Source organism: Ziziphus jujuba, chromosome 3 (genome assembly GCF_031755915.1).
Source record: "Ziziphus jujuba cultivar Dongzao chromosome 3, ASM3175591v1".
Lineage (NCBI taxonomy): Eukaryota > Viridiplantae > Streptophyta > Magnoliopsida > Rosales > Rhamnaceae > Ziziphus > Ziziphus jujuba.
In genome coordinates, this window is record NC_083381.1 from 13,784,276 (window position 1) to 13,856,364 (window position 72,089).

The 72,089-nt window shown below is 30.4% G+C and overlaps 6 protein-coding genes across 13 annotated transcripts; 5 read left to right on the forward strand and 1 right to left on the reverse strand.

The window, feature by feature from the left end:
• The first annotated feature begins 3,530 nt into the window (after positions 1-3,530).
• On the forward strand, positions 3,531-4,757 carry LOC107410049 (3'-5' exonuclease). Its single transcript, XM_016017461.4, has one exon. The coding sequence runs from the start codon at positions 3,649-3,651 to the stop codon at positions 4,327-4,329; it is 681 nt and encodes a 226-aa protein (XP_015872947.3). The 5' UTR covers positions 3,531-3,648; the 3' UTR covers positions 4,330-4,757.
• On the reverse strand, positions 4,622-12,615 carry LOC107407676 (uncharacterized). Of its 7 annotated transcripts, none has more exons than XM_025069848.3 (12): positions 12,513-12,615; positions 12,060-12,100; positions 11,810-11,889; positions 10,310-11,460; positions 9,093-9,192; positions 8,879-8,964; positions 8,256-8,338; positions 7,826-7,953; positions 7,623-7,724; positions 6,163-6,456; positions 5,931-6,053; positions 4,622-5,222 (listed from the first exon to the last, which is right to left on the reverse strand). In XM_025069848.3, the coding sequence occupies exons 2-12, from the start codon at positions 12,061-12,063 to the stop codon at positions 4,839-4,841; spliced, it is 2,535 nt and encodes an 844-aa protein (XP_024925616.1). In that variant the 5' UTR covers positions 12,064-12,100; positions 12,513-12,615; the 3' UTR covers positions 4,622-4,838. The 7 variants fall into 7 exon arrangements, with proteins under 7 accessions (XP_024925616.1, XP_015870472.1, XP_048333341.1 ...); XM_016014986.4 differs by having other exon boundaries at positions 10,310-11,463; XM_048477384.2 differs by having other exon boundaries at positions 12,474-12,584.
• A 6,002-nt stretch (positions 12,616-18,617) lies between these two features.
• Positions 18,618-22,630, forward strand: LOC107406464 (receptor-like kinase TMK4). Its single transcript, XM_016013587.4, has 2 exons — positions 18,618-21,108; positions 21,750-22,630. The coding sequence occupies exons 1-2, from the start codon at positions 18,840-18,842 to the stop codon at positions 22,265-22,267; spliced, it is 2,787 nt and encodes a 928-aa protein (XP_015869073.1). The 5' UTR covers positions 18,618-18,839; the 3' UTR covers positions 22,268-22,630.
• A 6,031-nt stretch (positions 22,631-28,661) lies between these two features.
• On the forward strand, positions 28,662-31,664 carry LOC107406463 (probable glucan endo-1,3-beta-glucosidase A6). The gene is made up of 3 exons (XM_048477928.2): positions 28,662-28,863; positions 28,981-30,285; positions 31,465-31,664. Exons 1-3 carry the CDS (start codon positions 28,740-28,742, stop codon positions 31,500-31,502), a joined length of 1,467 nt encoding a protein of 488 aa, XP_048333885.2. The 5' UTR covers positions 28,662-28,739; the 3' UTR covers positions 31,503-31,664.
• Positions 31,665-33,410: 1,746 nt separating this feature from the next.
• Positions 33,411-45,587, forward strand: LOC107406410 (long-chain-fatty-acid--[acyl-carrier-protein] ligase AEE15, chloroplastic). Of its 2 annotated transcripts, XM_048477911.2 has the most exons (18): positions 33,411-34,022; positions 35,382-35,573; positions 35,858-35,972; positions 36,351-36,438; positions 37,051-37,262; positions 38,800-38,918; positions 40,397-40,546; positions 40,980-41,047; positions 41,503-41,608; positions 42,434-42,592; positions 42,841-42,894; positions 42,976-43,056; positions 43,452-43,589; positions 43,896-44,055; positions 44,524-44,603; positions 44,734-44,879; positions 45,069-45,126; positions 45,213-45,587. In XM_048477911.2, exons 1-18 carry the CDS (start codon positions 33,840-33,842, stop codon positions 45,303-45,305), a joined length of 2,202 nt encoding a protein of 733 aa, XP_048333868.1. In that variant the 5' UTR covers positions 33,411-33,839; the 3' UTR covers positions 45,306-45,587. The 2 variants fall into 2 exon arrangements, with proteins under 2 accessions (XP_048333868.1, XP_060671940.1); XM_060815957.1 differs by lacking the exon at positions 33,411-34,022 and having other exon boundaries at positions 35,406-35,556.
• Positions 45,588-47,850: 2,263 nt separating this feature from the next.
• On the forward strand, positions 47,851-48,941 carry LOC132803106 (uncharacterized). Its single transcript, XM_060815344.1, has 3 exons — positions 47,851-48,259; positions 48,350-48,519; positions 48,750-48,941. Exons 1-3 carry the CDS (start codon positions 47,851-47,853, stop codon positions 48,939-48,941), a joined length of 771 nt encoding a protein of 256 aa, XP_060671327.1.
• The last annotated feature ends 23,148 nt before the right edge of the window (positions 48,942-72,089 follow it).

Here is a 72,089-nt window from a genome sequence, read left to right on the forward strand (position 1 = left end):
AACCTATTCAAGACACAAATAATATAATCCATAACTTATAAACCGTGCTTGCATTTTTCTTACACATATCATCAAGTCTCACATATTTCTTCTCTAATTTTCTACTATTCCTAATCCATTTTTGTAGATCTTCCAAATGACTTGCTTCTATTCTCTTTTGTTCTTCAATCACATTTTCTAAATTCCTAACTTCATCGTCCAATTTTTTTACTTTACCTCTTAATTTGTTAACAACATCTTTGCCATAATCATCGATACTTGTATATGCCCATTTGAAAAAGTTGCAACCTCCTAAATTCTGCAGAATACATGAAAACAAGACATAAACCACATGAACAACCATCCATTTTATTAATACACGATTCACATATTTTTCATTTTTTTTTTAACTATCCATATTAATTATGTATATCAAATTCAGGTTCTAAACTAAAGAATGAAACCATTCTTCCAGCAGTAAAGAGAAAAAAAAAAAAAAAAAAAAAAAAAAAAAAAAAAAGGAATAACTTGAATTTTTACTTTGTTGTCCATTTTCATGTAAAACGATTTTTACAGGTATTTCGATGAAACCAAAAAAAGAAAAAAGAAAAACAAATCTGCCATAGTAAAACAAATCTTAACATGCCTTGTGACTGCTACAATAGTAAAATTTCCCTCCAGGATTTGAACTTATCTAAGAGGTTCTCAATACAGCTTCTTTTTCACCAGGGCATCGGCACCGTACACAACTTTCACCGCAGGTGAATTTGGTTGACATAGCTTCTCCTCCTCGTTGCCTTTGCTCGTTCATCTCATCACCTCCTTACCTCTGCTCCTTCATTGGCACTGCTCTTTCATCTGTTCTTTACCTATTTCTTCCACTTCATTCTCCCCTCATTTCAAAACTTTAATTGCAAAACCTAATATCTTTGAATTACATTGTCATCTGACAATGGTGAGGCCAAACAGTGGCATGTGAGTGTCACATGCCAACTAAATACCAACTAAGTTTTTGTTTACTCACCTTCTATTACACGATTTATTTGCTTAATTGCACCTTCAAGGTCACGCAATGAGCATGTGCAAATTTTTTTAACAGACCCGTTAGCAATTTGACAGAATTGACCAATTTCTTTAGATTTTACAACATTAGGGTTTATTTTATACAATTCTAAAGTTCAAGGTTCAATTTGCACATTAGACATATTTCAGGTACCATTAGGCAATTAACCCCTTTTTTTTTATGAATACAACCATTCCCGTAAATGTTTTTATTTTTTTTTTTTTAATGAATATAACCATTCCCATATACTTTCTATATTGAAATGTCTTTAATTTCATTCAAAAAAGAAGTTAGGATGCTTAGATTTGTTGAATCTCTCCCCCTATGATTCTAGAGTACTATGCAAAAATGGGTAAATCTATCTACTTGTTTGGCAAAAGAAAATGACTAAATAAATTTACGATAACCAAATTTTTTTATCAAAATTTTGGTATTCATAATTTGGTATTCATCAATTTAACATCATTCAGAAACTACCATACAATCGGTTACCAAAATTTTAATTAAAAAATTTGGTATCTGTAGTATTGCTCTATCCAAGTTAAGATTGATATACCATTTGGTTAGCTCTTTGTACATAATTCATAAAGAAACTTTGATATTCTTCAATATCCTCAAGTTTGGATTCAATTTTTCTAATTTAATTATTATACTAGTGTTGGGTTTTTTTAATGGTTTTAAATTGATATTGTTCTATTCTCATGGGAAGTTAAATCACTTAAAAAATATCAAATTATGGATACCAAAATTCTGACAAAAAAAAATTTAATCACTCTAGCTTTTGATGCAAACCACTCAATGAAAAACACAGTTGCAAAAGAAGGGCATGTCTGGTAACAATTAACAAGTTCAGAAAAATATATTAATTGAGTTTTTAAAAATTATAAATTATTAATTGAAATGAGCAATTTTCAGGAAAAAAAAAATACCCCAAAAAAAAAAAAGGATCATTTTTTTTCCTTTCACATGTGAATCTTGACTTACTTCTTCTTCTTTTTTTTTTTTTTTTTTTATTGGGGTGATTGAGAAGAGTTAACAGAGTCAGTCCACCATGACCATTATAGTAATCATAATATCGTATTGTATATATATACATATTATATAGATATAATCTCGTTTTAATTTTTGGTCCTTTTATTTTTGTGCCATTGTGTGGCCCCGCTGCATATGCTTTTAAAAGGTATACAAAAATAATAAATAAAATAAAATAATTATTTATAATTTAGTTTGAAAGTAATTAAGGTATATATATGATATATTTTTTCGTTATTAAAAAAAATTGCACTTCTTTATGGTGGCCCAAAAAAAAAAAAGAAAAAGAAAAACAATGGATTATAATGGTGCTGTTTCCTTTAATTGATTACCATATATAAACTTTCTTTTTTTTTTTTTTTTTTACTTCCTAAAAAATAGAATGTAAACTTGGGAAAAATTATTTGGAAATTTTGGGATTCTACCAAATAGTTGATGAATTTTTTACACTTACTTTTTCTGCCTTTTTATATGTATATAACAAAGCTATATGAAATAAAAATAGTACTACAATAGCAAATTGTCTACCAAAACATTTATTAAATCATATATATTAATATGTTATTGATCAAATATTAGTAATGCTACATATATCAAAATATTTTACCAAATTATATTCATATAATTTAAATATGGATAAATAAATCAATTAAATATTTCCACATCATAATTTTCATTATTTGATCAATAAATTTAGTAAATATTTTGATGATTATAGCAACATTGGTGGATATTAATATAACTGCATAAAAAATTAATTAAATATTATTCTATTATTGGATAAATAAATCTGATAAGTATTTTGATAATTTTAATATTTATTAAATAAAATTTTATAATTTTTTGTTTTGTTTTATTTTTTAAATATTGTTGCACTGCTATAAAGAAATGAGCAAGCCAAGTTATTATAATTAGAAAATTAAATTAGGTTTAGTTCCCGATCTAAAAAGTAATTTTAATTAGTTTTCACGCGAGATTGCCCATTCCAATCCGTCCCCAAAACAAAAAAAACAAAAAAAAAAAAAAAAAAAATTTGCATGTCCAATGTAGAGAGACATCACCAATCACTTTCCTTCGTTCTCTCAACAATGTCCGAGTTAGACCAAAATTTATGTTGAGAGGCAGAAGAAAACACAAATTAAAAGAAAGTAGGACAACAAGAATATCAATATTCTAATGCCCAATAATCCAAAAAAGAAAAATAATAATAACAATAATAAATATTAAATAAATTTATCATATAGAATTTTAATTTTCTTTTAGAAATCTCTCATTAATATTCTGTTTATAGAAAGTTAGCATTTGAAAGAAAATAAATAATTGTATATTTGGAAATATAATTTTTGCACCGCCATAGGCATTGCGTGGGCCTTAAGCTAAAGCTAAATTATTTAAATTCTATCAAATTTTAAGTTTCCTATTTTCCTAGTGAAAGTCTACTATCCGATATTATATATATATGACTTCGAAACACAAGGCAAACCCCTTAAGAAGGATCAATTTCATTGTCGGTGCATTCTCTACTTGTGTACGTTGTCGCTGTTTCATGCTGTTTTCAGAAGCCAACAAAATCAATGGAATTCCATACCATAGATTTCTGCGGTACTAAAATCATGACCACCGTGACATCTTCAGCAAAAGTTGTTGATCAATGGATTTCAAGAATCCACCAAATTCATCACCGAAGGATGTCAAAACTCATACTTGGTCTGGATATCGAATGGCTTCCATATTTCCCACCAGAGGAGCCAAACCCAGTTGCCATTTTGCAAATATGTGTGGGACATAGGTGTTTGATATTCCAGCTACTCTACAACGATACCATTCCTCGCTCTCTGCGCGAGTTTCTTGCCAATCCAGATTTTACTTTTGTTGGTGTGGGAGTGAAAGAAGATGCGGTTAAACTGTTGGAAGATTGGAATTTGATAGTTGGAGGTACTATGGATTTGGCCGAAGAAGCTGCTAAGAAGTATGGAGTTGATTATTATAAAAGAATAGGGTTGAAGAGGTTGGCCATGGCGTTGATTGGCAAGTCTATGAAAAAGCCTAAACATGTTACTTTGAGTCAATGGGATTCCAGGAAGCTGTCTGATGAACAGGTCGAGTATGCGGCCATTGATGCTTATGTTTCTTTCAAGCTAGGTATGTTGTTGATGAAGAATGATCATGGCAGAAAATATCACAGCACTGGCCACTCCCATTGTTGTCATGATCATATGCCACTCAGGCTTTCTGAAACTAATTGTGTTGTATAGAATTTCTTTTTTTTCTTTTTTATTTCTTTATTGGATTAGGAATGTTAAAAACTTAATATCAATGCGTACACGATAAAAAACATTGAGTTGTTAAATTTGTGGATCATTCATCGTCTACTAAACAAAAAGACACCAAAGTTAACATAGTTCTTAGATTTCAAAGTTTTAATAAAGGCTAGTCTAGCAAAGAAAATATTTTGATTCTATTCTACTTTCCAATTTTAAAAGTGTGATATAATACAATCTTAACTATTAAATTAAACTGAGATCCTAATAAAATAAAATAAAAATATAGACCAAAATCCTTCGACCAAAGGGAATTTACAAGTGACCAAAATCCCTTTTGCCCATTCTATACACTTGAATAACTCAGTATACCAAATTACATTTTGAATAGCTATTTTGATAACAAACCTAAGAAAAGAAATTACAAAATCTGGCCAATTTTGGAAGTGACTCCAACAAAATACACTACCAAATATGGCTTTTCCTCGATGCAGTTTATAACCTCACATAAGAACTCCTTCTGTATTGTTAAGGGCTTTCTTTACAACCTTAAATTTTTCTTTTACTGCATTATTTGTTTTGACAACATACCCCTTGATAAAGAATTCAATCCCATGTCGAAGACTTTCTAGCTCAGGAGCTACAGCTACACGAGTAAATATGTTCCATATGAGACTTTCGCGATGCTCAAAGATAGCCTCAAATAACATTCGGAAATGCATTATCCTTTTCGGAGTTAGCTGTCTGATGTCATTCAAATCTACGGCCTTCAAAACTGCAAGGGAGAGGGTGAAAGACGATACCATCTCTGCTACAAATTTTGCAAGGTGCATGGACCTTATAAGCTCCATTGACTCTAGCTCTTTAAAATGGTCCCAAAGGCAAAACTGCAAAAGCATGGTAGATTTAGGAGGAAAAAAGAATTCGAAAAATAAAATATAGAATAAAAATATATACATAGACATATGCCTCGAATTCAGCAGATTAGAATAAAACAAGTTCAGGCAATGAGATCAGCAATTTTGAAAACACAACCAGCAAGGAGAAAACTATATAAATTACAACGTACATTATTTTTTCTTGCATAACACTTATTCATATTCATGGTTAAAGCTTTTAGTCGCCGCCTCAATTCCAGTTTCCAACACATCATTTAGGTGTTATATACAAGAGCAATATAAAGTGCATATACTATTTCTAAAAACTTGAGGTGGGGAATTATCCCCCTTGTTCTATCATTGCTCCATCACTTATAAGAATGAATGAATAAAAAAAAGATAAAAATAAAAAAAATAAAACCACACACACACACCAAAAAAAATTATATTTAAAAAAAATAAATAAATAAATAAATAACCAAACTAGAAACACTGTCTGCAAATGAGTAACTTAAATTGAGCAAGAAATGCAACGGAATAGTAATAATCAGTAACCAAGTGTACTTCACAAGCCAATAAAACTTGGACATGCTTAGTAAAGCGTTAGTAAGAAAGGAATACTTTCACAAGTTAATAATCCATGCAAAATTCCTTTTTAGTTGCACAGCCAGCTCTAACCACATGCCATCTTAATTACAAAATGGAAGAAGAGACTACCTGTAAAGTGAACTTATGATTTTTTTCATGCTCGCACAATTTTGAAGCCAGAACAGTGTAGTACTTGTTAAAAACTTTCTCTTGTAAGCAGCACTCCACAAGAACCCGCATGATCTCTCTGTCCTGCAGGCACATTGAAAGATGTACATATATATATATATGTGTGTGCGCATCAGAAAAAGATAGAAAATAATAGCAAAAAGAAATAAAGGATGTAATCCACAGAAGTTACCTGCTTTCCTGGTAAATCCAACCTCAGAAGCTTCTCAAATGCATCAATGTAGTCCTCTCCACTCATAATTATACAAAAGATTGCCCTCCTTGCATCTGTGTTCATCCTTTGCTTGGCAGCAAGTTGCAGCATTGTCTGAGTTTCAAGAACCTCTTTGTCTATCATGCCAGCGACCTCTTCAACATTTTCTTTTGTCGAATCCAATTCCACAGACAACCACCATTGTCCCTTCTTATCAGGATCAAGCAGCTTGCTCCACTTGAGACCTCTCAGTAGTATATTTTCTGCCCCTAACTGAAAATGATTATCAAACATGACAACAATAAATAATAAAACAAACGATACAGTAATTTCAAACAAATAACACAAAATTATACGTTCAGTGTTCAAAAGTACCATCCTGACACAATTTTGGCAATTGTTATTTGGGAAATAAATAAATAAACATCCAGACTTATTAGTCTCCATTTCTTGGTTAATCAACATTACAGAGAAAAATTCTTTAAAGTAACAATCTATAAAATGTAAAAAATTACAAATTATATAGTTATAAATGTAATTTTTTGTCAAGATAAATAAGGAATTCGTTCTCATCCATTTGTATTTCTCAAGTGGAATACAGAGCAATTTTTATACTATATCTTAGCAATTTTTAAAACAGCACCTATTCTCAGTATTAACAAGTTATCATATGTTTTATACTTCAATTTTCAATTTATGTGACCCAGCCAGTCATTCATGCAAATGCACAACATGCCAACCAGTGGACTTACATAAGAGTGATGGCAAAATGTGCTCTAGTCAAAAAGAAAACTTGTCCCCATTCTCAGTATTAACAAGGAAAGGGTTATCATATGTTTTATACTTCAATTTTCAATTTATGTGACCCAGCCAGTCATTCATGCAAATGCACAACATGCCAACCAGTGGACTTAAATAAGAGTGATGGCAAAATGTGCTCTAGTCAAAAAGAAAACTTGTCCCTTGCATTGAACCAACAAAAGTCGTGCCAACCTAAATTTGATAACTGAAAGGGACCTCAACTTCTTTAATTGAAAAGCTACCATAATACCATCAATATTTTATTATTTAACAAAATTCAAATCAACAAATGGAAAGTACTAGTGTCAAATTACTCAAAAATTGGAATTCATCAACATAAATAGAGTATAAGAAGCGATCTGATTTCAATTTGGGCAAATTTTTACAACTATCAATCAATCTGGCTTATTTTCAAGTCACAGGTAATATGCTAATGAAATTCCCTCACCTGCCTCCCAAAATGTGAAATGTACTAATACATTACACACAACATATACATGTACATATATATGTAAAGAAGAAGAAATAATAATAAAATTAACACCCACAAGAAAAAAATAATAAGAAAATTAACTGCCATGACAACAAAAATAATAATAAAATTAAATGGAAAGCTAAACAGTATTAGGTAGCAAGACCTTCTGTAGCCATTTTTTAAACCGTTTAAGCTGTGAAGGATCCTCTTTAGGCTTTTTCTTGTTGTTCTTGATGTCATATATAATTTCAAGCATGTATTCCATCTGCAAGTATCACTTGGTAAATATTTCTAGAATTTATAGACAAATAAATAAATAACGGTCTCCAAAAACTTTTCATGACAAAAACTGCATATCAAGCTTACTCTTTTGTTGTTTAGAAATGCCTGGCCCACTCCAGATGAGGCCTTTAACTCATTCACTCTATTCTGGACACTCTGAATAAAATTTTTCATGGCAAGAGGATCATCGGCCCTTATTTTCATCCCACAGCCTATTCATTGAACAAAGATTATGTTAAAAATGGGCAGTCAGTCCCAATGAATTTCCATTTCAATATCCAATACAGGCAACCCTTGCTTTCAAAGGAATGATGTGAAAATTAGCACATACAGATACAAAAGGGAAAACACGACAAGAAATGATATCATACAGATGCAGTACTAGGAAATACAGTGTGCAACTTGCAACAATTTGTCCGAAAGGTGACTACAAAGTTATGATAATAGTTTAAGAAGCCAAAATCACAATGGAATATGACACAACAAAGAGAACAAAACTCCAAAAGGAACTTACATTCTAAAACTGTATAGATTGTAGAGACATCTATCTCCGTAAGACGCTTGCTCAACATCATCATGAAGTCATATATCAAATCACTAAAGAGCATGACAAGAAGTACTGCAATTAGAGAAGATTTAATACCTGGTATATATACTAGTCATAACATACATCAGTCAAAATCATGTGCCAACACTAAGAAACAACCAAAACAACACCCAATAATCAAGAAGTGAATATTTAGTATAGTGAAAGCTCAAGTTAGAATTTGGGCACACACTGTCTGCAAAACACGTTATTAAGTCACACAACATCATCATAAAGTAAATTGCAGCTATTTCCATTGAAGATTCACCCCTTAAGTTCTGAGTAAGATGACGCAATTATCAGTTGTTGTTCGTTCTATGGTGGAATGCACAGTCATCTAGTATATATTATTCCTCCATTTGAGTAATTATGTATCTTCATATTAATTATAACTATTTGCCAAAGCCAAAATATAGGCCTCATCACCAAATTTAACCTGGATTTTAAGGGCATATAAAATTGAAATGATGTTGCTAGCATTTTCACAATTCTTCCCAGGTTTCTCTAAAAGTATTGCTAAGTCAACTTTCCAGGAAGCTTACATCACCTACCTTGAGCATATTCCAATTATATATAAATATGATAACAGCAGAGTAATGTTCCGCAAGGCGAGATCGTCTTTTTTGAGGTACTTGTCCTGAAAATAGAAAAGAAGATTCTCTAATAATTTCAAAATTTCCAGCAAAGGCTTATGTTTCTAATCTTCATTCAATTACCCTTGAGATTTATTTAGTTATCTGAAGAATTTTCATTTGTAAGGCTTACCTCAAAAGTTTTAGCTAAGGACACCATAACATTTGCACTGAAGTCAACTCCAACCGAGCAGGCCATGCCAGCAACGAAAGCAGAAAACATGGCAGCATATCTTCACATTCACAAAGAACATTTACAAATAATCAGTTAGTAAGATTATCAAAAACAGAAAAGGTTCTAGCAAAAGTAAATTTGGCCCAGGTTCTAAATCCAAATATGAGCCAAGTTGACCATCTCTTGAAGAATGAAACATAAAAAAGGCATGACATATTCGAATGTTTCGAAGATATGATCTCCAACTATAACAGTAGGCTGATTAACTGCATCATTTGCTCAAGTACAAGTTTAAGTACTCAACACATATAAATTAGCTATATGGTGATATTGCAAAGAAGACTGTTATGCCTATGCTACTTGTCTGTAGTCAACAAGGCTGACAATAAAGGTTTTAAAAGTATCTCAAACACAAAAATGAAGTAGCTCAATAGGCATAACACGAAAGATTTTATTATGTCATAGAAATTCTTAAGTCCTAATATACAGCAACATACCTTTAAGAATATCTAAAAGATCAAAAATATATATTTCGCATTATCCATCTCAATTTGAAATTCCAGGATTTCAGCACATCCTTTTAGTGCGTCCTCCAAAATTGTGTTGAATTATCTAACACATTTTGTTGCATTGTAATTTCTTATTCACCATATCTATCAATCTCTAGTAAGCATCCTTCATAATCTATCAACTTAAAAATGTAAATAAATATGCTTGTATACTAGAAAATTCATTCAGAAGTGTAGCATGAAATCCAATAAATTTTACAAACAAATGCACAATAAGAAAAACATAAATTCTACAAACAAATACACAATAAGAAAAAATAAAATTTAATATTAAGTCCTCCAAGCAAGCACTTTAAGCCAAAAAATCATTCCTTTGTTTTCCTTAGATTGTCTGATTAGTAACGTTTGAGCAGGGAGCCAACTACCCATGTCAAGATAGTTAGTCAATGGCAGTAATTTTCAATTAAGGCCTCCTAGCGACAGACCAATTAAGGAAAAACATTCAGAAAGGAGCAGAGTTATTCTGACACAGTGCTGGCCAAAAAGGGAGAGATAATATCAAGCAGCAAATAATACTGAAAGTCACTCTGCCACCTTTCTATTAATTCAACATGAACTTGACGGAGAAAAAATGAAATGATATATATCAACAGAAGAGCACTTAACTGTTCATTGCCACGAGGACCACCAGAACAAGAGGCCAAAACCTCCTCACTGATTATTTGAGAAGCTATACTTCGAGCAATGGAACGAAATGTAATGGAAATTTCTCCAGTAGTTGATCCGATATTGGATTCAGTCATCTTATTCAAAAGTCGACGTACCTGTCTACGAATTTGAGTATATTCACTTGACTCATTCCCAGCAAGAGATCTCAAGTGAGGAGCTATATATTTACCAGGTGCATTGCCAAGTACTGCTTTTGATGCCACCTCTGCGCCATATGACACCACTGGCTCAGATACGTCCATGGTTGAGTCATCAGATTTATTGCCTTCTTCTCCTCTGTCCAACAACTTTCTTTTCTTACTTTTGTTCCTTGAAGACACCTTACCAGATACTTCGTCTGATTTTGCCTCAGAACATGGTTCTAATGGTTCCTGTACTTCAACCGTTGAGTCACCAGGTATCTCACCTTCGAGCCCTTGCTGTGATGGTTTTTCCTTGTTACGTTTTTTATTTTTATTCCTCGAGGACAGCTTAGCAGATATTTCTTCTGACTTTACCACAGAAAGTGTCCCTAATGGTTCACATGCTTCAACCATTGAGTCTTCAGGCATTTCATCTTTTAGCCCTTGCTCCGACAGTTTTTGCCTTTTAAGTTTCTTACCTGAAAATCTCTTCTCATAGTTCACAACGGCCACTTCCTCAGTATCTGTAAGTTTTTCTTCCTCTACTGAATCAAGAAGAGAAGGAATTCCTTCAAACAACATGTTCATGCCATGATCCTCTCCCCTTAATTTACCCTTTTTCACCTTGAGTTTCTTTGCTAATTTCCTTTCCAATTCCAAATCCTCCTCAGCAGATATTACAGCACTCCGCATATCCATTTCAAGAAACTTCTCAAAACCCGTTTTAACATTTCTTATCTTACTTCTTTTCTTCTCCACCTTTTCTGATGAAACAGAATCGTGACGTCCTGGAGACTCCAATTCAGCCTCAGCTTCCTTAATATCAGATTGCTTCGGGCTCTGTTTGTCAATGCTAGTATCTGATTGCAAAAGATGTCTCTTGTTTACCTTCTGATCAAATGAGTTTTTCACTTTGTTCACAGCTTTTGACTTTGATTTCTCAACATTCTTCGTAAGCCTTTGATCCTTCTTTAACATCAAATTTACAGTATTCAGAAAATAGAAACAACAAGCCACATAAGATACACGGATAAAAGCACAAAAAATAAATAATTAATTAATTAATCAATTTATTTATTTAAAAAAAAAAATATATATATATATATATATATTAGAAAAAGAGTGGAAAAAGGAGTTGCTACAATAAAATAGCAGGAAACTGATTTTAAAAAATTGAAAACCCACAAAAAAATTTTAGCTCAAAAACTACATAGAACCAAACTCTTACTAGAAAGATTTTTTTTTTTTTTCAAAGAGGGGGGAAAAAAAAAATTGCAGAAAAAGTAATGAAAATAGGAGCAATATCCTTCTGTACCTGATGTTGGAGCCAGAGTTGATGCTTTCTTGTATTCTTCTCCAACCGAGCTTCTTTTCGCCTTTCTCTTCGTGACTTGTCTGCAAAATTCAGAACAAAAAACGTTTTAGACTGCTCTTTATAAATACAATTATATATATATATATATATATAAAGCTCCTCTTCCATCTTTCTCATAACTAAAACAGCATCAAACATAATACAACCGTGAAAAGCAAAACCGAAACAAGCGAGTAAGAGAAACGCTTACCCATGCCTGGTAATTCAAGCTCCTCAATTATTTAAAATTTCCTAAGAAAAACGTGAAAAAAAAAATTAATAAACATGGAGAAGTTAAATTCAAAATAAGAACCTCACATTACATTTACACTTGATTGAAGAGCCCGAGAGACCAATATAAACACTTATATTAAGGCACATCAAAGTAATGAAATCAGTATCAAAATCAACAATATATTTTACAGATTATAATTGAAGAAAAATAAATAAGGTCATAATGAAGCAATATTCAAACCCCCCCCCCCCCAAAAAAAAAAAAAAAAAAAAAAAAACTCATATATCTAAAACAGAGAAAACTGAGCTGAATAAAAAAAAAAGAAAAAAAAAATACATGTTGGAGGTTGCAATGTGATGGACAAAATTTGAAAGACAGTCCCACACTTAGATTCAAAATTACTAAAAACTGAGTGATATTCAAAATTACCAAAAACTGAGTGATCTTCTTCTTGTGTTAATGACTGCTCTGTGTTTTCGGAAAATAAAAGCCCTAGAAGACGAAGAAGAAGAAAAAAAATTAAGGGGTTTTTAGTAAATTTATCTAAGAAGTATATGCAGCTAGCAATTTCGGTGTTGGGGAAGCAAATGGGCTAGAAGATGGGCTTGAGCTGGCCTGATTTTGCCACATAAAATTGTGTTTGCAATCAAAGAAACTGTATACACCCACTCTCACAAATATTTATCAAAGGTGTATATTTTTTAAAATTTTAAATATGTCTAGAAGGGAAAAAATAATAAAGAAAAATGTCTTAATCGTTTAATTAAATTTGAACAATAATTAAAGATATAACATTTTTTTTTGTTCTTATATCACACTTTCATTATTCACGTGGGGAACCATTTAAATATTTACACTTTTTACCCCTTTGGAGTTGTGATGTGGCCTATACATTTTAGCATTTCATACAAAATTTGTAATGCATTAGTTCTTTTGACACTTTTATGTGATTCCAAAAATGTGAATTTAATAAGAATAAAGATGTGTTTGGTGCTATATATATATATATATATATGTATAAATTTTATATTGATTTGCTACTTCAAAAGAATTTTATATGGTGAATATTTGCATTATGTACCATAATTCATTCTAATTAGAAATCTATAATATGTTACAACTACTTGGTTGAAATTCTACGTCCACCTTCTTAATTTCAATTTTTTTTTTTTTTTGGGGATAATTTGATAATATGAAATATATGTACTATTTTCATCCATTATAATTAGAAGTTTGATATAAACAACATATATTGATAGTGGCTCAACAAAAAGCGAAAATGATTATTGTTCGAGTGTTTATATCTCAATTTTTAAGTTTAAATTCAAAAAACATATTATCAACAAGATTCTACAGTATCATATTGTTAACAATATTAATAATTTTTCACCTAAAAATAATAATAATAATAATTTATACAACATTCTTTCACCTATAATAACCTTTCAAATTAAACCCATCCATTAAGGTTCACATCCAACAATGGTTGTAATCTTGTACATTGAACAACTATACAGCTGATAAGTTGACATAAATGAGCCGAAAGTCTAAAGTGCGGTCCACATATACACCAACAAAAACACATTTCTAAAATAAACTAAAATGTCGTCCATGCATGCATTAACTTGTGAAATTGGTTTCTAAATGTTTGAATAGTTTTAAGTATTCTACGAATGACGTTTGGATTTTAGTGAAAAAGAGAAACATAATTGGAAGAAATTATAATCTATATTTTATTATTTTAAAAAAAAATTAAACATATTTTTCATGAAAAGTCATATGAGATGTTAATTTGAGCATTGTTATTCATTTCATACCATTGATGATAATCATGGTGATACTGATTGGTTTTTGCGGTTAGATCTGTCTTGAATTTTACACTTATTATCACATAAAACTATCACATCAATATTAAACTTGGTTATGACTAATATACTTTTGCATGAACTTAGTAATAAATTAACTATTTTCTAAACTTAGTGGTTGTGGTTGCGTGTTGATAGTATGTATATGAATTTATTTGACCAAATTTATTGAAATTGTATAATTGAACTGACGCCGCGATTGGGACGCCAGATAAAGAGAGATTAAAAAGGAGGATTAGGCTGTGTTGCCCTTATTATGTGATTGGTATTGTATATGTTATATAAATATATATATATATATATATATATATATATATTATGTTTAATTAGTTTTAAAACATATATTATGTTTTTAATTATATAATATTTTAAAATTTATATAAATTAAATAGAGTCCAATCCAATAACTTACTAAACACACGATATTATGTCCTGTCATTTGATTCGAAACTACGTCAAAACTACATAAAACACATGACAATATTAAATATAACCAACCCTGCTCACTTTAATACAATTCTATTCTATTTTTCACATGTAATCCAATTCAATCTTCATAGGAAACAAGGCCTAAAATGATGATGAGGTTGATAATAATAAGAATAATAATAATAATAATAGTAAAACAACATAATTGTGAAGTAAAGTTCGTAAACTGATGCTAACTAAGTAACTCTTCTAACCCACTTTCAGAGAGAGAGAGAGAGATAAAATCTCTTTAATCCCATACAAATAAATAATTTTTTTAAAAAAATGGAGGTTTTCTCTCCCACCATTTTATTTATTAATTTATTTGGTAATGCCATCCCACAGTTTTATTGGCAAGTTTCCTTCCCTTGTGCATTAGCGACTTTACACTAAGGCGCACCTTAACGCTTGGCCCATACTTGTACCTTCCTTCTTTTTTCTTTTTTCTTGTTTTCACATGTACCTCCCTTTTCGTTTTATCTTAAAATTCCAAGTAGTATTGTACTAATATTTATAGCCACTTTCTCCACAAACATATATATATATATATATATATATAGAGAGAGAGAGAAAGTAAAATTTAAAATAAAACATATCCTATCCTATATATATTTTTTTTCTATTTTTATGGCTCTGTAATATAAAAATTATAAAAGTTCGTTTGGAAAAAAAAAATAGTTGTTATAAACCTGAATCTCGGCCATCAAATTAAATAATAATAATAAAAAATGTGTTCAACTGAGGTATGAGTTCAATTATCAATGGAACAATTTAATGGTAAATTCAGTAACTTGGAACAAAAAATCAACGATTCAATTGTTAAAAATAAAAAGAAGAAATAATCAAATAAAAAAAATTGCGGAAGCACAATATGAGGAAGCAAAAGTGGCCGTGGTTTTTTTTATTTTTCTTTTTCTTTTTGGTGAATGTGGTTTTTTGTCACTTCAATTATTATTATTATTTGGTGAAAATCACTTCAATTAATTTTTGTCTTTATCATAAGGACAAAACGAAATCTTGATAAGTTAATATTATTTTAATGTATGATAAATAAATGCCAAAATAGTGAAAAATACATATTGATTCCCTCTTTTATGGTCCAAAATCTAGGTGAATGAATGAAGCACAAAAATATTTCAAAATATAAAAAAAGAAAGAAAAAAATGAAGCACAAAAATATAAAAATAAATAAATATAGCTAAACAATGGGCCAAACCGAATAACGCGTTTTGCCCAAAGTGTGAAAGGTGAAAATTCTAAGACCCAACGGAAAACGGAAACTCGGCAGCAAAAACAAAAGGAATAAGCGGTGTAATCGCATTGAGACAAATCAGAAACGCGTCCACGCTGTAATCTGCTAAGATCCAGCTGTCACTTTGTGGGTCCCATAAACTTCTATTCAAATTCAAATTCAAATCCACACCATCATTTTCATGTGGGCCTCTTCTAAATCCCCACACGAGGCTTGTCTTTTCTACTTTCGCGTATCCTCTTCCCCCTTTTTGTTTTTTTTTGACGAATAATATTATATTTCTTACTTGATTATTCTTTACCACCTCTTTTTTTTTTCACTTTATTTTTTTGGAATAAAAAATAAATCAATAAGTTACAATTGGGGATTTTAATTTATATTTTCAGTAATACAATGTGCATTAATTTTTGTTTACTAAACTAAACGTGTATAAGCTTTTTTTTTTTGGAAAAATGTATATAAGTTTATTTTTTTCAAAAAAAAGACAAGCTAACTTTTAACATGTAATAAGTGAAATTCAATACAAAATCAACAAAATGTTTTCACATTGTTGGTAAAATTATTTCTCTAACATCATAGATATATTTTATATTGTATAGAAGTTAAATTAGCATAAATTGATTTATCAATGAAACCAAACGCGGTTGACTATCTATTCATATGATGAAGTATCCAAAACTTATAAGCAACTTTCTAGCCAATAGAACATGTAGTATAGCTCACGTATATCTATATCTATATATATATATATATATTTACCTATGTATACTTCAGTAATATATATACACACACACACATAGATTAATGCCAACTTCACAAAATTATGCATAAAAAACTTTAAAAATATTGAATTTATTATGCATGATAGGTCCTTGAAGATTTATATTCTCATTTTTATATATAATTCATCATCTTCAATTACAATAATTTTATTTCCTTGTTCCTCTATTTGCTTTTTAATGATAATTAAGGAACTTTTTCATATGATAATAGTCTTATGTATGTACAAATTAGCAATTGCTTGAAAATTCAATTAAAAACAAAAAAACATTGCTTGCAAATTATATAAAGTTCATGTTTTCCCTCTATCCTTTTTCAAAATAAATGCATAATTTTATAAATTTTACTTTGCTTTAATTCATGTCGATTTCATTGGTTGTTTATTGACATCATAAAGATGTGTTGTTTGTCTAAATAAACGTTATAAAAAATGTGTAATACACCAAATGTGCAAAAATTAAGAAAAGCCAATAAAAAAAATAAAACTAGCGCTCAAAATTTATATCTTCATCATGGTTCTTACATGAATGATTTATGTCCAAGCTACAGCATCAAAATAGTTCGTATCTTTGAAAACTTTGGTCAAGGTGGGCTTCAATTAATATACATTTGTTTTTGCTTTGTCTGCTTCAATGATATAATAATAATAATAATAAAATGAAAGTACAAGACATATAGATCAATAAATTTAGTGTCACATTTTCGGGCCCTACGAAACCTTGTTTTTTGTTTTGTTTTTGTATTTTTTTTTTTAATTTTTTTTTGGGTGAATCCATATGAAACTTTAACATTTTTATCTATTATCATATATTATAAGTTCAAACTTTACCACTTCCACATATAAGAAAAAATTATAACGAGGTTGCATATTCATGTATAGTTGCTTTGACCAGCATAGGAATCATTAACTTATATTTTTAATCTTTCAGGATATATATAGTTTACCTTGAATTTTTCAATAATATCTTTTAATGTTTCCTTAATTAGGAACAAATGAAAAATCAAAAAAAACATACTAATAAGGGTGCCAACTTCTTAATTTTTCTTCCCAAAAAAAAAAACTTGAAATAAAAATAAAATGATCCTGTGTTGCTACGAAAGTACTATAATATATGACTTTAAAGTAAAGAAACGTTGTTCAGAAGTAGATAAAAAGATTTTGTAACACAAGTTAAGCATTGTATTTTTACCTTGTGTTGTACATTTTTGTACAAGTTTTATATTTTCATGCATGGCATTTGAATAGTTTTCATTTATCTTGTAAATTCTACTATTTTAATCCTCCAATTTAATTTATAATCATTCTCTAATTTTTTTCCCCCAACTCATTTAAAAATATTAAGCAAAAAATAAAAAAAATACTAATAATAAAATAAAATTATACAAGCCATATTCATTCAAATCTGGACTCATGAACCAACAAAAAAAAAAAAATTGCAAATCTGGACACAGGAGTAAAAAAGGGACAAAAGTAAAAATAAGGTGACATTTGACAGGGTAAGCAAGAAAGATGATTATATAAAATGTTAAATAACCAAATGGAAAGTCTATTACGATGTAATTTGTTAAAAAAAATTACATCTACATTGTAAACTTATTATTTTGCATTTTTTTTCGTACATAAATAAATACTTACATATGTAATTAAATTTGAAACATTTATCCTCAATCAAACAATACTTTTCACTGTTTTTTTATTTTTTGTCCAAAAAATTAAAACTTAAAAATTGTTATTAGAGAGGGGAAAAAAAAAAGAAAACTAAAAGTTGTGAGACTGTAGTCAGAAACAGAAATGATTATCGAGTACCTTTAATGATATAATAGACTATAATAATGATTAGGCCTCTTAATTAATTCATTATATATATATTTTTTAACAATAATCTCAAATTCAAATCTAAAGAAACGAAAGAGAAAAAAACTTAAGCAGCTATTCCTATTTATACCAATGATAACAAACACAGAGTAATATTTATGAGGCCAACATAAGATTAACAGTAAAAGTCCAAACTGACCAAAACCCAATTTTTTTTTTTTTTTTTCCATGTAACTAAAGGTTTTAAGAAACCAAAACAAAAAAAATAACAAAAACGAAACAAAATAACTAAAATAAATAAATAAAATAAAATAAAATAATCCAATGTATATCTTAAGGTTGAGAGAGCGGTGAGGTTCGATTTGTGCAATTGGCATGTGAGATTAGACGAACCCTGTGCAGAATCACAACCTCCCCAGTTTCTTCCCATTTAGGTTGTCTGTCCAAAACCCACCATAATAACTAACCCACAAAACCGGCCATAAGACCAGAACCACCCATCTCTCTCTCTCTCTCTCTCTCTCTCTCTCCCCTCTTTCTCTTTCTCTCTCTACCCCCCGCAAAACAAAACAACAATGGTGCATCTGAAAACCCTAGCATCTCTCTCCAGAATCGCTCTCTGTTTCCTCCTCCTCACCACCGCCACCGCCGACGATGCCTCCGTCATGTCGAAGCTCCTCGCCGCCATATCTCCGGCACCGTCCGGCTGGTCGTCGTCCACAGACTACTGCAAATGGAAAAACGTCAACTGCGATTCGTCCAAGCGAGTCACGTCCATCAACTTGAATTCCCAATCGCTCACCGGAACTCTCCCTTCAAATCTTGGAACCCTCACACAACTCACGTCGCTTTCCCTCCAGAAGAACTCTTTCTTTGGGCCCATACCTTCATTAGCTAACCTCACGTTTCTTCAAGATCTTTACCTCGACAAGAACAAGTTCACCTCCATTCCTTCTGGGTTTTTTGTCGGGCTTACCAGCTTGCGGACATTGAGTTTGGCCGATAACTCCGATCTTCAGCCATGGAGTATTCCGTCGGATCTTACTCAGTCTTCTAGCTTGGTTACTCTCGATGCTGGGAATGCCAGTGTCGTCGGGTCTTTGCCTAATATATTTGTTTCTTTGTTGAATTTGCAGAATGTGAGGCTTTCTTACAATAATCTTACTGGGTCTTTGCCTTCTAGTTTCAACGGATCTGTGATTCAGAATCTGTGGCTTAACAATCAGTTAATGGGTTTGTCTGGAACCATTGATGTGTTGTCCACGATGACCCAGTTGTCCCAGGTTTGGCTCCATAAGAATCAATTCACGGGTCCGATCCCTGACCTTTCGAAATGTAAGACCTTGTTTGATCTTCAGCTCAGAGATAATCAATTCACTGGGATTGTGCCAAATTCTTTGATGTCCATTTCTAGCTTGAGGAATGTTAGTTTGGCCAACAATTTGTTTCAGGGTCCATTTCCAGCGTTTCCTTCGAATGTTAATGCCACCATTTCGGGTACCAATAGTTTCTGTTTGAGCACTCCGGGTCCTTGTGATCCGCAGGTCACAACGTTGCTGGAGGTTGCTGGAGCTTTGGGGTATCCATCGTTGTTGGCTAATAACTGGCAAGGAAATGATGCTTGCAAAAGTTGGAGTTTCATTGTCTGTGATTCGGATGGAAACGTTGTCACGGTGACTCTATCCAGACAGCACTTCACTGGGACGATCTCGCCCGCTTTTGCCAATCTCACATCGTTGAAGACCTTGCTTTTGAATAATAATAGCTTAACTGGGCCTATACCTAAGAGCTTGGCATCGTTGCCTCAGCTTCAAGTTCTTGATGTTTCTAATAACAATCTTGATGGGGAAATTCCGACTTTTCCAACAAAGGTGAAGTTTACTTCTAGTGGTAATCCCTTACTTGGGACAACTCCGAGTACCGGAGGTGGAGGAAGTGGAGGGACTCCTTCCACACCCGGTTCGAGTGGCACCACACCTAGTGGAAGTCCGGCGGCAGCGAAAGGTTCTTCGGTCTCGGCGGGTATGATTGCCGGTATTGTTATTGCTGTTATTGTTTTTGTTCTGGTTGTGATGTTTGTTTCCTTCAAATGCTATGTTAAAAATAGACATAGGAAATTTGGAAAGGTGGATTATCCTGAAAATAGGAGGGAAGATGTTAAGAGTGATGTAATGGTTGGTTCAAACGGATATAATGGAGTTGCAAGTGAATTACGAAGCGAGAGCAGTGGTGACCGCAGTGATTTTCATGTGTTTGACGGCGGAAATGTTACAATATCGATACAAGTTCTCAGACAAGTCACTAACAATTTCAGTGAAGATAATATTTTGGGAAGAGGAGGATTTGGAGTTGTTTACAAAGGAGAATTGCATGATGGGACTAAAATTGCTGTTAAAAGAATGGAGGCCGGAGTAATGGGTACCAAAGGAATGAATGAGTTTCAGGCAGAGATTGCAGTGCTTACAAAGGTTAGGCATAGACATTTAGTTGCTCTGTTAGGATACTGCATCAATGGCAATGAAAGGCTTTTGGTCTATGAGTATATGCCACAAGGGAATTTAACACAGCATTTGTTTGATTGGCGCGAGATGGGGCTCTCTCCTCTGACTTGGAAGCAGAGAGTGACAATTGCGTTGGATGTGGCACGAGGAGTGGAATATCTGCACAGCTTAGCTCAACAGAGTTTCATTCATAGAGATTTAAAACCCTCAAACATACTTCTTGGGGATGACATGAGGGCCAAGGTTGCTGATTTTGGTTTGGTTAAAAATGCGCCTGATGGAAAGTATTCTGTGGAGACCAGGTTGGCCGGGACATTTGGTTACCTAGCACCTGAGTATGCAGGTAAGCAATGCCTTATATTTATCTTCTCATGCCAAATGAATTATGAAATTGTCATATAGCATAAACTTTGACAATAATTTCATATGAAAGACAATGGAAATCATTGTGTTTTGAGAGACGAACTCACAAACCTTTACATGGTAAGATATTACATAGATTATAAATGTTCGATCACATGCAAGTATTTTCTCCAGTGTCTAATTTCAAACATCGTTAAACATACTCAAAATTGTTATTTCATTTCTACTTTTATATTCCTGAGGGAGTCAAAACAGGGGTAGATTTCTATGTGTGTCAGCCGGGCTAATTTCAAACATCGTTAAACATGCTCAAAATAGTTATTTCATTTCTACTTTTATATTCCTGAGGCAGTCAAAGCAAGGGTAGATTTCTATGCATGTCATCTGGGCTAGATTGTTGATTTGCTTTTGTTTTTGTTATATCTCTTGTTGTTACATAATTGATGTTGTTAACCGTTCCACTGATTCTCATATGTTTAATCATTGTCAATTTTCCTTTCCCTGGTTTCACTCTTGGGTTGCTTTGAATTTAGTTTTGGATTGAATTTATCTCAACTTTATAACCAGATTTGATGTGTTTGGGATATTAAAATGGTTCTCTGATGTGTCATTTCCCAACAGCTACCGGCAGAGTGACAACAAAAGTGGATGTGTATGCATTTGGAGTGGTCTTGATGGAAATAATAACTGGTAGAAAAGCTCTCGATGATACTATGCCAGATGAGAGGTCTCATTTGGTCACATGGTTCCGCAGGGTCCTTGTCAGCAAGGAGAACATCCCAAAAGCTATTGACCAAACTCTTGACCCTGATGAGGAGACAATGGAGAGCATATACAAAGTTGCTGAGCTGGCAGGACACTGCACTGCTCGTGAGCCATACCAGAGGCCAGAGATGGGCCACGCCGTAAACATATTGGGTCCCCTTGTAGAACAATGGAAACCTGCCTGCCACGATGAAGAAGATAACTGTGGCATTGACCTTCACATGAGCCTTCCTCAAGCTTTGCAAAGATGGCAAGCGAATGAAGGAACTTCCACAATGTTTAATGACACCATGTCCTTCTCTCAAACTCAATCTAGCATCCCATCAAAACCTTCAGGAATGGCGGACTCATTCGGTTCAATGGATTGCCGATGATTAAAGAAAGGAAATCAACACACACTCAAAACCGGGACAAGATGCAAGAATTGGGTAAGAGAAGAGTACGAGAAAAGAAAAACACAGATTGCCCAGTTAATCACACCAATGAGTACTATCACAGCATTTTTTGTATTTATTGCTATTGTTTGTGCTTCCATGATTTTTAGAGGCTTTCTTCATCTTCATCTTCTTCTGCTGCTGCTTTTGTTGTTCATTCTTTTAAATGCTAACAGATTGATTTTGTCATCAGCAAGGGGGGTAAACTGGTAAACTGGAAAGAAAAACAGAGAAAGAGGGTACTTGGAAAAAGTTGTATAATATTCATTTAATGTATTTTACAAATATAATTATTCCTATATATATATAGATCTCCTTTTCCCTGTTCTTTTTATTTCCTTTACTTCTATGCTTGTGTTAAATCAATAGGAAACTACCATGAGCCGGAAAAAAAAAAAAAATTTATTGAGCTGAGGAAAGTTTTTGATGACCATTTAATATTGGCTGGAAAAGAAAAAGAGAGAGAGAGAACGTTGATCTTTGTATATGGTATTTTTGGGTGCTTTATTGTAAATGATGAGTTGGATGGGTTGGCAGATGCAAGTAATTGCACATGGGGAAGGTGTAAGCATCCACCAGATAGCATGTTAGAGGAAAGGTCGGTGTTTGGAACAGGGGACCTTGTAATGTTTCAATATGACTTTTGTGAGTCCAGCACATGTTTGAGGGGACAAATTTTTTTGTTTTTTTGTTTTGTATAAATTTTTTAGATTTTTAATATTTTATTCTTGGAAGTGATGGTTTAGATACGTAACCAAGCGCCGAAAGATCATTCTATATTAGATATAATTACATTGATAATGACAGGGATTTTCATGGTTGATACTTGACAGCATGTTGCTGGCAGATAGTTGCGTACGTAATTGACATACTATTTATTGTTTCGTGAGCAGTTTAAGAAATATTTAATTGGGATGGTCAACTTGGGTTTAGAGTGACTAATCATTAAAATTGATACATATTAGTTTATTGGTTGAAATGTCATAAAATGTAGTATTAGAGTTAGTAAAATATTTTTATCAAAATTTAGATATAAATGATGTGATAAACTATAAAATCATATAAAAATATTGACATGTGAATTAACGTCTAAAACGTAATAAAACAATTTGGGTTTTGCAATATTACCATATTAACTTTGATCAACATTAGCGCAAATATTTATATAACTTTAGCAATGACATTGTTGTATCAGAAAGCTTTTTTCTGTAATACTGTTTTTCTGGTGTAATTATTTTGAATTTCTAATAATGATTTTTGCTTTTAGTACTAACCAAATCATGTGTTATAATTACAACAATTACAAATAATATTTTTTTTAATTATTATTGTTATTTTGATGATTTTAGAAGATGTTTAGGATAGGACTAAAGAGAGTTGACGAGGGGTTAGTTATAATGATAAAGATGGGAGCAGGTAGGAGAAGCAATAAGTGTGAGAAAGGCTGCATATGTGATCAAATTATATAAGATTTCATTGTCAATGTATATGGATATGGCCCTTGTGTCCTTTTATCAAAAGAAACGAAAAAAGGATATGGCCCTTGTGGTTGATCTGTTTGCTTGCAGCTCAACAAACATTTTGGCACTTCTTATAAATGACTTGCAAATTACTTTAAATTTTTCATGACATGTCCCTTATGGAGTTAGGTGCTATAAAATATATAAACCAAATAAATTCATATAAAAAAAAAGGAAAAAAAAAAGAAAAAAAGAAAAAGAAACGTGAATCCAAATCTTGCACATGTATAAGAATAAATTTTTATTCCAATTTGCAAATAGATGGCATTGATTTTTAATTTTTAATTTTATGTTTATCGAATTATGAGTTGTTAGGAGAAATACATTATGCCTAACTTGAATTTCGAGAAATTTGTAGCTATCGTAAAAGTTTCACCATATTTACAAGAGGATATACTTCAACAACAACAGCAACCAAAAAAATAAAAAATAAAAAATAAAAAAAAATGTAGGAGAAGAAGAAGAAAGGTTTCCATGGGATATTTTGGTAATTTATTATTTTTCTGGCACGCTTCCATACTGACTTTTGAGTCATGATTTTGACAAGTCAGAAAAAGAATTCAATCCCACTTTTCAAATAGCTTATTATAATGTTATTGCCAAAAAAAAGCTTATAATGTTACATCTGGTTCATTTGCTTGGAAATTTTCTTTCTTACTTACAAATCAATTCAATGATTAAATTCTTTGTGTATGGAAAATAGTGAGTCATTACCAAATAATAATAATATGGCAAAGTGTGAGAATGACTACAATATTTTGGTTGAAAATTTTATTTATAATTAAAAAAAATTAGTAAATCGTATATTTTCTCCCAATGAAAATTTCCATTATACATTATTATTTGTGGTGGTGTAACTTTGAGCTCCATGTGATCAGTTAGATATTTAGATTTATTAACTTAAATTTATTAAACCTTCGGACATAGAAGCTTAATTAAAACAAATTTAAAGATTAATCATTAGAAGTTATAATTTGAGGATAAATTTACATTACATATGATATGGTCAACTGTATTTTCGCATATATGCATTATTGAGATGCTGCGGTTCATTAAATTGAACTTTTTAAAACCACAATTTTATATATCTCAAAAATAACTCATTAAATTAACCCTCTTGGTTACATCTAAATTTCATCAGCAAGAAGAAGAAAGAAATAAAAAAGTATTAAAGACCATATAATATCTTAATGTAAATGATTTGAGTAGAGGATTTAAACTTGTAATTATTATTATTATTAGAGAAAATAATGATTTTGGTCAACATTAGAGGGAGGTTAAGTCTTAACCCTAATGGCTTGTTTGGTAAAAGAGAAAATATTGAAGGAAACTGATTCCTATGAATTAGTTTTCTGGTATTCAGTTTTCTGAGAATAAATTTTTTTGGAATTCTTTTTATACTGTTCAGTTGATTATAGAAGAAAATAAAATTTACAAGTAATTAAATAAGTTTATGCATTAAAACTAAAGAGTAAAATTATATTTAAAAAAATACGTAAAACTAATTTTTCAGAAAATTTTAAAATGACACATTATTAGGAAGATTCATTTTCCATGTAGTTTTCTACATTGTGAGATTTAATTTCTATTAAGGTCCACAAATTTTTTTTTAAAAAAATTATCTAAACAAGATAAAATTTTACTTTTCTTAAAAATTTTAAAATTCTATTAATTTTATCATTATCCAAATACCCCATAAATGAATGTATTTTCATGGAGCTTATAAGTGAGGTTAAGTTTTAACCTAAAGAATGTATTTTCATGAGATCTTTTATCATGGGGATAAACTACAAATACGCTAATAAATAATTTTATTTGAAGTGACAATTTTATTTTAAGTCTAATTATCTGTAACATGGCATGCTTTAACCCAAAAAAAATGGGATACGTGCATGCACATTTACTCAACGACTCTTCGCCAAGAAATGGGATTTGTGAAATTTCAACCCCATAAAATTAATAATTCATGTCCCTCTCGAATGGTGGGAGCACATCTTTTGTCTTTTTAAAGTACTTTTTAGACTTTTTCTTACATAAAACTGCAAAACAAGTGCCACCAATTGAGGGCACCTAACCAAATATACTCAAAAAAAAATAAATAAATAAATAAATTGTACTTTTAATTTTTTATTTTTAATTTTTTTATATAAATCACAATGAGTTTTCTTATTCCAATTTTCCCCATCAAAAAAGTAAGATATAAATTTTGTTTATGGATTAAACAAGTTGTACTTTTCTAAGATTAACCAAGACTGTTCTAAATTATAATTATAAATTTTTAAAAAATATCTCTTCAATTATTAAATCAAACGGAATAGTGAATACATTATACATGCATAAATAAAAGACAGGTGTAAAAAATTGTAAATTTTAAAAAATATCTCTTCGATTATTAAATTAAACTGAATAGTGAATACATTATATATGCATAAATAAAAGAAAGGTGTAAAAAATAAAAGATTATTAACAAAATTAATATGATTTGCCATAATAGCACTAGTTAATGTATTGATGTTTTATTTGATCGGAACACAAACTAAATAAATAAATACACAGATGGACTTAATCATAAAATGAATAGTTATTATGCTGCTTAGCCATTGATTGAGGAAACAAAAAGGCCTTTGCTCAACCGCTCCCATCTACCGCCTTCTTTTCTCCTCTTTTTTTCTTCCCCGTCAATCACATCCCAGCCTTTATCTCTATGTATCCTTATCCTGTATATTCCTCTATCTATATATATATATATATATATATATATATTTGTTGAATTAACATAACTTTTATTTTGTGTCTAACATATAAATCATTTCAAGACCACCGAGGATGGTAACCTAGCGTAAGGAAGTCTTTAAGCTTTTATATCTGGGAGTCCAGAAGTTGAGATTTGAATCTTGATAAGTTTCGTTATTGTCTTGGATGGTCTCATGTTGTGTATCTGCATGGAGGACTCCGGTCTGATGCCCATGATACTATCAGGAAGCATTTTTTTTTTTTAGCCAAAAAAAAAAATCATTTAAAGTTTATTTATTTATATTATTAATTCTAAAACAGGGAAATTCAAATTCATGATTATTGCTTGAAAAGCAATAATTTTTTTTTTTTGGGAATAATGGAAAAAATAATATGTTTGCACTAGGTTGTTCCAATATCATAATTTGTTGTCACTCGATGGAGTACTGCTTTTGCATATCTTTCGGATGCAAAGCTTACATAATAATTAATGCATATTATATTATAGGTTGTGTTTATGAAGAGAGTTTGGAGGCTTTGGATTGGATCCAAAGCATGGTGATGATTAACTAGCAATTTACTAATATCCAAATAACTTTAAATTTTTATACTGCTGATGATTAGGTGGTCCAGAGGAGTGGTGGCAACGTGAAATACCAAATGCCAATGTGGTAGGTGTGTATGTATGTTCTTCAATTATGGAAGAACAAAAAGTCATCAAAATCGTATGGAAATCAAAAATCAAAATCATATAATTAGAATGAGTTGTGTTATTGATGTGATATTGGAAATTGAACAACTTAATTACTTACATAGATTTCGTTTAATACAATATGCTCCAAATGAAATTTGGGTTGAACAAATATGGTAAGAAGGGAAGAATACTTTAATCATCAATTTAAAATACCAACTGATATAACACAACTTTAGCCATTGCAAAAATTAATTAATGAGATTGTACATAAAGATAAGGTTTTAAGTTAAAAATAAAATTTTGAAGTATAATAGAAGAACCAAAAAAAGAATGCTCACTTAAAGGGGTGTATATAGGAATTAAAAAGAGAGTATACAGAACCGTTCGTAGAAGATTTTTAACAAAACGCTCACTTCTTGATGGGCGTCAGGCAGTTTTGGGTCCAGTAGCAATGCCAATTCCACGCTAAGCCTTCTTCGAATCCTTGAGTTGCAAAGCTCATTTATGAGCGTTTTCCATGGGCTTTTATGCTCTTTTGGACTTCTCAAAATCTTGTACGGTCAGAAAATCTATATGCACAACCATATGTACTTCATACATTCCTATAGGGAAAATTTCTATAAGGCCCAGAAAACATCTTCGGCGTGAGGAAATGTGAATGCTTAAAATTTCCATGCATTCATAAGTACCTCTATTATATTATATTATTTAATTATTTATTTATTTTGTTGTGCCGTGAAGCCTAAAAATTGCTTCCTTCACGAAGTAGTGTCTTCTTATCACAAGTCATAAACATTGATAATCAATATATAAATTCATATTGGCAATACAAAATGACATAATTCACCAAAAAACCACAAGAGAGGACATAAAAAAAAAAAAAAAAAAGGAAAAAAAGAAAAGGCGTCCACATGCAGGTGAAAACATATCAATGCACTCCCTTTTGTAGGTGAAAAAGAAATTTACTGTAATAAATTTTAGATAATTATAGTATTTTTTTATTTATTCTGATGTTTGAAGTTATAAACAGATTCAAAGTAGCTGGCTTTAAATGTGTTTTAATTTCCAACGTCTCCAAGTTGCACACCCTTTTGGCTTTTTGGGCGTTGGATATGTTCCAACGTCCCTAAACTCGTACTCTTTTGCTGCTTATATTTAAAACGGGCAAATAAAAGAAAGAAAAAGAAAATCAAATCCAAATCTCAAGAGAAGCAAGAAAAGGCACACTCTCTATGCTTTTATTTCATAACCTTTGCCTTTTGCTTTATCCTTGATCGTTTATAATTACTTATTCATTTTGTTTTCTTTTTATGCTCCTTCTTTTTGTTGCTTATTACTATAAATAAATATAATCTCTCTTTCTTTCTTATTAGCACCATCACAAAAATCACTCATCAGCAATATATATAACACCAAAACATCTTGCATTGACACAATACACGTTATCGTTCTTTACTCTTCTTTCATGCATCCCAAAAAATTCCCATTCAAAACCATCCCAATTCCTACATCTACAAACAAAATAGCACCAAAACCATTTATGGGTCATTTTGCTTTCTTTCTAATGATGTCACTTCTTGGTCATTCATGTACATTTCTCTTGAGCTTAAACCAAATTACTTTTCTTTTGTTTTTTTTTTTTATTCTCTATATGCATTTTGTATGTTAAATTTTTACTAACGCCCATTTTGTTTTTACTTCCACAGGCGCTGAAATTTCAAGTAAAATTGGCTTAAATTATGGACAACTAGGTAACAATTTGCCTTCAATATCCCATTCCATCGAGCTTATCAAATCCATGAACGCTGGCCGTGTCAAGCTCTATGATGCAAACCCTGAAGTATTAAGACTCTTATCCGGAACGAAAATCCAGGTCTCCATCATGGTTCCGAACCATGAAATATCAGGCATAGCTTCAAGCCAAACCATAGCTGATGAATGGGTGATAAAAAACGTTGTTCCCTATTATCCACAAACTATGATAAGGTTCTTGCTAGTCGGAAATGAAGTTCTCAGCTATTTTTCCGACGAAGATCGCCGGGTTTGGTATGATCTGGTTCCGGCAATGAGAAGAATAAGAATCTCTCTAAGAACCCAGAATATGAGAGACATCAAAGTTGGTACCCCTTTAGCCATGGACGTTCTTGAATCTACTTTTCCTCCGTCCTCCGGAACATTCAGGTCGGAAATTTCTCACTCTGTGATGGTCCCGATGCTTCAGTTCTTGAACAGTACGAGATCCTCCTTCTTCATTGATGCTTATACTTACTTTCCATGGTCCGCAAATCCCATGAATGTCAGTCTTGACTTCGCATTGCTTAAAGAGAATCTCCATGAAACTGATCCTGAAACAGGCTTGATATACACAAACCTGCTAGACGAAATGCTTGACTCGCTGATTTTCGCAATGACGAAGCTCGGTTTCCCAAACATCCGTATCCTGGTGTCGGAAACCGGATGGCCGAACTCCGGCGACGTGGAAGAGCCCGGAGCTAACATCTTCAATGCCGCGACGTACAACAGGAATCTGATAAAAAAGATGACGGCGAACCCGCCGGTGGGAACACCGTTCCGGCCGGGGGTGGTGATTCCGGCTTTCATATTTGCTCTATTCGACGAGAACCAGAAGACCGGTAAGGGAACTGAGCGGCATTGGGGTCTTTTGCATGCGAACGGAACACCCATTTACGAGATCGACCTGACGGGGAAGACGCCGGCATCGGAGTTCAAGCCGTTGCCAGAGGGAAAGAATAATGCGCCGTACAGAGGGAGGGTTTGGTGCGTGGCGGTGAATGGGTCGGGTTTGTCGGAGCTCCGGTCGGCGATGGAGTATGCATGTGGTGCCGGGAATGGGATTTGTGATGAGATTGAACCGGGGAGGGAGTGTTCCGAACCGGGTTCGGTGACGTGGCATGCGAGCTACGCGTTTAGTTCTTATTGGGCTAAGTTTCGGAGTCAAGGTGCGACTTGTTACTTCAATGGGCTTGCTCAGCAGTCCACTAAAGATCCTAGTAAGTGGTTTCATTTATTTATTTATTAATTTTGGTTTTTTAAAAAGAAAAAAAGAAAAAAGAGGCTCCAATTTAAAATGGGCAAATTGTAATATACCCAGATGAAAATTTTTATTTTTATTTATTTATTTTTTACTTTTTCGGGAAAACTTGGAAATTTTTTTTGGTTAAAATATTTTGAAAAATTATTTTTTCAATAATCTACCTAATGTTCTATTACAGTCTAATGGTTACTTTGTTGATTTTCGGAAAGAAAAATAATATAGAAAAAGGTTTTGGTATGATATGTTGGTTTTTGTTTTCTATATAATTGTATGTAATTTACTTATTTTAAATATTTTTTAATAGTAGTTAGAGTGTTATAAAACAAAATTAAAAAGTCATTTGAATTTTTCTTCATTTTTAATAATTAAGAAATGGCTTATAAAATATTTATTACAAAGATTTTATGAACGGATTTCAGGGTGTGTTTGGACCACTTTTCTATCTACTTGAATGAAAGAAAAATGTTAATATATATATATATATATATATATATATTTATTTATTTATATATTCTTGGTTTTATGGTAATTTTATATTTTCATTCTTTTATCAAAAAGATAGATATATTCATTTTAGATTAAATGCTGAACTATGACATTTATAAGTCAAAATTTTACGCTTTACAAACTTTAACCACCGATTTAAGGTAGAAAAGCATGTTCAAAACAATGATTTCTTTGTTTGAAATCTGGTCTACATATTAATTATCAATGATTTCTTTGTTTGAAATCTGGTCTACATATTAATTATCAATCACTATAGTGATTTGTGCTAACAACTTCATTAAATGCATGCTGATAATTCGTTTGGTACTCTTCTAAAAAGTTTTAATTCCTGAAAAATACTAATATTACAAATATAAAAATATTTATCAAATAATATATTAAATATATTATTAGTTGACATAATCATATAATTAAATATGATAATTGATAAGTGAATCCCGGTATAAAAATAAATCAATTAAATATTATTATATTATCTATTATGTTATTTGATCAGTATTTTAATAAGTCTAACATTTTTTATAAACAAATAGCTAATTCTATATCTTAATATCAATGATATCATTATCATCCTGATTAACAATGTTTTTTGCATTTATATTTTTATTCTGGATGATCAATTAACCAGGCCATGGCTCTTGCAAGTTTCTAAGTGTGACCCTTTGAGATAGAAAAGAAATTTCTCCCGCAGTGGATAGCAGCTCGGACTGCCATCAAATTTTACATGAAACAAAACAGATGTTGGGAGATACTTTATTTTTTTCGAAGAGGAGAAAACATATATATATATATATATATATATATATATATATTTGGCCCCTAAAGAAGAATGTTTTTAGTTTTTTTTTTTTTTTCAATTAAATTTCTTGTGGATAAATTGGGCCTGCTGGGTTTTTTATTTTTATATATTTTATTATTATTATTATTATTATTGCATGTAGCTTGTTTGGTCCTCTTCTGAGCATTACATTTTATTGTTGATATAAGAATAATATACAATTTTTTGTATGGGAAAGGGGTACTATACGATAATTACTTGATTTTGTAATAAATTACTTGTGTATTTTTATATTTTTTTATCATTTACTATATTTCTTTGTTCACATACTTTGGTATTTCAAAGTATTTCGAATTCATGATCTCTAATTATAAATATAAATGATTTTCTAAATCAATATCACTTTGACCATTGCATGTGTATTAATTATCTTTAAACCGTCATTTAATATAATACGTACCATTGAAATATATACATATAGGTACATAATGCCATTTATATATAAATAGATAAAATACCAAATTATTAAAAGTAGGATTGATATATAGAAATTCTAACATCATGATATTATGATGGTAGGTGAACCACATTTAATATATTGATATTAGGGATGTGAAAATTCGAATGTAGATGAAAAGCTATACCATCTTATCAGTTACTAATATAATTGAAAGATCAGTTTTATCCCAAAAAAGAAAAAAAAAAAGACTAAATGATAGCTTAATGGTAAATTAAGAGTTGTCAATCGTTTTCCAACATTTATGTTTCCTTAATATGGATAAAACAAAAGAAAAAAGAAACACTAATGCTACCATTACAAACACCAAAATAAAAAAAAAAAAGAAAAAGAAAGAAAAAGCTGGTTTTTAATAAATAATCCAAATACTATAATCGGTAGTATTGACCCAACATATGAATTGTCACCATTTTGAGACCAAGCTATGTTACTGGCAAAACCACTATATTTGCGAATTCTAACCATCATTTAAAAAAATAAAAATAAATTCTGTTATGGAATTTTTAATATACATTTGAACTCCCCTAATAAATAGAACCAAAAAAACAAAAAAGAAATAAAAAGAAAAATAAAAAAGAACTCTCCTAATAAATAATTTGGTAAATCTATCCAATTTATTTTATTTATTTTTATATAATACATTTTCTTATAACAATATGTTGCACATGTCATTTATTATGTTCTGGAGAATTGCTTTGTTTATAAACAACCATAAATATAAAATCAAAACAATTCAAAATTGTCTCAAAGACAAGTAATATTCATTTATAAAATTATAAAATACAAATATAAAGCCTTTTATTTTTATTTTTTTTCCCCTCTTTTAGGAGTACAAATATACTACCTGGTAGGTCAGTTCACCTACTTTGTACCCCGATACATTAAGACCATTAAATTTCATATACTTTTAAAAAAATACTTATATTATATTATATTATATTATACCATACTATATGAAACTAAAAATATATAGAAAAGTGTATCTATAGCATATACCAATTAAATTGCCATATTTATAAAAGATTCTTCACCATTACAATATATGATTTAACCAAGCATCAAACAAGAAAAGTATATATTTATTATTTTTTAATAATCATAAATAATATATAATAAAATTTTTATAGAGTGCGCACAAAAATGTTGTTGAGAAGGTGTTTGGAATTTTGTCGCTATCAGCATTCAAATCCTAATCTGAAATAATAAACAAAAAGGAGGACTTTTCTGTGTACAAACTTTTTCCTTTTTTGGCTGTGATTCTGTCTATAAATCTTCTGGTTTCGCAGGGAAAGGCGGTTTATTGAGCAATAAAACCAAATAAATAATCCAAAACACCCATTTGCCCAGTAACTGGGCACTAGCCAATACTAAGAAAACACCTAGGAATGTGTGTAGTTTATCAACGACGGTCTATGTTGGATTTTGTTTCTGTATATGATAATGTTTTTTTCTTGATAAACAAACAGTCCCATACTCAAAAATATGTCACAAGCGGAAATTCCAACGTGATGCTGACATCATACTCTTGGAGATTTTGTCGACTCTCTCTTCTTTGCTGATCTCGTTCTGTCTCTCTCTCTCTCTCTGTCTGCTGTGTCAGTATATTCATTGTAGATTAGACAAGCTTTTTCCGTCTTGGTTGGAACTCTGATTGACCATCTTCTCCCACAAGAAAGATTTATTCTTTAATACTTTCTGGGTGTTTTTAATGGCTACTGTTGCCTTAACGTCCAATCTCATCTGGGGCACTTCTTCTGATCCTGGTCATGCCCTTCAGTTTCTTGTCTCTCGTTATAAATTCACCACGACACCTTTTTTTCTTAAAAAATGGAGTGGCAGCCGAGGTGGGTTTTCTTCCAATCGTCGATTCCAAGTATTTTGCCAATACAAGGTGATTTTTTTTTTTTTGAGTACCCTTTTGAGAAATCTATTCATTTTCAGTGCAGTAATACTGTAGAAATTGTTTGGTAACTTGGGTTACTTCTTATATATTTGTGATTTATAAGTTATTTGTTGTTGATCTTGTTTGGTTTTCATTTTTGATACATTTTAATGTGAAATTTGTGGATTTTTTTTCCCCCTCCTGTTTCTTCTTTTATTACTCAGAGGGTATTTTCCTTGTCTACTTTTTTTCTCTCAAAACTATTGGAGATAATGCGTTTATAGCTTGGATAGGCTGCTTTTTAAATTTTAGATCGATTGCTTTTTAAGTTTTAGATCAATTGTTTTTCTTGTGATGAACGTCTTGCGTCACTTTGATGGGTATATAAACTGATCCCGTTCTAGAATGTAGTTCCTCTGTTGTGCTAAGGAGAAAAGAGAATGTACCACTCTACATGGAGCAGTAGGCCATTCACTACATTGTCTCTATCACCTTTTACTTTTTTAAAATTTTATTACTATTTAATCCTTTTTCTTGGTCGTATTTATGTTTAACATTCTTCTCCCTTCATATAATGATTCTTCATTTTGATAGAGTTCTGATTCAAGTGGATCTCGAAAAAAATTAAGGACCATCCAAAAAGAATCAGGAGAATTACTCTGTCGTACTTTTAAGAACATTGGGATGCCTCGTGTTGAAATTCAAAGAGTTCTTACACGGTCCAAATTTAAGTAATTTGTGAATTAATAGTCATGGTACAAGTCATCTATACTTGCATGTAATTTTTAAATGGGTGGTTTTTTTCTTTCGTGATTGGTTTTCTTCTTTCTTGATTGGTTTAATTTTTAAGTTTAGATGCCAGTTCTGAGTTATCTTCAAAATTTATGACGCAATAGTATGGACATTTGATGCCCCCAACTTTTGGATAAACATATATTTCTTTTCATTTTTGCAAACAGCTTCTATTAATTTTCTAATAAAATGTCAAGAATATTTTGCTTACATCGTTCATTTGGCCATCATCTTCCTGCCTAGATGCTTAGCCAGGTCCAGTTCCTTGGTTGCTTTTTGTTTGACTAAAAGCATGACTCTTTCAATGATCAATTTTTTCACTTAGACATATCAGGACAAAATACTGAAGAAAAACTGCGAATTTACCGTCAGTATGTTTCATTTTCATTGATTCCAAGATTTAGTAGTATCATAGGAATTCTGTTATTATTTTTTTTTATTTTTTATTTTTATGAATTCCGGTTTTATGTTTTTGGCTTATATAGATGTAGCCAAAGTCTAAAACTGTCTAATATTTGGAATGAAACATGACTCAGGGTGCTAACATCGATTTGTCTCTAAAACTTTCTGTTATAGAATGAAGAAATACAGATAAGAAGGTGTTCTCCTTTTCTTGAAAGCTCATTACTATCAGGTAATGGCACTGCTGCCTCTGATCAGTGGAAAGCAGTTCCTGACATTTGGAGGTCATCAGCTGAGAAATACGGTGATCGGGTAGCACTTGTGGATCCATATCATGATCCACCATCAAGTATGACTTATAACCAGGTCGAGGAAATTTCTTAATATGTTTCATCATCCTCATTATCTCTACTTTCATGAAGTGCCTAAAGAATTGGTTTCCAAAGTTTCACACTGTTGAAACCGTCAAATCAGATAGATTGAAAAGTCTTTTAGCATGTTCATTTTATTAAAAATGATATCCACTTTAAAGGTTTTGTGATAGTGATGCAGTAGAAAGACTGCCAATCCTGTCTAAGTTTATTGCCTTGTGAATTTTTTCAAAAACCTATTCCTCTCTCCTAAATCCTTTTTTCTGTTTAAAATTGCAGCTGGAACAGGAAATTATGGACTTCTCTGAAGGCCTAAGAGTTATTGGAGTAAAACCAGATGAGAAGGTTGCACTTTTTGCTGATAATTCATGCCGTTGGCTTGTGGCAGATCAGGGTATGCAGATACCTATTCAATGTTGTTTCCTAAATGCTATATAATGAAGTTACTATTTTATCTAATTGTGTATTTCCCTCTTCATGTTTATTTGCATGCATTTTTATCAACAGATTCTTTCATGTTTATGGAATTTTAGGCCAAATCTTAGAAAACAGCCGATCAATTTTTCTTCCCTCCACTACTTTCTTATTTTCTGTTAATCGACTTTATTCAGCTAAGCTGGAGATGAATATTTAATATTTATGTTGTCCTAGAGCGAAATCCTCTATTAGGAAGATGGTAAAGTTAATTCATTTTTTATTTTATTTGTATGATATCTATGTTATCAGTTGCAATCCTAAAATCTAAGCTCATATTTGTCTCATTTTGGTTTAGGTATAATGGCCACAGGAGCAATTAATGTGGTAAGGGGTTCGAGATCATCAGTCGAAGAATTATTACAAATATATAATCACTCCGAAAGGTATGGGAAAAAGATCTTTTAACTGTATTCTCTGCTTAGTTCAGGAAATTTCTGCCACCCGTATCTTAATAGATGTATGATCTAAAAACTTGGCGTTTTCCAAATGATGTTTTAATGTAATACTTTACTGCTTTGTGGAAATTCATTTCTGGGCCTGATATGAAACCTGGTTTGGCTTCTTGAATTATGGTTCTCAGTTCGCCATTATATACTCAAAAGGTATGGTAATAATGAATTACAATATGACAGTTCCTAATAGGATCTCTTTTCAATTACGAAATGGAAGTTCAAATTTATGGCTTTTACAGTATACAGAACTGAGCAATCTCTGAGAATCCAGGTGTCATGCATTTGCTAAATTTTATACTTTCATTAATTTATTTAACAATACATATTTCTGTAATTTTCATTTTCATAAAGTTTGTAGGACACTTTTTTTTTTTTTTTTTTTTATCCCACTATATTTACCTTTTGACTGGAAATTTGACTTTCAAGATGATTATGCTAAAGCATAAAGACCCATTGATACATGGAAATGTGTTGACTGTTGATGCTTTTATGGAATCATTATTTGATTGACTAGATACGTTATTTCCTGGTTTATTGCTACAGTACTGCACTTGTCGTTGACAGTCCTGAATTGTTCAATCGGATCTCAGAAGTGTTTCGTTCCAATGCTGTCATGAGATTTGTCATTCTTCTCTGGGGGAATAAATCCAGCCTGCCTAGTGAAGGAGTTGAAGGGATCCCCGTTTTTAGTCACAAGGAGATAATAAATTTGGGACGAGAGAGTCGTAAGGCTATGTTTGATTCTAATGATGCTGGTAAGTTAACCTGCTTCACAATGTCTATCTCACTTTATGACGGTTTATTTTAAAGCCAATTCTTTATTTTTGTTGTTTTCTTTGTATCTATTGTTTGTTTCCTACGGCATTCATTTGAGAAACAAACATTATTTGAAAAGGGTTGGGACTTTGGAGCCAGACTTTGTTATAAGTTTTTGGATACACATTCTAGCAGATTGCTTGTATGTGTTGCGAATTCTGGAATCTGGATCCTATATAGAAAGGGACCAATTATCAAACTATTATGGTTGTTGCTAGTATCAAAATAAAAATTGCAACCGCTAAAAATAGGACTACAGATATAATATGCTTTCTTTTGCGAAGTAATATCCAATTTCTATTTTAATGTGTTACATGGTTCTTAATGTTATGTTGTTCATATGTAAAATAGTTTAGCAATATAATTTGATGCATGTTCTCTCCCACTTCCTCATGACAGTAATACTGTATTTCAAGTGTTGTTAGAAGGTAGTAAAAGATCACAGAAAAGAATCACATTTGTTATGTAATGCTGTTTACTATCATAATAGTGGTATAGATGACTTAAGCTGGAACATCTTACCCTGAAAAAGCAGTAAGCAGACCAAGCAGGGTCCCTCATGTAATTACATTTTTGTATAAATGAGCTGTAATTTGTCAAGATTTTTGGACCTTAGAAGATGAGAATTGGAAGTCCTTTAAAAGGTTAAGGTAGGACTGAGGCCAAAACTAGAATCAGGGGTTTCAGCAATTATAGTCTTTTCTTCTTAAGCTGAACCTTGAAATTCTTGAGAAGCCTGACGTTAAAAGAATGATCACCTGTGGCAGAAGAAAAGGAACAATCAAGCAGGATCAGGAGTGGCAACCAACACTATCCATTTATAAGCCAACATTTTCTCTATAGATTCAAAATTCCCTAGACCAATATCCTTCATCCATAGTTGTCCCGTTGATGGTAAATAATTAATAATGTCCTTCATCATTGCTGGTAAATAACCATGATGAGTTTCTTATGACAAAAGAGGAGAAATCTTACCATTACATTATTTATTTATTTATTTTTTGTTTGTATTAAGACTGTTGTAAAGATCTTTAGATACTCCCAATCTAAGGATGTGTTGCGTTTGAGGGATCATTACATTTTCCCCTACTTTCTGATCTTGTGTACTTGGTAACTAATTGTAAATTTTGAGGTCACTAAACAGAGTTGAACTTTTGGGTTTATGTGATTATATATAGCAGGTAAAATTCCCTTGGTGGTCTAATTTACTTTAGTTCTTGCTGCTTATATCATGGCATGAAACTTCTTTGTATTAGTATCATCGTACTTCAGGAATGTGTAGGAAGGGTTTGTATATATGAGATTTTGTTTTTCTTTTACAGACAATTGCCAGTTGGTTGATTCCCATTTTTAGTTGTTGGTGATTTGACTGTCATGAGAAAGAATGTGCAGGCCATTTTTCTTTTTTCCCCTACTGAAAATAAATGTCCCAGAGGATGTGCCATGCAACTTCTCAGCTATTTAATTTTACTTCAGGGAAACTTTATAAATATGAAGCTATCAACTCTGATGATATTGCTACGCTTGTTTATACAAGTGGAACAACTGGCAACCCTAAAGGCGTCATGCTTACACATCGAAATCTGTTGCACCAGGTTTCAGCTTGGCCTTCTACTCTTTACTAGTATTGGTGTGGCAAGTAATATATTTTCTCTATTTTTCATTAACTAAAAAATTAACATGTCATCTCTTCTCGTAGCTAGAACTTTATCAATAAGAAGGGCCTGCCTGTGACAGGGCTTCTTAGAATGGCTCCTCAAAGAGAATAAAAGAAAGATCGCCTAAGTTAGAAGTCTCTAGGAGTTAACAAATGAAGATACTTTAACAGGAAGGAAACTTTTGGCCATTGGTTTTCTAACTGACCGTGCTTTTGACCTTCAAAAGATCTACATCTTTCTTCCACAATACCACTATTCCCATTTAGGCATGAGCAAATTCTGAACCTTTTCTCCATCTTTCTTAATGCATGGGTACATATCACCAAAATATTTTTTCCCTTGTTTAGATTCTCTGCTTTTAGCTTGGTTCCTACAACAGCAGTTTTTGATAAGAAGAAAGAACCTGAGACTGGTAAAATTATTTATATAAAATGCAGCTATTTTTCTAAAGGCTTAAGCTGTTAAGAAATTGCCCAACAATGGCATAACTCCAGGTCCTGAACCAATGACTTGACAGAAAACTAAGCTTTGATTCTGTATTAGTTACTGATGATATGTAAAGTTGAGAAAAAAAGGGGCAATGGGCCTAATAATATCCATTGAGCTTTAACATTGCATTGTGGTGATTGTCATCTGAGAGATTAGTTACAATTAATCTCACACTGTGGAACCTCATAAAACATTTGGACTTAACTATAATCAAGTCGAGACCCCATCTTTCTGGTGGAGGTGGCGGCTTTTGGCAATGCAGATAGATGATAGGCAGTTAATAGTGGGTTTTGAGTTACTTTTGGTGCATAAGGTATGATTATGCAGTATATGGGTGAGTTGTGTTGACTATCTTTAGGTTTGGGTATGAGGAGAACGGAGTTAAGAAGGTGGTTTGATAGAAGTTTGATGCCAGGAGTGGAGATTAAGCAGTGAAGAAGCAGGGTTATGAAGGATAAGGTGCAATTTTCTGACCTGAAGAGAATAATAGAATACATTTATAATATTATAAAAAGATGCATAAGGTTGTTGGAGGGACCTGTATAAGTGAACAGATACTTTTTGCCCTTTGATGACAGAAACAATTAATGGACTTTTTCTTCTCTCCTTCTCTAATTGCCATAGTATTCACCAATGGTGCCTTCTTGTCTACTGTTGTTAATGGCTAGATTTGTGATAACTCATATTGTAAGAGGGCCTTGTTTATTAGCTGACTAGCCACCCTTAGATTGTCTTTTAAAAAAGGAAAACCGTTTTTTCAGCTGCATTTTGTGATAAAATTGTCCTTCACTTTATTTTGTTGCAATCTAGGACAATATATGGTCATACAAAATATCATTTTTGAGGTCCTTATCTATCTTTATTTTTATTTTATTTTATTTTTTTATTTACTGAAAAAAAAATTTATCTTCATTTTTTTTTCTCAGATACACAACTTGTGGGATATAGTACCTGCTGCAGTTGGGGATAGATTTCTCTCCATGCTTCCTCCTTGGCATGCATATGAACGAGCTTGCGAGTATTTTACATTTACACATGGAGTTGAGCAAGTATATACAACTGTGAGGAACTTGAAGGTATTGTTCTTCAGATTGTTGATCTAAATGCATTTGTAAATGTGGTTTTCTTTTCACAAAAAGGTGGAATCGTTTTGAACATGTGGAATAATATAACAGATCATCTTACTTTTGTTGACTATAGTTTTCACTTTCCTGTCTCAGAGTTAATCATTGTGAAGCTGAGGAAAAAAGTGCAAACTTATGTCTTTCTGATTAATAATTTGATATCAACTATTAATTTTTACGTTTAATTTCAATTTTTGGCGTTTAATTTCAATTTTGGTAGATTTTTATGTTATATTATAAGTAGTAACTAAGCTTCACAAAAGAGTGCAAACTTATGTCTTTCTGATAAATAATTTGATTTCAACCATTAATTTTTACGTTTGATTTCAATTTTGGTACAGTTATGTTTTAACTAGTAACTAACTCTTGAGCTTATTATATGTAGGATGATTTACGACAGTATCAACCAAATTATGTGATTTCAGTTCCCTTGGTCTATGAGACACTCTACAGGTATGGCTATATCCTTAGGAATTATATTGATTCTATTTTAATGCAACTGCCACAATCCATCCAAAGAAAATTTGGAAATTGCAATAACAATGTGATGCAGGACCATGAGAGAAACATTTTATATTTTAGCCTTTTCTTTTTCTTTAGCTGCTTGCTCTCTGCACAACAGGTTTTTTCCTTTTTTATGTTTCTGCTGGATTGTTACTTTGACTATAACTTGCATTCGAAATAAGGTCCATATTATCTAAAAGTACCTTTTGTCTCTGAATAAAATTGGTCTTCTTTTTGTTTTAATCTTCATCATGTGAAAAATTGCAAACCCATGAGATCTTTTATCTTAAATTCTCAATGATTGTAATTAAAGCATGTGCCTGAATTATTTGTAAGAGCTTTTCTTCTAATTCTTTTTTATTTTTTATTTTTATTTTTTATTTTTGGGCCCTGTATTTTTGCAGTGGAATTCAGAAACAAATTTCTACTGGCTCTACAGCTCGTAAGTTTATTGCCCTTACATTCATAAGGATCAGTATGGCCTACATGGAGTTCAAGAGGATATATGAGGTTATGATTATTGCATCTAAACCTGTCAAGTTCTTTGCTATATTTATAGGTCACCAATTGAATATAGTTCAGGTTTTATATTTTTGTGTTCATATATTTTACTCTGCAAGAGAAATTCTCATTGCTTCAGTAATGTTGTGATCTAAGTTCATTAACAAATGGTGAGTTACTTCATATATGGCTCTTTTTATAGCTGTTATAGATTCGCAGCATCTAATTGAGAAACTTGGACTTTGGAAAAATGTACTTGTTGTAGACTCCTTATTTCATTAAATATTAAATGACACACAAAAAAGTTTTTGGATTATTGAAGTTCATGTAAAAGTTAGCTTAAATTCCATAGCAAAAGGCATCTTATTGATAGGACTGTCCCTCATCAATCACTTGTCAAGGCTTTCAGTCAACAGTGGCCCTTGATCGCTGGCCATCACCATCTTGTCATCAACTGCTGTCTCCTTTTATTGGATACCAGAACCGACCTTTACAGATTTCCACTGATAGAGTTTGCAACATTTTGATTGTATGATAAATACACAAATTTCATAGGAAAATGTTGCTCATCTTGCTTAAAATAATTTCTGCCAAAAAGTTCATTTCTTGCAAAAGAAGTGGATGTTTAATTGTTGCAGAAAAAGTTGATTAATCAACTACGTTTCAGTCTTCTGGTATTTTATCCTCAACTTTTTCCCAATTGCTTCCGTATATCAAACTGAACACACACTTGATCACTTGAAGTTATATATTCTACCTTGTTTTTATGGTTTCTTATTAACTAGTAGTTTCTTAGAGATTATATTTCGTTGACAGTTTTAATTTGGTTCACAGGGGATCTACCTCACAAAGAGCCAGAAGCAACCTTCATATGTTAGTTCTTTGTTGGATTGGTTATGGGCAAGAATCATGGGTGCAATTTTGTGGCCATTGCATTTGTTGGCTAAGATCCTTGTCTACAGAAAAATCCATGCTGCTATAGGAATATCAAAGGTATTCTTATATTTGTATTATTTATTTTTGGCAACCTCTGTTCTATGATAAGTCATAAGTACTAAGTTATAAAGGAGTTCATATTTTGTATTTTCCAAAAGGAATTCAGTCTTTTGGCATGGAGTTCTGAACCATCGAACTTATTCTTTTGTCCAACAGTGCATTAGTTTTGAGATGGAAAACCTCTCCTAAAGTTTCCTATCACTGATTACTACCAACTGAAGAAAGCTTTGATTTAATCCATGCAGGCTGGCATAAGTGGAGGTGGTAGCCTTCCCCCTTATGTTGATAAGTTTTTTGAGGTTAGATTCATATGTATAATTTAACTGGTTGAGCAGTAATTTGGACTTGTCTATCCATATACTAATTTTGTATTCATGCAGGCAATTGGTGTGAAAGTACAAAATGGGTATGGTCTAACAGAATCTTCTCCTGTTGTTTCTGCTCGGCGACCAACTTGTAATGTAAGAAATTTTATCTTAAAAGAAGTAATGTTAAATGTGTTATTCTTTGTTCTATGAACCAGAGGTGGTGCTTGTGTTAACATGTAAAACAAAAATGTTTTAATAGCGAGGAAGACTTTATAGTTTCCTTGGCGAATTCACTTGAACTTTTTTTTTTTTTTTTTTTTTAAATAATCTGTCAAGAGATTTACTGACAGCAAGCTTTATCAGTTAATCCTTGAGTATCAAAGGTTATTTGTATTGTAAAATTTGAAATGTAATTCCTCTGGTGAAAGAAGCTTCTGGAAATAGCATATTCATAGTTTTTGTTTACTGCTCTGCCAACAAACTTGCAATCATATCTTCTTCTACATGACGGTAGATCATATGACAATGTCACAATTGTTATCCTGAAGGTCCTTGGCTCTGTTGGTCATCCTATTCGGCATACAGAGTTCAAAGTCATAGATCCTGAAACTGGTGAAGTCCTACCACCTGGTACAAAGGGAATTGTAAAATTAAGGGGCCCACAAGTGATGAAAGGTTACTTTAAGGTATTGTACTTTCTGTCTTTCTTTTTTTTTTTTTTTTTTTTTTTTTTTATCTTGTGGTATAACTCTTTCTCCTAGAGGGGAAGAGAAAGAGAGAATACTGTTGTAGTTGAAGGATTTACCGTTCCATCATCAGTAATCTTCTAGTATTCATTATGAAGGAACTATAATTACAATTTTTTTACCAAACCTGTTTTCAATTACTTTGTCATAGTGATCCTGTATAACGTTCTCAACTTGTTACGATGTCAAATTTTCTCTCTGATAAAAAAAATGTTGGTGATTTAATTTGCATTCCTGTTTGACTAGAATCCAGAGGCTACAAAGCAAGTGTTAGATGAGGATGGTTGGCTCAACACTGGTGATATAGGTTGGATTGCTTCTCACCATTCAATTGGACGAAGCCGCCATTGCGGAGGAGTCATTGTCCTTGATGGACGTGCTAAGGATACTATAGTTCTTTCAACAGGTATTTTTAAAATTCAAACATGTACGGTATGTCTTTAGCTGTGTATTATATGCTATGGCTGTAAATATGTCTTGTGTTCATCCAGCGATGTCAGTCATACAAATGGATATACAATGAAAAGTTAAAATTTTATGAACTATATGTGCATGTGATGCATGGTGTACATCCGCAAATATTCTCTTTTAGTTACGTTTGTAGAAAATAAGCTACTTTTACCATTTTGCTTTTTAAGAGGGAAAAAAAAAAAAAAAAAAACTATTTTTCTATTTTAATCGAGCATTATATTTTTTGGCTTTCCAATTCTAATATTTCTTACAAATTGAATGCTTTTTAGTGAAAATATACTTCTTACATATTTTGCAAGCAATACTCAACTGTGCATTTTGCAACCTTCTATTCTTTTCCCCATATAACCTCTCCTTGTTGGAGTATCTTCATGGGTGAACTTAATTTATTTGGTGAAAATAGGTGAAAATGTTGAACCGGTAGAGCTTGAAGAAGCTGCCTTGAGAAGTAGTTTAATTCAGCAGATTGTTGTCATTGGCCAGGTAGCTTTTTATCATCTTTTATTTCAAAATTTCTCTTTTGGGTTTTTCCTGGAGCTGTACTTTGCATCTTCTTCCTCTTTTTTTTGTGTATATACTAATTTTGTTTACTGTGTTTTATTAATTCACATAGGATAAACGGCGGCTTGGAGCTATAATTGTTCCAAACAAAGAAGAGGCTTTAATTTTAGCAAAAGCATTGTCTATTATAGATGTTAATGCCACGGAAATAAGCAATGAAAAATTGAAAGCCTTACTCTATGAGGAATTACGAAGATGGTAATGCTTCCTTTGATTTTTACTCTGAATTTGCTAGACAGGCTTTGCATGGCTGTACCTTTCTATTGTTTCCCGCTTGAAAATTTTGAAGAGTTGTAACGATTTAAATAATTTGGTATGAGTTTGAGGATTGAGAAAAGGAATTTGGATAATGTGGTACAAATTAATGTCTCTTCCCTCTTTATGCAGGACTTCAGAGTGTTCATTTCAAATCGGACCAATCCTTGTAGTGGATGATCCTTTTACGGTAACATCTTTCTTCCATTCCGTAAATTTTCCTCTCAACTTGAAAAGATGTCTTTGCTTTCACTGGTTATAATCCTTCTATTGCAGATTGATAGTGGTTTGATGACTCCAACGATGAAAATTCGGAGGGACAGAGTTGTAACATTATTGGAGGAACAAATAAATGAACTTTACAAGTAAAACATCCTAACTAGGAATGCAGGGATGCACTCAAATAGAGGAGAAGGGGGGAGGGGCGAAAGCCATCTAGATACACTTATAAGTGAAAATGTTTATACCAAGGCCCAAGGCCATTACTAGTTTAATGTATTTCTAAGTAAGTTATCGGCTATAATTCTATAAGACACAAATAATGCTAAACTGGAATCTCTATCATGCAATATATTATGCATAATATGGTTCCATTTATACATCGTGTACTATTTTATACAAAATGGATACCTTTGATCTTGTTGTTGTGAAGCATGGACTTAAAAGAATATTCGCCAAATTGGTTTGTCATAATAGAGATGAAGTTGGTTATTCAGAATCAATTGAGATTGAATTGAATTCAGTCATTGAAGGTTTTAAGAATTATGTCATTTACAGATTGTATGTTGCTGGCTCAATGATCACGTGCCAACCGAAACTCATCGATTTATAATCAATGCAGAGTGTCACAATAATAAAATAAACCATATATGTATTACAAAATATTTATAGTATGCCCGATAACGACAACGTTGGTGTTAACAAAATATTTATTATATGCCCTATAATGAGTAGTCTCTTGCCCTGTATCATCTATACGTATATGAGTTTTGGTTGTTTCGTCTCCCATTGCAAGAAGGGCTTGATGCTTGAGACATATTCACCCAAAGAAAAAAAAAAAAAATGGTAATATATATTGATGAAATCAGATAGATTGATAGGTGCACGCATTCAAAACACTCCTGAAGCACATACTTCATGATTTGCGAGTAGTATGCCTCTAACATTCATAATTTTAAGATTGTAGATTTCTCCAACATCCATACTTTTGAGGTTCTGCATTTAAGTCACCTAAATCAGATTGATTTTGTTCTTAAAATCAGGTTGTGAGTTTAAGTCACCCTCTACAATCTCTTTTAAATTAGAATTGTATTATAACCATGATAAAGAAAAGGGTAAATATATCCAAAATATGTGATAAAAACATTTTTCATTGTTGAATAAGGAAAAAAGAGGGGTGAAAAGTAGAAGTCTTTGCAAAATGTAGAAGGGTTGCAAATGCAAGTTGTTAGGATGACGTTGATTTATGTCCAATCCATATCACGTTGGCCCAGAAGTTTGTCTCCAACATTCACACTTTTTAAGATTGTGGATTTCTTTAACATCTATATTTTTGAGGTTCTAATTCAAGTCAATTAAATCAGACTGACTTTGTTCTTAAAATCAGATCGTAAGTTTGAGTCATCCTCTATAATCTCTTTTAAATTAGAATGGTATTATAACCATGATAAAAAAAAAAAAGGGTACATATGTCCAAAATATGTGATAAAAACATCTCATTGTGAATAAGGAAAAAAAAAAAAAAAATGGGGGGTGCAAAGTAGAAGTCTTTGCAGAGTGTAGAAGGGTTGCGAACGCAAGTTGTTGGGACGGCGTTGATTTATGTCTAATCCATTGATAAAATTGGAATAATCTAGGTGTTAAATGATGGATTAGTAAAGAATTTGAAAAAAGATGAGAAGTTGAAATTCTACCGTCACTTGGATTTGAGGTTCAATTATATTTATGCAACTATAAATTATTTTACCTTGTCAAAAAGAATAAAAATGGAACAGAACAAACAAATAAAAACAAACAAATAAAAACAAACAAAATTACAGTCTCTTGGTATGTGCAATTATATTTATTATGCTATAACAAAAGTAAGGATATATTTCATCTGCATTTTCTAAAGTTGGCCTTAGCTATTATTTAATTATTCAGATTTTAAAAATTGTAATCAGCATCTTATAAGAGGTGTGGGTTACCAAAAAAATCTTATGAGAGGTGTGAATGATTTTTAATCAAAAAGCAATATTGGATAAAATGAAAGTAGATTAAGAACCTTTGAAACTTGATAGAAGATTTATGATTTTATTGAACTAGAAGGATCAAATCTAATTTTGAATTTTATTAACCCTAAATTTAATTGGAAATGGATTTTTTTTTTTCTTAAGCTGATCATATGACAAGGTTTATATTTTTTGGTTCAAATGATCATATTACAAGGTTGACTCCATTACTCGTCAAGCTCAATTCTCCTAAATTATTTACATATACACTCACATTACATGCTGCTAAATGACAAATTGAGAGTCGTCAAAGTGCCTTGCATGGCATTCCTTATTCCACAAGTAATAATAATTTTTTTTTGTTGGGGGGGGGGGGGGGGGGGGGGGGGGGGGGTTGTGGGTGTGGGCGTTTGGTGTGGTGGGGGAGGAGAAAAGTCTTATTGATCGAGCAATTTGTTTCCCATTTAACATGTATATCCACTGATAAGATTCTTATCTGTTACATTTGAAATTCTGAACAACAATCAAGCTCACCAGATTCATATATTAATGGGGAAGATTTCTGTAGGCTATGTTGTAGACCTCCTAATCCCATTGCTGACTCAAGAATCAGCAAGTCTGTTGAGATCATCAAGTCATGTTCATTCACAAGTTTTAGACATCAAACGCTTGAGTAAAAGCATGCATTCAGTGTTTCCTCAAGGATGCAGATAGGAGATCAGAAACAAATTCCCTCCCCCGCCACCCACCCTCCCCCCAACGGAGAAACAACAACAACAAGTAGACATGATGGTGTTAAAGAATGGGTGGAACAATTGAGGGAAGTAGCTTTTCAAATAGAGGACGCCATTCATGAATACTTGCTTCACAAGGAACCACAAAATCATCATCATCAGCATGGTCTTTTCATCAATTCCCTCCATAGAATTGGTCATTCAATTCTTAATATGAAAGCATGCCACCATATTGCCTCTCAAATAAATAAGATCAGATCAAGGATCCTTGAAATCAAGGAAAGAAGTTTGAGGTACGGATTTTACTATGCAACTATAGTCAATGATGATGATCAACAGAAAGGATGTAAAATGTGGTTTTCGTCCAAACACCCACTTGGTATGACCCTAGAAATGCTACAATCTTCTTAGAGGAAGCTAAGATTGTGGCCATTGAATGTGATTCAGAGAGACTGATCAGTTGGTGAAGGTAAATCACAGCTAGAGCGCACTGTGGTTTCAGTTGTTGGGATGGGGGGAATGGGCAATACCACTCTTGCCAAGCGTGTATATGATCGTGTGGTGGCCAAGTTGGATTGTCATGCCCGGATCACAGTTTGTAAATCATACTATACTGGTGAAGATGATTGGAAAAATTTGGTCAGACAACAATGGTAGGGTCCAATTCTGAAAGAAATATTAAAGAATTTTTGAAGAGCAAAAGGTATGTTGTCTTTTTTGATGATATTTGGGAAGTAGAATTCTGAAGTGATATAGAACATGCTCTATTTGTTAACAAAATTGGTAGTAGGATAGTAATCAACACTAGAAGCATGGATATTGCAAATTTTTTCAAAAAATTTTCATTTGTCCATATCCATATGCTTCAGCCTCTGCCTTTAGACAAAACCTGGCAGCTCTTTTGCAACAAGGCTTTCCAATTTGAATTTGCTAGGTATTGTCCTGCAGAGTTGGAAAATTTGTCTGATAAGATTGCTAAAAGATGCGAAGGGTTACCTCTTGTTATAGTAGCTATTGCTGGACTTTTATATGGTAAAGAAAAGACAGTTCTTGAATGGTAAAAGTTGCATGATAACCTTAGCTCTGAGTTGGAAAGTAATCCTCATCTTACAAGCATGACAAGAATCTTATCTGTAAGTTATAACGATTTGCCTTACTACCTCAGATCTTGTTTCTTGTGCCTTGCTATGTATCCAGAGGACTACACCATCAAAGGTTAATTCGACAATGGATATCTGAGGGTTTCATAATCTCGGACAAGGATAAAGCTTTGGAAGTAGTAGCACAAGAATATTTAACTATACTTATAAATAGAGTTTGGTTCAAGAAACCAAAGTGAGCTTTAGTGGAAATTGTCAGGACCCGTCTAGAATTCCTTCCCCGGAGCCCTAGACAAGCCCTGATCCCAGGGAAATACCACCGAACCTTCCAACGGAAAATCCGGCAGCACCTCCCCTAAGGGTAGGACTAACCAAAAATTACCTGTACTGAAAACACACTTCTATGTTCATCCCCTTATTCCTCCCACAATACTACAAATTGAGTCCACAAATTTCAGCACTTCAAAAATAACAGCAACTCAGTGCATAAAGAACAACTACACGTCCAATACAGTATACAGAGCATTACACAGATAAATGTGGAATTTATACAATGACAGATAAGAAGTAATACAGGATGGAGAGGAAAAAGGGAAGAAATACTTCTTGAATTTTCGGCAACGAACTGAGACGTCGGGCTCGCCCCGGACGATCAACATCTCCCAACCTGGACCTAGGGGAACGGAATTTAAGAGCGTGAGATGCTAATCATCTCAGTGAGTGACCCTATCTACTGAACACCTTTAATATTAACAATATAAAAATAAAGGAATTTAATTAATCCATACCGAACAATTACATAAATAAATAAATAAACATTTGAAGGTAATACTTTCTCTCAAAACCCTCACTATTCACTCCGTTGGAAATGTTCCCCTTTTAAAACATTTTCACAAAATCCGATATTCATACTTCCCGAAAACCAAGGGACCAAATAATTTAATAAACAACAAATAAATAAATAAATACTCCAAATATAAATAAACTGCAATAAATTATAATAAATAATTTTGTACTCTTTGGGGTTTGAAATTTCTATCCGAAAAATTTGTACTTGACGCACCACACCATATACCAGTGATGCCCTCCGATACCCAGCGTCCTGAGCACCGACTGGCGGGGAGATTAAAGAGAGAAACTTGCAAACGGCACTTCGGCGTCCCGATAGTACCGCTGCTGAAACCATCATCCCGGCCAAGGAGGGGGGCGGCTGTGGCCAATAACAAACTTACTTGCCCACGGTCCAATGGCAACTCACGGGTGAAATAATAATACTTGTCGCTGAACCACATATACATATACCAGAACACTAATACTGTATGAATGCGTTTAAAATAATTATTAAACCAACTGTACCATTTTCCAAAATTACCGTGGAAAATATACCAACATTTCTCACTTACCATCCCACATATTTTTATTTAACAAATCGGTACGAAAACATCGGTAACAAATAAACCATAATTTCCTCATAACACGAGGTTCAACAATTAAAATACCGCGGGCATAATTTATACAATTTAAACAAATATTTTCATAAAATATTTAATCCAATTATGCCCAAAAAATAATACTTAAAACCACGTACGATCACTACCAAAATACACTTTGCTCATGCATAAATAATAAATTAAACCACAATAAAATAATAATTAAATCGTACCACATGAGCATGATTCAAATACCAATTAAACATAATTAATTGCCCAAAATATTTTTGAAGGTGGGTCACTCACCTGGAGCACGCAATTAAACCATGATCCACCATGGGATCAATTCCACGACTCACCGGTGCTCCTAGAACACAATTCACACACAGCCAAATAAATTAATATTTTATTCGGGTAAATAATACCCGGTACTCGGGAGTTCAAACACAAACGTTATCCAAAATTGACAAATTATATGTCTATGGAAAGCTTGTGAGATGAGGATCACATTACCGACCTCTATTGAGTTCAATTTGACCGGCGGTGGCCGGAATTTGGTCGGAAAGTTTCGGCCGAATTTAAACTTGAGGAATCTCTGAAACGGTAGGGATTTTGGGCAATCTAACCCCGGAAATGGACTCATAGGGGTCGAAAATGGTGGAATAGAGGTATGGGTCGGGCTGGGTTGGTCGGAAACGGCAAGAATCGCCGGAAAAACGTAACCGGCCGCCGCCGACTTCACCGGCCCGATCTGGGCTCGTCCGGCGGCGACTGGCCGGGAAAATTGGAGGCTGAGGTCGCGGGGAGCTGGGCTTCACCGGTGGCCGGCGCGTGTGGCTTTTCAGTGGCCGGACAGTGGCCAACCGGTGGTGGCCGGTCGTTCCTCTCTTTCCTTCTCTCTCTCCTCTCTCCCTTTCTCTCTCTTCCCCGAGATTTTTGTCAAATAAAAGCCACCGTGGTGACACTGTTCATCCACGTGGACCAATCAGGTGACGACATGTGGCGTTTCACTGTTCATCAACTCAAAAACATTTAAATATTACGGTATCCAGCAAACTTCACGCGTCCATAATTTTTTAACCGGATGTCCATTTTAAGCGTGCCGCTAGTCTGTGAACTCGTATCGACGAGCACTTCACAACCATTCATGAGTCAAAGCTCATTTCCCCATAAATAAAAAGTCAACTCTGGCACCCCTTGGACAGTTTGGACCTCAACTTGTTTTGCTCATAACTTTCAAACCGTAGCTCTGTTTTCAACGTGCTACTAGTCTACGAATTCGTGCCAACATGTACTTCGTAACGGTATCTCAGTCAACCTAGAATTCCATCTGGGTCAAAATGTCAACTTTTGACCCCTTCGGTCAACGATCAATGGTCAAAGTCAACAGTCAACAGTCAACCTCGGTCAACGTGCAAAAATTCCGACATGGTTCGGGACGGGGTGTTACAGAAATGCTAAAAAATGTTGCATCCATTATCCTCTGAGCGAGATGATTGTTAAAAAGATGAAAGATTTGCATTTTGGTTATTTCTCACAATATGAATTTAACTTAAGAGAAGTAACTCGACACTTATCCATTTGAAAAAGCTCTAACATCTGACAAACCATAAGAAACCTCTTATTTCTTGAAGCAAGAAACCAGAAAGACAAAACATTTTTATTTTACTAAAGAATTTTTTTTTTATTTTTTCGTTGATAGCTGCTTTATAAAACATTGCAGACTCATAAGATCTTATATCATAAATTCTTAAGGATGGTAATGGAATCCTAATCTCCAATTTACTTATTTGTACTATCTATCCTTTTAGGAGCTCTTGTTCTAATTCTTTCCATTCTGTTTTTTTCACTTGCAATTCTGAATTCATAAAGGTCAGAATGGCATACATGGAGTTGAAGAGAATATATACTCATCAAGTTCTTTAAATTTTGTGGGCATTGCAGATGTTGGGTAAGATCCTTGTCTACAGAAAAGTCCATGCCGCTATAGAAATATCACAGGTATTTTCATATTTATGTTATCTATTTTTGGCAACCTCTGTTCTAAAACAGAGACCACTGTTGTAGTTGACGGATTGGCCGTTGCATCATCCGTATTCTTCTAGTATTCATTGGAGGAATTAAGACTATCAAGACTTAAAACTAAAAACATGCTTATTCTTCTAGATGATTATTTAATGTCTGTATATCAAAACCATATTTACTCCCATCTCATGTAGACCATGACTTTAGGCATGACAGAATATAAATGTAGGCAATTAACTAACTGAATCCATTGTTGAATGCACTGAATCATTGATTTTAGGTGTAGAGAGAGATTAGTTCTTCTGGATTGTGGAAAGGTAGAAAAAATCACTGAAAAACTCAATATTCTGATGGGAGAAGTTGAGAGCCCGTACAATTTCAAACCACTCTTTTAATCTTGAGTTACTATATTACCCCTTCAGTTATTGGCCCATCGATGTAATCAAAGGGGTACTATAGGTATCTAAATACATATATTCCATATCATTTTTTTTTTTTTGGAAAAAATATTCCATATCATCTTTTTTTTTTTTTTTTAACAATTTACTTAAATAACAATCTATTCAATTTTTTTTTTTCCTATGATTCCACCTCGTACTCTCGTGGGTACAAGTAGAAGTGTTCAACCACGGAAGCTAATCCTTTTTATTTCCAGCCTCAATTTAATATATATCATCCTTATTATCTTTATTTTCAGCCTCAAAAAATTTAATATATATTATAAGATCACTTAATTTTCACTTAATTTAAGCTCTATATATATAAATTCATTTATTTAAGTAGCATAGCCCAGTGCTTAATAAACATATGTAACGCTAGCTTTAATCGAAAATTACTAACATTCATATCAAGAAACTGCCATCAAAATTTTTTAAGTAAATATGTTTTTCATTAGTTAGATAGTGAACCTGTATAACTTCCTCGAATTGATAAATAGTGTCAAATTTCTCTCTGATTTAACAAAAAAATGCTGGTGATTTACTCTGTGCTCATGTTTGACTAGAATCCAGAGGCCACAAAGCAAATTTTAAATGAGGACGGTTGGCATCCTCAAATCTCTCTTTTGGTTTTCTCCCGAAGCTGTAGTACTCTTTTTCGCATGGCTGAACCAAAGTCATTTCTAAGTTAAAAAAATTTGACTAATTTGGTATGCATTGCAGGGTTCAGGTTTCTTCTCTGTTTATGCGGGACTTCAAAGCTTTCATTACAAATGATTTTATTTACAAAAACGATCAGTATTGGAAATTCAAAATGGTTTTATAAATTTTTTATGATATATTTGAATTACCTTGCCATAACAATAGCATACCAAAACTTTAAAAAAAAAAAAGAAAGAAAAAAAGGAAAAAAAAAAAAAAAGTAAAAATTTTCCACTTGGGGAACCTAAGCCCTATATGGTATTTACGGATAATAGGGAGAGAGAGGGGGCTTGAAAAGTCTATAAAAGTTATTGTAACTTTGAATATACCTATCCTTTAAAAAAAAAAAATTGAATATATTTGAATTTTATAAACTTTTAAATAATTTTGGCTTTGTTTGGTAAAGATTATACTGTTATTTCTTTTTAGAAATGTTTTTTGAGAAAATCACTGTTTATTAACTTTGGTTAGAAATATTTTTAAAGATTAGAGCTATTTCCAAAAAGTTATTAAGATATCTTTAAAAGCAGTTTTTGAAAGTTGTCTAAAAAATATGCCAAATAGGATTTTAATTGAATATTTTATAAAATTTACAAACTTTTAAAAGTATTAAAAGTTTATATTGAATATTTTGACATTTTTATAAAGTTTTAAAATATTTATATTGAATATATCCAAACTTTTTGAAAAAATCTTTAAAAATCCATTAAAATATTAATTGAATACATCCCATTTATTTCCATTTACTTTTTCAATCTAATTTACTTCCATTTTATTAAAAAAATAAAATTACTTCCATTTAATTTGCACAAAGTTTCAATTTGATTTCTTTAGACTATATAATCAACATTAAAATCAATTTTAATTTACCATTGCAAAAGCATTCTTAATATAATTTATAGATAGGTTAATTTTGTGAATTCAATTTCAAGAGCTTCGGTCTTCTTTATTTCTCATAGAATTTATATTTTGGAGATTTGATTGTTCAAAATGTAGTTCATATTTATAAAATCAAAGAATAATTTTTATTTTCTAAATATAAATAATTAAAATGACGATATTTTCAAAAACTTAAATGTTAAATAATAAAAATATGCTTTTTTTTTTGGGGCATAAAAATATATTTGTTTGTATGATTTAATAATATTATTACAAATAATTGAAATATGAAAAATTAGAACTTAGTTAGTTAATTATAATTTAATTTTTATTTCTGGCTAATACGGTGTTTGGTAAGTTAATGGTATAATACTCAAAAATTAAATCGAAGAACTCTCTCTCTCTCTCTCTCTCTCTCTTCCCCTCTTGTTGAGAGGCGTTCATTTTGGAATTCTGGACATGAAACGTGAACTACAGAGCATTGTTCTGGCCAAAAAAAGGATAGAACTTTGGAAGTTGTTGCACAAGAATACTTGATGGAGCTGATAAATAGAAGTTTATTTGGAGTGTAGCATCCACGATCTTCTCAGAGAGATGATTCTTGGAAACATAAAAGAATTACATTTTGGGCATTTCTCAAAGGCTAGCTATACAAAACTAACTCTGCAATTATCATTTGAAAAAGAATTTTATGATGTCCAATAGATAATTAGAAATTCTCGTGTTCGTAGTATTCTTATTTTAAAAAAATTTGTGTCACCTTATCTTACTAAGACTACATTCGGTGCCAATTTTAAGCTCCTAAGATAGTACTTGAGTTTGAAGGGTGCTTATGATCTAGCACATCTTCCTAAAAATATTGGAAAGTTACTTCACTTGAGATATTCAAGTGTAGCACGCAAAATAGTGAAGGTGCTGCCAAGGTCCACAGGGGAATTGGAAAACCTAGAGACATTGAATCTTGAATGCATATGACCTACCAGTTGAGATCAATCACCTTCAAAAGTTGAGACATCTTTTAACTTGCCTTGTTCGATGCACTAGAATGAATCAGAGTTCTAGTTGGAATAAGGGATTAAAATTACACGAAGTGTTTGGGTGGTTAGCAGCCTTGCAAAAGTTATATTATGTAGAACTAATGGCAGAGCTTAGAAAGTTGACCCAGCTAAGGAAGTTGGGCATCTTCAAACTGAAACCTACAGATGAGATGAAACACCTTGAATCTTTGCGACTGTGTGCAATGAGTCACAATGCAACAATTCGTTTGGATTCCCTATCATCTCCCTCTGAATTTCTTAAGCTCCTGTTTGGTAGGAAAGATGAAAAATAGGAAGGATAGGAGAGGAAGAGAAAAAAAATTTCAATCTATCTTGCCTCTTGTTTGGTATAATATGAATGATGCAAAGTAGCTTTTTATCATTTGTTTGGTATAGAAATATAAGTTGAAAGAAAGCAAGCTACAGTTTAACCTTATAACATTTTCAATTGTTAAATAACATTAAGAATTAGGAATAGTGTAACGTAATTGAATTACATTTTTAATCATTATTTATAAAAATTATCATTTATAAAAAAATTATATTTCCTTAAATAATATTACTAATATGAGAATCATCAATTAAAAAATAATTTTCTTTTTTTAATTATTTATTTTTTTGCCGAAGCCTTTTTTTTTTTTTGGGAACGTATATATACGTATATATAATTATATATTAGAGTTAAATGAACTTCAATAGTTTCTTTCGAGGTTCCTAATTATTTATTTATTTATTTTGTATTTGATACATTTTAAATTTCAAAATCTCACAATCTGGTGACAAACTGTTTAATCCAGATGGAATATAAACAGTTCATCCATTTTGTATCCTATTTTTTTATTTAATTTTTTTAATTATTAATCCATCCTAAATAATTCAAAAACTCACCATTTATTGAAAAAACAAAAAAAAAAAAAATGAACTTAAGATTAAAGATAGATGAACGGCTAGGAATCTATTAGATTTAACAGTTTTGACATTTGTGATTTTTTTTTTTTAATTGTCTAAAAAAAGCAAAGATGTAGAGAGTACATAAGTAAAAACAAAAATATTTCAGTAAAAAAAGAGAAGAAATACAACAACGAAATTTAAACTAAAATAAAGCATCTAATAAATCTAATTGACAAAGAATCACAAGCACATAAACACATATTATAAAAAAAAAATGAAAAAAAAGAGTAAGAAAAAGTAATTATAAATTGTTGGGTTAAAAAAAATAAAAAAGAGGTGTCCGTTGCTACATTAAAAAAATAGAGTAAAGAGAAAAAAAAAAAAAAAAAACCAAAAAGGCATGCTAGCTAAGATTTATATCTATATAATATATAAAAGAAGAACCGTATGCGACACGTGTCAGCATATCATTTATCTAAATTCCTTACAAAAGCATTATTTTTATTTTTTTATTTTATTTATTATCTGTTATTATTTATTATATTCATTATCTTATCATGTACGAATATAATCAAATATATAGAAAACTAATTTTTGATATAACTTTTCATAACTATCAAATAATTGATATCTCTATCACATATAAAAGAATGACTTTATACGCTACGTATCAGCATACCGTTTTTTCAAATTCCCTCCAAAAGCACATTTTTATTTTATTTATTATTCATTTATTTGTTATCTTATCTTTTTATGGTTATAACCAAATATGTATCACATGACATATGGTAATAATTTTGAAATAAATTTAAAATAAATAAATTCATTTTATTCACCAAATAAGTCAAATACATAAAATGTATTTGCATATATATAGTTTCCTTAATTAAATATATTTTAAATATTTTTACATATACAAATATGGTTACATGGAAATTAATAAAGATATTTTTTATTTGGATATAAAAACATAATATTATAAATAATAATTGTTAAACATAACAAAATAAGATTTATTTTCAAAACAAATAATTTGATTTGATTTTATTACTAATTAATATATATATTTATTATTATATTAGATGGACGGTTTAGAAAGATCATATTTAATCAAGTATATTCAAACCAATAGGGAAAATCATGGAGATCATTATCCAAGAATGCAGATATTATCCTTTTAAATTATATTATTATTATTATTATTATATTATAAAATATTATATTATATTATATTATATAATTTAAAAATGGTACATTATTATAATAACTGAATTGCAACATTTATTGCATCCAATAACTACATACGGTAATAAATAAAAAAATAAAAAAATTAAATATTTAATTTTAGTTTATTTATCTAATAAGTCAAATATATTTGGCTATAAATAAGTTAAATAGATTTCAATTATAAGATTGATTTCCTTATTTGATATTTTTAGATATATATGTAAACATAAATAAATTAGTAATAAGATTGGTCTCTTTATTTGGTAAAAAAATGAATATAATAAATGATTTTCATATTATTACTAAATATATTTTTTCTAAAATTTCCATATACTAATACAGATTCACATATGTATATTAATAAATGGAATTATATTATAAAATAATATAATTAAAATAGAATAATTAATAATGATATTGGTCTCTTTATTAATAAATAGAATTACATTATAAAATAATAAAATTAAAATAAAGTAACTAATAATGATATTGATCTTCTTTTAAGAAATTTAAGATAAATAAAATATTTTTTTAAATATTTTACAAAAAAGTTTAAAATGACATATATATATATATATATGTATATATATTTATATTTATGTTAACAAAGGAAACAAATGCTTAAAATGACATATATATATATATATATATATATTTTTTTTTTTTAAAAGAGAATTTTAAGATTACGATAATATATATGTATGGTAAATAATATTTGAATTTATTTGTAAGGAATTAAATAATATATTTGAATTTCAAGGACTCAAATAATTTATTTAAATTTCAATTTGAATTCCATAAATAGAAAATATATGTAACAATAAATAAATTAATAATAAAATTGAACTCTTTATTTTATTTCTTTTTTAAATTTTAAAAGATCAAAAAAAAAATATATATATGTAATAAAAGATTTTATTAAATGGATATATAATAAATGTAATTTTATCATAAAATAATAAAATTAAAATACAGTAATTAATAATAAGATTTATTTTTTTACTAAAAAATTTATGATGAATAATATATTTTTTTAATATTTTCTAAAAATGTTTTAAGATATACTTATATATATATATATATACATATTTTAAGTTGCTAATACCTGCACCTATGGCACGTGAGATCAAGGCACCATGGGTTGCATGTCTGCCCCGCGACCCCTGGCCGGGGGGGGGGGGGGGGGGGGGGGTGGTTAGATTTAAAAGATAATATTAAATTATGATAACATATATATGGTCAATAATAAATGGAATTTTATTCTAAAATAATAAGATTAAAATGCAGTAACAAATAATAAGATTTACTTTTTTATCAAAAAATTTATGGTAAATAATGTATTTTTTAATATATTTCAAAAAATATTTAAGATGTCCATATATATATATATATAGATATATATATACCTAACAAAGGAAACAAATGTTGAAAAGGAGTTATATTTATATATATATATATATATATATATTAAGTTGCATTTAAAAAATATTCTTAAAATTATAATAATATATCTATCATGTATATTTTATTTTGTTAATGATAGTTCATCAAAATATTCTCTTCATTATGATGATATATATATATATATATAGTCAACTATTATGTATATTATGATAATATATTTATATATGGTCAAATATATGATAATATATATACATATATATATGAGCCAAATTTTCATTTTTTTTTATCTTTAATTGTTAGGACATCAAAACATAGCCAAATTTTCATTTTTTTTTTTTATCTTTAATTATTAGGACATCAAAACATTCTCTTCATTTATGAGTGTATTCAAATTTATGGATACATAAATTTTATATACTTATAAGAAAACATTAGAAAAAATATTTTATTATATATATTTTTATTAGTTCATTATGTTTATTTTATTACAAAATAAAAATATTTTATATACAATAATTAATAATGAAATTAAGCTCCTTCTTTTATTGTATGATAAAAGATAATATTTTTATTTTACATTAAAAAGAATAGATATGGTATATATACATCTCTTTTTAAATCTAAATTATTACTAATTAAGTTATAATAATAATAAAAATAACAATAATAATAATAATAAATATAATTAAATTATATTATAAGGATTTAACATAGAAAAATTAGTTATTTGTAAAAAATAAAAACTATACATTTGAATTCAATAGATGGAAAATATTATATAAATATATTTGAATTTGAATTAAATTATATAAATACATTTAAATTAAATTTGAATTTAAATTTAAATTTTATAGATGGAAAAAATTAAATAGGTAAACATTTTATAATTTGAATTCCATAAATAATTTATCTTATAAGGTAAAAATATTTTTTATATAATAATTAATAATAATAATAATAATAATAATAATAATAATAAAATAAATAAATAATTAAATTACATTATTAGTATTTAATATATGAAAATTAATAATTTTCAACAAATCAAAAAATACATTTGAATTTGAATTCTATAGATGAAAAATATTAAATTTAAATTAAATTATATAAATGCATTTGAATTTGAATTTAAATTCCACATATAAAAAAAATTGGATAGTAAAATTTCATAAATGGAAAAAATTAGAAAGGTAAACATTTTTGAATTTGAATTATATAATTGAATAATATTATATATAGATGTCAAATTTATAGTTATTAATAAACCTTTATAGTATAGATTGAAAAAAAAGAGATCTAAATATATTTATTAATAATAAAACTTTTAAGTAGGCTTTCAAATATAAATAATTATTATTGATTATTATTAAAATCTATCTATTATGGTTACATATACCATGCATCGCATAGGGATGAATGCTAGTATTATATTAAAATAGAAGAGTCAGTACTATATGTCAGTATATTATCATTTCAACCAAATTCAGCAATAAATTTTTTATTATTATTTATGATTCTCTCAAAATATTAATTAATATCAAATATAACAACTATTTAAAAATATGAAATTTTTTATCTTTATTGGTTGTATTAAAAAATATATATATTTTTATTATAATATTAGATAATTGATTGAAAAAATATAATTTTTTTTTTTACCTTTTATGGTTGCATCTAAATATATATAAAATCAATTTTTTTAAATAAATTTTAAATAAACAATAAATATATATTTATAATAATATATCTATATATATAATTTTACTATGATGAATATTTCAATGCACATTAAATATAGGTCATAATCAAATTATATGTAATATTAAAATAAAATATATACAACACAGCATAAATTATATATTATATGATCCTGATCTGTATTATAATGTACAACTCGACACATATGATAGTTAAACTGTATATATATGATATATATATATATATATATACACCTCTTTTTAAATTCAAATTGTTATTAGTTAGATTATAATAATAATAATAACAATAATAATATACATAATTAAATTATATTACAAGGATTTAGCATAAAACAATTAATTATTCGTGAAAAATAAAAAAATACATATGAATTTGAATTTCATAGATTAAAAATATTATATAAATATATTTGAATTTAAATTTGAATTTGAATTCCATATATGGGAAAGATTAAATAGGTAAACATTTTTTAATTTTAATTTTATAAGGTAAAAAATTATTTATATGATAAATAATAATAATAATAATAATAATAATAATAATAAAATTACTTTTTGAGTATTTAATACATGAAAATTAATTATTTGTAAGAAATCAAAAAATACATTCCATAGATGGAAAATATTATTTAAACACATTTTAATTTGAAATAAATTATATAAATACATTTCAATTTGAATTTAAATTTTATAAATGGAAAAAATTCAAAATATTTTTGAATTTGAATAACGTAATTGAATAGTATTATATATAAAGGTCTAAAGATTCTTAAAAACTTTTATAGTATAGATTGCCAAAACGATAAGATCCAAATATACTTACTAATAATAAAATTTTTAAATAAAATTTCAAATATAACCAGATAGGTCGATTTTATCATCCAGATTAATGCTAACAAGATGCAGTGGATGTTCAAAATTCCAGTTCTAAGACTTTGAGAGTTTCCAAACTTTGATGATAAATCAGAAAATAATTGTGTTAAAATGATTTTGATAGATCAACATTTTTTTTAATTTTCATTACATTATAGTGATATTATTATTATTATTATTACTATTATTATTATTTGTTTAGGGTTTAAGAATGCACGTCATGTGTATATAATATATTTATATATAATATATATATATATATATATTATATAATAATATTATATATAGAATTTTTTTTTTTTTGTTTAAAGTTTACAAATTTTTTAAATATTTATAGAGTGGAAAGATTCATGATACAATAAAGAGTTCATTGGTTTATCATTTCAAACCATTTATTCATGAAGACCAATTGTATTTAATGTGAAATTTTTTAGTTGGATTCAACAATATCAAATTTAAAACATAAAATACAAATATAAATTGAACTTTATGCCGAAAACCCAATATTATAGATGCTTTGGATGAAAGTTTTCCAATGTAAAATTTTTTACCCAAATAGTTTGCTGTAATTTTGAATACAATTGACCAATGAATAATAATTTTTTGGTGAGTGAGAAGTTTATAATAGTGCAATGATTTATGCTTTCGAATTTTATATATAAGTTTTAAATTTTTTTGAAGATATTGTTGGAGAAGTTGTTGGAAAAGATAATGTTAAAAGTCTAGAACATGGAGGAAAGACAAACAAGCTCATTGATATTGTGCTTTAGGACCTAGAGTATGTTTTATCTATAATTCGGTTATATTTTAAGTTAAACATGACAAAGTAGCATTTACATTGAAAATAAATTTTTTGATTTTATTTTATTTATCAAATAAATCAATTACATTTGGCTTTTCATTAATATGAAGATTAATTACTTGCAAGGAATAAAAAAAAGTTAGAATAAAAAAAAATTAAAAAAAGATTTATAATCTATATATTAATATTTTTGTTTTTTTATATTTATTTTATTGTGAAATAAAAAATGTTATATGCGGTAATTAATAATTAGATTCTATATACTAATATATATGCATGTATAGATATGTAATAAATAAAATTTCAATAACAAAATATATAGATTTCAATAATAAAATTTATCTCCTTATTTAATCTTAATCATATACAGATTATCTTATAAGGTAAAAAAACATTTATTCAGCAAATAATAATAATAATAATAAATATAATTAAACTGTATTATGAGTATTTTATATAGCAAAACTAATTATCATAATCAATCAAAAAATACATTTGAATTTGAATTTAAATTCTATAAACTAAAATATTATATAAATACATTAGAATTTGAATTTGAATTTGAACTTCATAGATGGAAAAAAATTAATTAATAAATATTTTTAAATTTGAATTTTATAATTTAATAGTATTATATATAAATGTCAAATTTTTAGTTTTTAACAATTTTTTACGATATAGATTAAAAAAATTAATATCCAAATATACTTAGTACGAATAAAATTTTTAAATAAGTTTTTAAATATGGCAGAATATATTGATTTTATCAACTAGAACAATATTACTAAGACGTAATGAATGTTCAAAATTCGAGTTTTAAGACTTTAGGAGGTTAGAAATTTTGATGATAAATTAGAAATTAGTAGTATTAAAATGGTTTTAGATGGATGAACAAATTCTTTTTTAAAATGTTTTTCGCATATTATTATTATTTTTGTTTCATTGTTTCAGTATATCTAATTTCTATTTATTTTTAATTTGTTGTTTTAGATTGTTTTAAATTATTTTTTTGATAAATAATACATATAATATAATTTAAAGTCCTCATCACTTATATTGATATTCTCATCAATTAGCTTTTGTATGTAAATGTGCATGTAATATATAATAACATCAAAGTTTAAATATTATTATTTGATCATTGTTTATAATGTTATATATTATCTATATTATATATAAAAGTAAGATAGTAAATTTTTTTTTTCCATATGCCATTATTATATTTGAATATAATTAATTATTATAAATTATTTTTAAAATAATATATTATGGTTATATATATCGTGGATTGCATAGGGATGAATACTAATAAAATTAATAAAAAGAAAAACTTGAGTTAAAAATATAAAAGATATAGTTTGAAAAAAAAAGGAGTACAAATACCAAAATAAAAAGGCTATGGGATTTTATTTTATTTTATTTTTTTTAAAAGGCATGATAATTGAAAAAAAAAAAAAAGAGATATTGGCAGCCAAGCACCCCGAACTTTATTGAGGTTGACACATTGCACCCTAAACTTTTTTTTTTCTGGCATTTTGCACCCCAAACTTCTATTTTACTTGCATCGCTAATTCTTCTATTAAAAATATATAGCGTAATGATTAGGTGTCTTGTAAGTGCTCACCAAACGAGGATAGATCAAGTAATTTCACTGTTCTCAATTTAGAAATTAGGGTTTCATTTGAGAAATTTCTTTATTGAAATCCCTTCTCCTTCTTCTTCTTCTTCTTCCTTCCACGTCCATGTCTGTTCTTCTTTCTTCCTTACCTTTTTCACTTCTCACGTGCTCTTTCAAATTCAAAACCCTTTCTTTTTCTTTTTCTTCTTTTTCTTCCAAACCACCACTCTCAGTAATACCAACAATTACAAAGCTGCAAGGGAATGGAGTTCTCTCTCTCCTCTTTCTCTGTATCTCTCCTCTTTTTTTTTTTTTTTTGGGTGTGCTGTCTCTTTCTCTGTAACTCTCTGTGTCTCTTTCTCTATTTTTTTTTCTCTATAACTCTCTCTTTCTCTGTCTTTATTTTTTTTTTTAACATACTCTCTCTTTCTTTGTAAATCTCTTTATCTATCTTTCTGTCTCTCCTCTTTCTCTGTCTCTGTTCTTTTTTTTTTTTTTTTTTTTTTGGTGTACTCTCTCTTTCTCTATCTCTCTCCCTCTATTTGTCTCCTCTCTCTAACTGATATTTTAGGAAAGCAAAACTCCATTTTAGCAATGGATTGAGGCTTTTTTTTTTTTTCCTTTTTTTCTCTCAATTTTTTCCTCAACATTTTTTGAATTTCAAACAGAGCCTAAAAATTGTAAAATGACTTGATCTACCCTCGTTTGAAGAGTACTTGTGAGGCACCTGATCATTCCATTATGTATTTTTAACGAAAGAACTAACGGTGCAAGCAGAAAGGAAGTTTGGGATGCAAAATGTAGAAAAAAAAAAGTTTAGGATGTAATGTGTCAACCTTGATAAAGTTTGGGATGCTTGATTGCTACTATCCCAGAAAAAAAAAAAAAAAACATAGATGACCAATTTAAAAAAGAAAACGAAGATATGGGCGGTAAAAAACTTACATTAAAAGAAAAAGGCTTGGTACAAAATGAATAACAAAATTAATTAATGTGAATATATATAATGAAGATAATGAATAAATTAAAAAGAAAAAAGAATAAAAGACTTGAGTTAAAAGAGATAATGAATAAAAAAGAAAAACAACTAAACGAATATGTATATATATATATATATATGTAAAGATGCAAGGAAAATAGTATATTACATACAAAAGATTTGAAAAAAAAGAATTGACTTGCTAAAAACTGAAAATGTATGAATAAAGAAAATAAAGAAGATATGAGTGTTATTGGCGGAAAAAAATCTTTGAGTTCAAAATATGGAAAACATAAAGAAAGGAAAAAAAAAAAATTTAAATGTCAACACATTATATGTGCTTGTAAATAAAGTTGCTAAATAAATTGGTGCCTATAATATTAATCGTATAAATTTATATGATATGGAGGTGCCACAACGTCTATATCCTTCAAATTATTAACGCACTATGTAAATTCAATACCATGTAATCATTTGCAATATCATATAATAAGATAAAAACTTGTGGTCCCATTTCATATTTATTATTTTTTAAAATAAAAAAGATATTTTTTGATAGTATCATAGGCATCAAATTAGAGCCCTAATTAAAACTTTACAAGACATTAATAAAATTTGCCAAAATGTAACTTACAACTTCCAAATAGGCAAATATAATAATTGAGTTGGTTTTTTCGATAAGTTACCACCTTTAATGATGGTCCCATTTATGATTATATGTGATTTGTGATACCTCGTCGTCCATCCAAACGAGAAAAACTTGCATACCACCGTGTTGCATGCCAGCTGGTAACACTCCAAGTAATAAAACAATACGGGTTAAAAATTTAACACATCATTGCCAGCTCACCATCACAATTTTATTTTATTTTTATTTTTTTAAAAGCAAATTTTGAAGCTCTTTTTGCCAATGACATTTCTTCTTCCACGGAAGGGCTCTCCTTCATTTCTATAGAGAAGAGCTTGAGGATAAAATTTATATTTGCAACCTGTTTGAAATATACTGAACAAATCCAAATCTTTTATTGCAAAAAAGGGGGAGGAAAAAAAAAGAAAAAGAAAGAAAAGGTCATTAACTCCTTCAGTTCCAGAAAAAATTGGGTCCTCTCAATCTCCAGCAAATCTCCACAGAAGTATTATCCATGGCATCTTTTTGAAGCTTTCCGTCCCATCCGGTGTTACCAGTAGCCTTCTGAAGTTTTTTTTTTTTTTTTTTTTCCCCATTTGGAGCATTATGAATGCCTGGTTGGCACTTCTTTACCTTTACATCTTTGACCATCTTCGCCATGGTCTGTTGCTTCGAAGAATAATCAAACAAAGACATGGAAGATGGTTTGGAAACAGCTTGAAAGGAACCGTACAAGAACTGTGAAGAGAAAGAAGAAAACCAAAAAAAAGTATAGAAAGGCAAACAGAACCCTAAACCAGCATTTCAGTCTTTGTTTTTTTTTTTTAAATTAAAATTAAAAAAAGTTGGGATGGTGAGGTGGCAATGATGCCTTAAATTTTTAACACATATTGTTTTATTACTTTAGAATGCTATCAGCTGACATGGAAACACGGTGGTATGCAAGATTTTCTCCCATACAATAAATGAAGTTTTTTTCTCATATTAATGCTAATAGCGAAACTGGGTTAAAGTCTTGTAAAATGTGGTAATTCCCCATAGACCAATAAACAAATAATTAATTGAATATAGAATTAAACAAATAGCCAACCTTGTGGCATTATGCATTAGAAGAAGAGCAAGTCAAATTCTTATAAAGAATTACTCAAAACTATATATACGTGCCACAAAATGGCAGATTAATTAATTAAGAGTCAAACCGCTTTTTATATGGGCCTTAAATTCATTGGTAATTTAAACCATAAATAGCTGTATTTCTTCTGATCCATTGTATTTCCTGCACCAGCAGCGGATCCAAGAAATTTTCGCTGGGGCACTTTTATAAGATAGCATTAATATGTTACATGTTAATATCATAGGATCCACGTGGACCAATCAGGTGACGACATGTGGCGTTTCACTGTTCATCAACTCAAAAACATTTAAATATTACGGTATCCAGCAAACTTCACGCGTCCATAATTTTTTAACCGGATGTCCATTTTAAGCGTGCCGCTAGTCTGTGAACTCGTATCGACGAGCACTTCACAACCATTCATGAGTCAAAGCTCATTTCCCCATAAATAAAAAGTCAACTCTGGCACCCCTTGGACAGTTTGGACCTCAACTTGTTTTGCTCATAACTTTCAAACCGTAGCTCTGTTTTCAACGTGCTACTAGTCTACGAATTCGTGCCAACATGTACTTCGTAACGGTATCTCAGTCAACCTAGAATTCCATCTGGGTCAAAATGTCAACTTTTGACCCCTTCGGTCAACGGTCAATGGTCAAAGTCAACAGTCAACAGTCAACCTCGGTCAACGTGCAAAAATTCCGACATGGTTCGGGACGGGGTGTTACAGAAATGCTAAAAATATTCTTTAAACTAATATGTTACGAAGAATTTTTTCTTTTAAAATTTTCTCCATTATTTTTAAGAACAAGGTATGATTTCAATGCTTCTTGTTAAATATAATATGATAATCATAATAAATTGATTACAAATCTATATATATATATATATATATAAGAAAAAGAAAAAGAAAAAGAAAAAGAAATTCGTAATCAGCATCAAGCTAAATTGAAAATTGGAAAAAATATTAAGAAAAGAAATGTGTAATTAAAACCAACGAATTGACAACTCAAACATTTTTTAATAAAAGTAAACATATTCTTTGTTTTAATTACATTACTATTTTATTAGCTAAATGTATTAGCTAATTATAATTGCAATTAAGTATTATTATTAGAAAAATGAAATTAAATAAGTATTTTATGATTGAAAAATTACAGATAAATATTTTTATTATATTAAATAAAATAATAAATGAAGATGAGCAAGAGGGAAAAACAAAAAAATAGTTATGTTGAAAAAATATTAACAAAGGTGAAAAGAAAATTGGTAAAAACGTAAAACAATTTTAAAATAATAATAATAATAATAATAATAAAAGGTTCAAACATTTGAAAGGGGGCATGCAGCCCATCATGTGGATCTTGCAATGCTGCATGTGCGTGCTGCTGATTGCTTTTAATGACATGAAAAAGTCGTCTCCTACATATAATCACTTCAGATGATCTAAGTACAACGCTGGCATTCTTATTTCTAAGAAATTAATCAAAAACCACAAAATTGTTTAAATTTAATGGTGGAGAATGGTATAGGATCTGTTGGTAGACCACTTCAACTCATTGCCGATCCATCATGCAAGATGTATATCGCCATGGCTTTTGTGTTTTTCTGATGAATATTGGTAAGAAACCTAATATACCATCATTACCATGGTAGTTGATAGATACTACGTACGGTCGGAAGTGGCTTTTGGTAAGCTAGTTGAAGTAGCGATCAGTATGCGTGGATCACGTACAATTTGTTTCTGAATCATGCGCCCCAGAAGAAGTTATGACTAAAAAACAATTTGAGAGCAAACGGATACTGGAGCAGTTGATCTGACTATCAACAAATTAAAGTAGTCCAATTCATCCTGAAAGAATTAGTGGAAACCGAGACGAAGACTTACAGATGATAAGCAAAAGATATATGTGATTATATTACAGAAATTATTGAATTTCAGGTACGCATGCTGCATGTTATTATTTTCTTCTTTCTATCTCTTTTTTTTTTTTTTTTTTTTTTTTAATGTTTACATATATTTTGAAAGTAGAATTTTATTTATTGATATTGGAGGTTATAAATAACATTTTTATTAGTTTGTGTCACTGTTTAGAAATAATCATGTAGCTAGTGATTAGATAATTAGATTGGGGCGGGATAGGTCCTGTTGAAATTACCTAACAATAATAATATTGATAGTTCAGAGACATTAACGCTTAATCCTATAACTAAACAGATAGTACGTAGAAGACTTTTGGAAGAACTGTGTTATCATTCACGAAGGAAACAAACATATATGTACAGAGGATACAACAAAGACGTAAATGGAATAACCTCTAATACATAACAGCCTGCGTAATTAAACATGATAAATACGATCACATGACAGTTAAGATAGCAACCAACAGATAATGACAAGAAGCTAATCAATATTACACATTGCTATCAATAACCACTCAATTTGCATCAGTCACTATAATCGAAAACTATCCACTCAATTCCAACTCCATACTCTAAATTATGCAAAATTTGTTTCATCTAAGACTGAAAAAAGTAGCAAGAAGAAGGAATTAATAATATTGAAATTCTGGAGATCTAGACGACACACTTATTGGTGTATATCCTCTAATAGTACTTAAGATCAACAATCATTTAACCGTACTTAACATGTTCAAACAGAAACTCAGATACACTTAACAATTTCAAACAGCAACTCAGATACAGGTTGACCAATCCCATAATTTAAAAATTAACACAAAAAGTTATCCAACATGTTTACCTGTAACAAGAATTGTCGCAGCCAAAAAAGAACAAAAACCAAGAAAAAATTTAATGATGCATGAAAAATATGACAAAAGTATCATTTTTCACGGTTGTATAAATTGTCATACTATGGCATCCATCTCGATTGTACCACCAAAGCCTTCGCCTTGCACAGGCGTAGGGGCAGAAGAAAATCTGGCAAAGATGCCTTTATACGATTCAACAACATTCCTGACCAAGTTGCCTGCGAAGCTGAGTACTAGTTTTGCATTATCCATGATTGCTCTGATTTGAATATAGGAGGATAAACATAGCACCACAGTATAAAGGACCGCAATTGCATTAGTCACGATCAAGTCGAGGAGATCAAGCAGGATAATGAGAAGTAATTCGCATAAAAGTACTCCAGAAATTATAAATATGCAGGTAAACATGTTGGAGTAGTGATTTTCCTTAAGAGCGTTCCTCACCCAAGTTATGGTGAAGACACTTGCCATCACAATGAAAAGCCATATCTCGAGGCTGTGTTCTCTGAAAAAAAGCTCTCCTAACATTTGTTCTTTTAATCCGACAAGAGCAAGCAACAATCCTACCATAAAGCTGACAGCTTTATGCAACTCCTCGTAGGACACTTCTGGCAGCCTTCCAATGTCAAAAAGTAGAGATTTTTAAAAATTAAACAAAAAGTAAGAGCAAATTTATCGTTTGGTTAGTTGGTTTTTAGTTTTTTCTCCATGTGTAGTAAATGCTTACTTCGTTTGTTAGTTTATGTTAGAATTTATTAAACATCACAATTAATTACAAACTTAAATAGGAAAAAAAAAACACCAAATTAATTATAAAAAGTTTGAAATTGTTTTCCGTTTGGTATTTATTTTATTTCTTTTTCAATTCAAGTTAATTTATAGTTATTTATAGATAAAAAATAGTTACAACTATTTGAGATGTTTAAAAAAAAAATTCTAATTATCACTAACAAATATTTGAAGCAAACAAATTGCATATACAATTAGGTAGAAAAACAAAAAAAATCAATATTGCATTACCAAATGACACCAAAATAATTCCCTTTACATTCATATAACATACAATAAATCTTAAGGGTAACTACATTTTACCCCCCTCAACTATTATATATATTTGCATACTATCCCCAAATTACAAAACCACTCATATATGCCTCATCAGTGGAGTTCAATTATGGAATTTTCTCTTAGTGTAGTTCGATTGTGCAATTTTCTCTAATAAATTTGATAAAATTTGTTATGCATAATTCAAAAAGAAAATAAAATAGAATAAAATAGTTTCTAAATAGAGTTATATGAGTTGCACATGTTAATTTAATCAAAATCATTGTTGTGATCCTTTGATCATGAAAACACACAAAATCAACACAAAAACAAAGAGAGACGAAAAGCAAGAAAATTAAGAAGAAAAAGATATATTATTTAGTATGGAATTTATACACAAAAAAATTTCTCTTAAACTTTCTTTTGGAGTCTCAAAAAACTAATATTGTCTCTAATGTGTGTTATATGTTACAAGATTGAAATTTAACATTTATTTATAATGCTCTTTAGGGTTAAAACCCTAATGGGCCGGGTTTTAGGAGAAAAATGGCTAGAATTGAGAGAAAGGTCATGTGTCAATTTTCATAGTTGGACTTACCTGACATGAAAGTAATTGTTGAAAGGACAATGTGGAGGGTCATGTGATACAGGAGGTAAAAGAATAAAAGTAGTATAGTTAAAGGGGATAGATATATAGTTAAAGGGGATAGATACAATGCAAATACCCTTAGATTTTAAATAACTTACGTATATAAGTGAATGTAGTAACTAGTCAGTCTGGTTGTCAAAAAAGCAACCATAAAGGATGAATATATTAGACGATTGGATTACACAATACCCTTTAAATAGTGGTTTGTGGGAAACTGTTTTTATATGGCTCAAGTTCAATCCCAGGGGTACGTAACCTTAAAGCATCCAGCTAGTTATGCTTGGAAGTTAAATAGGTAGATTATGGTTTCATGAACTCAAAAGGGCTCCGATAGATAGAGGGCTTAAAAATTCCCAAGTTCATGCTTTATTGTTTCTTTTTAAAGAGATATTACAATCTATGTGATGAATCTAATTTATGTAGAGATATCATTGTAACATGAAGCCATTTGTCTACATTAGACAATTAATTTAGAATCTTAAATCCACATTAAATGATTTGGTTTGGATCTTAAGTCAGAGTCCTCTTTCAAGAATCTTTGTTAGGTAAGCTTGATATATATAATAAATCCATATTCTAACAGCTTAAGTTTTTAAAATTTATGATAATTTAATATGATATTAAAGCTTAAAATCCTAAAAATCTAGTTTCAAATTCTACCACCATAACGTTATCATACATTACCACCCATTTGAAGAACTGACACTTGTAAGGAACAAAATGACCTACAATACTAAAGTTCAAATCCTACCACATACTTATAAAGACCAAAATGGCCTACAACGTGAACCAGCTATTGCCATCAAATTCCCACCATTACCACCTATTTAAAGAATTAACACTTGTAAAGATTAAATGGCCTACAAATAAGGATAATGTTAGAT

What these genes read in the sequence shown, in the direction of transcription:
- LOC107406463 (XM_048477928.2), top strand. Translation starts at nt 28,740, where the DNA reads ATGCATCCCAAAAAATTCCCATTCAAAACCATCCCAATTCCTACATCT. An exon ending in GTCACTTCTTGGTCATTCAT is followed by an intron (nt 28,864 to 28,980) that starts GTACATTTCTCT and finishes TTACTTCCACAG; the next exon opens with GCGCTGAAATTTCAAGTAAA. An exon ending in GCAGTCCACTAAAGATCCTA is followed by an intron (nt 30,286 to 31,464) that starts GTAAGTGGTTTC and finishes TCAATTAACCAG; the next exon opens with GCCATGGCTCTTGCAAGTTT.
- LOC107406464 (XM_016013587.4), top strand. Translation starts at nt 18,840, where the DNA reads ATGGTGCATCTGAAAACCCTAGCATCTCTCTCCAGAATCGCTCTCTGT. An exon ending in CCTAGCACCTGAGTATGCAG is followed by an intron (nt 21,109 to 21,749) that starts GTAAGCAATGCC and finishes ATTTCCCAACAG; the next exon opens with CTACCGGCAGAGTGACAACA.
- LOC107410049 (XM_016017461.4), top strand. Translation starts at nt 3,649, where the DNA reads ATGGAATTCCATACCATAGATTTCTGCGGTACTAAAATCATGACCACC.
- LOC132803106 (XM_060815344.1), top strand. Translation starts at nt 47,851, where the DNA reads ATGCAGATAGGAGATCAGAAACAAATTCCCTCCCCCGCCACCCACCCT. An exon ending in TTCGTCCAAACACCCACTTG is followed by an intron (nt 48,260 to 48,349) that starts GTATGACCCTAG and finishes CAGTTGGTGAAG; the next exon opens with GTAAATCACAGCTAGAGCGC. An exon ending in AAGATGATTGGAAAAATTTG is followed by an intron (nt 48,520 to 48,749) that starts GTCAGACAACAA and finishes CATATGCTTCAG; the next exon opens with CCTCTGCCTTTAGACAAAAC.
- LOC107406410 (XM_048477911.2), top strand. Translation starts at nt 33,840, where the DNA reads ATGGCTACTGTTGCCTTAACGTCCAATCTCATCTGGGGCACTTCTTCT. An exon ending in ATATATAATCACTCCGAAAG is followed by an intron (nt 36,439 to 37,050) that starts GTATGGGAAAAA and finishes TTATTGCTACAG; the next exon opens with TACTGCACTTGTCGTTGACA. An exon ending in ATCGAAATCTGTTGCACCAG is followed by an intron (nt 38,919 to 40,396) that starts GTTTCAGCTTGG and finishes TTTTTTTCTCAG; the next exon opens with ATACACAACTTGTGGGATAT.
- LOC107407676 (XM_016014986.4), bottom strand. An exon ending in ATAATTGGAATATGCTCAAG is followed by an intron (nt 8,339 to 8,878) that starts GTAGGTGATGTA and finishes CATGCTCTTTAG; the next exon opens with TGATTTGATATATGACTTCA. An exon ending in TTAAAAAATGGCTACAGAAG is followed by an intron (nt 6,457 to 7,622) that starts GTCTTGCTACCT and finishes AATCATTTTCAG; the next exon opens with TTAGGGGCAGAAAATATACT.